The sequence below is a fragment of the Lactuca sativa genome, chromosome 4 (assembly GCF_002870075.4).
Source record: "Lactuca sativa cultivar Salinas chromosome 4, Lsat_Salinas_v11, whole genome shotgun sequence".
NCBI classification, from domain to species: domain Eukaryota; kingdom Viridiplantae; phylum Streptophyta; class Magnoliopsida; order Asterales; family Asteraceae; genus Lactuca; species Lactuca sativa.
The window spans coordinates 341,260,879-341,332,967 of NC_056626.2; positions in this window are offsets into that span (position 1 = coordinate 341,260,879).

Here is a 72,089-nt window from a genome sequence, read left to right on the forward strand (position 1 = left end):
CTAGCATAACATCATCCTAACTCGTCGAGTGTAGCCCACTGACTCGTCGAGTTCCTTCAGAACTCAAGAAATCATGAAAACCCTAGTTGACTCGTCGAGTTTCCAGACAACTCGTCGAGTCCATGTGGTGTCCAAATGTCAAGAAAAACCCTAACTAACTCGTCGACTCCATGAAGAAGCCAAAAACGGCCAATCTTCATCCTACTTGTCAATTTGACCATGCAACTCGTCAATTTCCTTTAGTCCATTTCTCATTCAGATGCTTTTACGTGAAACCAAAGCTCCAAACTGTAGATCTAGACTCCTAGGGTATTGTCATCACGTAAAGTTGCTAACTTTACATGCATGCAAGGCTCCAAAAAGCTAAAACACTTATAACTAGCATTAGAAGGAGGTTTTGGGCATGAAAAAGGGCCAAAGATTCATAAAGCTTGAGGCTTTATGTCCATAAGGGCCTAGAGGAGTCCAGATTTGAAACTATGCCCTTGTGACAAGCTCAAATCCGAAAGTGACTCCATTTTGCACCAAAATGCCCATTTTCTCTCATAAGTAGAGATCTAACAAATGGAAGGCCAAGGTAAAGGCTTTTTACCTTTAAATGCAAGCCAAGACAGTGTAGAGACTGGATCTACATACTTCTTCACATTCCAAGCTTCTAAAACTCCAAACTTCTTCAATAAGTGCACCAGAAACACATTTTAGCCTCTCAAACACTCAAGAATAGGGTTAAGACTGATTACGGTTTCTTCTTGTCGTCAAAAGGTGGTAAGGGGCTGAAGGAAAGGACTTCATGTCCTTTAAATAGGGTGCAAACCCTAAAAATTAGGGTTTCCATGCACAGCCTCTACTCGTCGAGTCGGGGTCCTCTGACTCGTCGAGTAGGAGTCATAAACCATACGGGCTAACTAGGTTCGACACGACGAGTTGAGGCCTCTAACTCGTCGATTTCCCTCAATAAAATGAATATAAAGCTTTCGAAAATTATACCTCGGACTCGAATGTTACACTCCGTATATCAGCTCTCTACTAAATGCCTACATTCACCAAGGGATCATTCCCTTAAAATCTCGAAATACCCAAACTGCCCCCAGAATTCAAATTGGTCAACCATGGTCAACAGTCAAGGTCAACAGTCCATGTTGATCCAATTCGTCGAGTGTATCGATCAACTCTTCGAGTGTGACAACCCGATATTTCGAATCATTGTAATGACCTAAAAGGTCAAGAATTGTAATCTCTTTTGATATAATGAAACAATCGTCAAAAATAAAATGTTCAAAAGTCTCTACTAGATTTCACAAATGATATATATCGTGTCAAGGGTTTCAGAAATATAAAGAACACTAAAATATGAGTTATAACGAAGAAGTTATGACCAACCTAAGATTCACAGCAAAAACAGTCAATGTGGTTAAACGTAAAACACGAAGTTTCAATACAATAATTTTTATCCTTAGGTATCTAAATGAAAATTGTAGATATCATTAAACCCTAAACGTACGTGAAAAGAACGTCCAAGTCTGACTTCGTATGAGGAAGTTATGATTTTTTCAAGTTCCGGATATAGCAGTAGACAGTTAAAAACTTGAAATAGAGATCGGGAGACTTTTGGCCGAAACAACCTAAATAAGAATCGAAGATCTCAACAATAGTAGTGCGACGGTAAAAATTCTGACGAAAACGGACGTCAGATGAAGAAGTTATGAATTTATGACGGAGTTTTCGTGTCCCCGATTGTTAAAAATAATTAATTAAAAATAAGGTCAAAGTTAGCCGACGAAATCTAAATGAGAGTTGTAGAGCATATTCGCACCTACGCGTGCATATATAAAACGTTGAAAATGGAGCTCGTACACGGAAGTTACAGATTTTACAAGTTCGAGACACAAAATCTGAGGCTGTCAGGTTGGCCACGGCGTGGCACAGATGGCCACGACGTGGTACTGTGACAGATGGGTGCCAAGGTTGTCAGCAGACGTCCCGTCCATGGAAGAGGATAGGATCAACACCACGACGTGGTGAAGAAAACCACGACATGGCGCCCAAAAATAGGGCTACAAATAGAAGCCGATGGTTTCAGGTTTAGGTGCTCATTTCTCCTCTTTCTCGTGTCGAAGCTCTGCGTTTAAACCCTCGAAGCCATCCTGAAGCCCCGGTCTTCACATCCAAGTTCCGAAGGAAGGTTTTACACTCCCGAGATTCACGATATTCTCGAGAATCCCGAGAAATCAACTTTCTCAAGTCGAAGTTCTGCTCGATTTTCGCCTGACCTTCTTCAATCTATCAAGTGAGTTCATACCCCTATAACTACGTTTTCAAATGTTTTGTAAATGCTTTTATACACTTTTAGGGGGAATACAAGTACACACACGGTTATCCTCGTGTGAAAAACATCAATCTTTTGCTATACTTTTGTTATATAATAAATCATATGTGATTTATAACTATCATACGAAAACGTTCTTATACAACATATCACGATAACACTTTGTATTTTTGGAATGAAACATGTTGTTAAATAAATATCAAACACTTTATTTATATTTTGAGTATAAATGTTGAATAATGTTATTACAAATGTTATACTTTACATATAAAGTTGACACTACACTAGGGTTTATCATACAAACGAATCACACATTTGGAAAAACTATAATAGGTATAGTTTACTAGATATTCATGAGATTTTACATACTATAAGTACTATATCAAGGAAATACTTTCATATACAAGAACAAATGGACTTTTCATACGTAAATCTATTTGATACTAAGTTTTGTGAGACATTCAACTTCACGTACTTTCAAGTATGCAGTTAAAGTCATGTACTATATACTATAATCTCTTGTAGGGAGAGCGTGATACTTGTGTATAGATCTATACGGCATTGACAATCCTGCACCTAAACTGTTAGATACAGTTAGACCGGCAGGTTTGGGGTGAAAAAATTCATAACATTCCAACACCTGAAGAAAGTTGTTACAGGCAGTCTAGGTCAATAGCATGGTTATAAAACTCACATGGATTATTAAAAACACATTGATTTACAAGGTTATCAAATGCCTTAGTGATTTTATAGATACATAAATCTAATATTCTAGGCATGAAAAACACTATTGAATTACAGTTTTGGAACTTTTAAACTACCACACACTTATGGAAAAATATTGGATTTCTAGAACCAAACATTTAAAACAGTCGGGTCTTGGTAGAAGACAACTTTTATACTAGCAGGAAATATGGGATTTTCTAGGAGTTTTCAAACATCTACAAACAATTTCATTCAAATTTATACAAACATTGACATTAAATACTTATGAACTCACCAGTTTAAATGCTAATCTACTCTTTCAAATCTACTTGTATTTCTCATGGATTTAGCAATACCGGTAAACTTCAACTTTTGGAGAAGTGACGCTAAGGCGTCGGTTTAAAACTCATTTTGTCATCATATTGTAATTTGTTTTTTTGAAACAAGTATCATTCAACAATGTATCTTTTAAATTATATATATATATATATATATATATATATATATATATATATATATATATATATATATATATATATATATGATGGTTGTTTTAATTTCTTTACTATGTATTCAACTATTACGATACTACATGAAGTTATCCGCCCTCGAACGATTTCGCCATTCTGGTTTGGGGGTGTGACATCGAGTTCCTTCAGTCTTCAGAAAAACCGAGAAAAACCTAGCCAACTCGTCGAGTCATCTCTTTAACTCGCCACCTTTGCTTAGTATTCAAAAAGGTCTAGGGTCCACGATCCAACTCGCCGAGTTGGGTAAACAACTCGTCGAGTTTTCCTTAGACTTAACTCATTCAGTCACTTCCATGCGACTCTAACGTCTCCAAACCATAGAACTGGTCCCATTGGGCTGAGATACCACGCAAAGTTGCTAACTTTACGTCGATGCATGGTATCAAGAGGCTAAAAATAGTAAAACTAAGCTTCATAAGGCACCTAGGGCATGGAGGATGGCCAATACTTGATAGAGATGGCAACTTTAAGTCTCAATATGCCATGAAATGTCTAGAACTGAATTCATAACTTCATAACATGTTCAAATCCATGAATGATTCAAAAATAAGCTACTAAAGGCCATAAACTTCTCAAAGAAGAAATCTAGCAAATAAATAGTCAATCTATCGACTTTATAGCTCCAAATGGTTTCAACAACACTGAAAATCCCAGATCTAAAGCTTCTCCCTTCAACTTTACACCACCAACTTCACACTCCTTCAAGAAAAGCACCAAAAAAACTCTTTAGGCCCACACACACTCAAAATGGGGAAAGAGGCACGATTAGGGTTTTCTATGGACTGGGGGGACGATGAGGGAGGCCACAATGAAACATTAAGGCCTTTAAATAGGGTGAAAAACCCTGAAAATTAGGGTTTCATTTTTGCCAGCCTACTCGTCGATTTGAGGCCTCCCAACTCGTCGAGTAGGTTTCTTAACCCGCGTCCCAAATCATCTCTACTCGATGAGTCTGGGGCTCTCAACCCGTCGAGTATCTCTATAAAAGTGCATAAATTATGATTTTAAATACATACTTGGAACCAGGCATTACAATTCTCCCCCACTTGTCTCATACTTCGTCCTCGAAGTCTGCTATAGCTGGAAATAGCTCTGTGTAGTGCTCCCTCATCTCATCCTCCGGCACCCACATCCATTCCGAGCCCTTGCGGTGCTGCCACTTCACCTTCACCAACTCCATCCTCTTGTTCCTCAGATCCTTCATCTTCCTATCGAGAATGGCTACTGGTCTCCTGATATAGTTTAGGCTTTCATCCACCTGAATATCCTCTAAAGGCACAAATGCGGAGTCATCCACTATGCAATTCTGCGGTTGGGAGACATGAAAAGTGTTGTGAACCTGTCGAAGTTCTTCTAGAAGATCCAACCTATACGCCACTTGGCCCACCCGGGCTATAAACCTGAAAGGTCTGATATACCTGGGGCGCAGCTTGCACCAATTTCTGAAGCAGATGACACCTTTCTAAGGTGACACCTTAAGAAGGACCATATCCCCAACCAGAAACTCCAAGTCTGATCGAAGTCTGTCGGCGTAGCTTTTCGGCCAACTCTGGTTGTCTGGAGTCTACTCTGGACCTAGTGGATCTTCTCCATCGTCTTGAGAACCACCTCGATACTCCCCATGACCCTCTAAACAACCTCACCCCAACATATTGGGGTCATGCACTTCCTCCCGTAAAGCATCTCGAAGGGAGGCTGGTCGATATTGGTGTGGTAGCTATTATTATAGGAAAACTCTACCAATGGAAGGTAGGTATCCCAACTACCACCGAAGTCTAGAACATAAACTTGCAACATATCCTCCAATGTCTGGATTGTCCGCTCGCTCTAACCATCTGTCTGCAGGTTAAAAGTCGGGTTGAAGTGCAAACGAGTACCCAAATTGTCATGAAATTTCTTCTAGTATCTGGAAGTGAACCGCACATCTTTGTCAGAAATCACGGAAACTGGCACCCCATGCAGAGCTACCACCTCTCTGATGTAGATGTCTGTCAGCTTCTTGGTCGAAATACTCTCCTGAATCGATATGAAATGGGCGCTCTTGGTCAACCGATCCACAATGACCCATATCATGTCAACTCCACGCGCCGTCCGAGTGAACTTTGTAATGAAGCCCATGGTAATATCCTCCTATTTCCACACACGCATATCTAATGGTTGCATCTTGTCGTGAGGTCTCTGGTTTTCGGCCTTGGCCTTCCTACAGGTCAAGCACCTTTCGACGTACCAGGCTACATCCCGCTTCATGCAGGGCCATCAGTAATCAGGACAGAGATCTCTATACATCTTCGTCGCCCGGGGATGGATGGAAAATTTGGATTTGTACGCCTCATCCATCAGGATTCGGCGCACACCCCTCGTGTACGCAACCTACACTTTATGATGGAGTGTCAATAGTTTGCAGCTATCATAGTCGAAGGAGGAAACCTGACCCACAATACGCTCACTCTTCCGGTGTTCCTCTTTAATAGCCTCATGTTGAGCCTCCTGAATCCGCTCCAAAAGCGGAGTCACTATTTTCATCCTCAGGCAGATGTCTCTGATCAGAGCCGCGAATGCCTTGCAGCTAACTGCATCAACCACAACATTGGCCTTCCCCGGGTGGTAGAGTATCTCTCAATCGTAATCCTTCACCACATCCAACCACCGTCCTTGTCTCATGTTCAGATCTGCTTAGTCCATCAAGTACCTCAAGCTCTTGTGATCCGTGTAAACGGTACAACGGACCCCATAGAGGCGGTGTCGCCAAATATTGAGGGCAAAAACAACTACCCCCAACTCCAGGTCGTAAATTTGCCTCGTGAGGCTTCAACTGCCTCGATGCGTAAGCGATGACATGTCATCTCTGCATCAACACTAAACCCAAACCCGAGATAGATGTGTCACAATACACTACGAAATCCTCAATGCCCTTTGGCAGGGCTAAGATCGGTACCTCGCACAAGTCTCAAACGCTACCTGCTGCTTAGGCCCCCAGCAGAATGTCACCGAGTTCTTGGTCAGTCGGGTCAGTGGAACAGCAGTCTTGCAGAGATCTTGGATGAATCTTCGATACTAACCGCCAGAACAAGAAAAACCTGAATCTCGGATGCAGACCTCGGAACCTCCAATCTCATCACGACCTCTATCTTTTCCGGATCGACTAGTATACCGTTCTGGTTGATAGGGTGCCCTAAGAACTGCACCTCGCACAACCAAAACCCAGACTTGGAGAACTTTGCGAAAAGTCTCTCCCTCCTCAATTTCTCTAGCACCTCTCTCAGGTGCTCCTCGTGTTGATCCTGCATCTTGGAGTAAACCAAGATGTCATCAATAAACACTATCACAGACCAATCCAACATCGGTCTGCATATGCGGTTCATGAGATCCATGAACGCGGCAAGAGCATTGGTGAGCCCAAACGCCATCACCACGAACTTGTAATGACCATATCAAGTCTGAAACATTGTCTTCTACACATCCTCGTCTCTGACTCTTATATGATGGTAACATGATCGCAAATCAATCTTGGAAAACCAAGATGCTCCCTGAAGCTGGTCGAAGAGATCATCAATCCTCAGGAGTGGGTAACGGTTCTCCACCTTTACCTTATTCAACTCCCAGTAATCTATACACATCCGATGTGTCTCGTCGTTCTTTTTCACAAACAGGATCGGGCCTCCCCATGGAGAACTACTCGGTTTGATAAATCCTTTATCCAATAGCTCCAACAGTTGTGTAGACAACTCCTGCATCTTGGGAGGAGCCAACCGATATGATGCCTTGGCTATCAGAGCCGTACCAAGAATTAGGTCAATCCTGAACTCTACCTGCCTCTCCGGAGATACCCCAGGCAAATCCTCTGGGAACACATCCAGGTACTCTATACGATTGGTACATCATCCACGGTCTCCATACCCTTATCCCGAGTATCCATAACATAGGCGACATATGTAACACCCGTAGATCAGGGCTAGTCAATTTAAAGACGATATGCGTCAAAAACGACTTTTTGATAGAATATTATTTTGAAGGAATATTCTTAACTAAGTTGTAGTATATGTTAAAAGGAATACGTACATATAAAGAACGTTGAAATCCGAGTTATAACGAAGAAGTTATGACTTGTCGAAGTTTCGCGACAAAACTGGCACGACACGGCCACGTTCCCCCACCCGAATTTCGCCATGTGGAAGCCTTGTCCGGAGTACGTCCAGCGTAGGGCCTCGATACACCCAGCGTAGTCTAAGGTCTCGCTGCTATTAAAGGGCATGCGAGGCTGCCGATTTCTTTGCGAAAATCCTTTCTTTCTCTCCCCAATTTTACTAATTTTGCATGCCAGTTATGTCCTGAAGCCCCGGTATTAATCCCGAGCCCCGAGGCGAGTCCCAAAGCCTCGAAGATCCCGAGAAGTAAAATTCCCGAGCCGAAGCTCTGCCCGCGAGAAGCCCGGTTTTTAGAGAAAACATCTCGGTTTCGTCGGAAAAGATTATTTCAAGAGACGAGGCATTGCCCGATCATCTTCTGATCAAGTGAGTGTGTTGTCACTTTCTTCATACACATAAATATGAAGTATTTTATAAAATACATGCTATGTATATATAGATATATATATATATATATATATATATATATATATATATATATATATATTGTTGTTTATATGTGTGAGTGTGTAGTTACTTTCTTCTACAGCATAGATATGAAGTATTTGCTATGAAGTACGTGTTATGTGTTTATACATTGTTTTCTTATTTGAGATGAGTGTGGAATGGACATTTATATAGTTTTTAAATGAGTTAAACTGTATATGTATTTTATATCTACAAATATGTTGTGTAGAACATAGGTAGATGAGATAGTTGGTATGTGATAAAATGAGGAGGTATGAAAGATGATTAAGAATGATATTGGCAGATGAACCAATTAGAGAATGTCATAAAACTAGCAGATACGCTGAAGAATAATATCAGTAGATGCACCAAGTAGTGAATGCCGTAAACCTGGCAGATGCACTTATAGGATAATGTCGACAGATGTGCCAAGATTGTCATAATACTAACACATGCGCTTATAGGATAATCCTGGCAGATGCGCTTATAGGATACTGTCGGCAGATGCGCCAAATAGAGATTATCATAATACTAGCAGATGCGCTTATAGGATAATCCTGGCAGATGTGCTTATAGGATAATGTCAGCAGATGCGCCTAAAAGAGAATGTCATAAACCTGGCATTCGCGCCACATAGTGTATGACGTAATCCTGGCAGAGGCGCTTAAAGGATGATGTTGGTAGATGCGCCTTATGTAGCAATAGATTTTGTGTCAATTCTTTAGGTCAATCCTTAGGAATGAATGGATGACGGGTAGTTGAATTCTTAGAGTAAAATCCTAAGAAATAAAGAAGATAATTGGGAGGGGGAATTGGGGTGATTGTTTGATGGTTGTATATAATAATTATATTATTGTGGGTTGAAAACCCTATATGCTCACCAGGCTCCCAAGCCAGACCTACTCAGTTTTCTTTGTATCACAGGTATAAATGCGAAGACATATTTTACTGAGAGATTAAAGGATATGTAAATCATTAGTATAAATAAATGTAAGTTTTGTTTATGCTTTTGGTCTGTATCGGAACATGACATCCCGAGATTTTGTTATTTAATGAAAAATGCATTTCTTTAAAGAAAGCCTTTGATAAATTTTTATCACAGTTTGTTTTGGGACGAATTCCGCAACTGTTCTCTTTAAAATATACCTCTGATTTTGAAAACAAACTGGTCTTTTCTTGCCGTGTAAATGGGGATGTCACAGTTAGTATCAAAGTGTTAGTTTAAGCGAACAAGGAATTTGTAGGAAAATTCTAGACTTAAACTTAGAATGCTAAGTAATGATCGTGAGGATTGTGTCTAAAATATGTTAGGTAGTACACCTAAATCGACACAAGCACTAGTTTATTTTAGGAATGATGCCTAAAATGTTTTTATGTGCTAAATGTTTTGTGTGATAGCTATATCGATGCTATTATTTGTTCGGATCCATGGTCTGTTACCGACCGGATCTGGAAACCTTATGTGTGTAGGATTCTAAGCGTATGATTATGATATTAGAACTAGCATGTAAACGTTTCGGATTGATAAGGATGATTTAAATATCTACAGTGAATGAGGATCTAAATTCACCTTATTCGGTGTATAGATCAAAAAATGGAAAGAACCAGAAGTGGAGCTGGAAACGCAAATGAAAACAGGAATCAACCACCTGTGATTGAGCGAGTGGCTGTTATAGCAGCAGCACCTGAGCCAATAACAATGGCCGATGTACAAATGATGATTCAAACAATGTTGGATCGTCAGTTGGAAGAAACGAGACGTCTGCTTAGGCAGAATCATGAAGAACTGTCAATTCAAATGGAAGAGCCCGAAGTGAATGGAGGGCATTCGGAGGGAGGTAACTTCAGTGGGACTATTGTTCAAGCCAACCCACCGTTAGTTAGACAAAACCATCAGGAATGAGGAATTTATGGACATGGATGCAAGTACAAAGACTTTTTGACTTGCAAACCATCAACCTTCACTGGGAAGGAGGATCCGATTGGAGTCATGGATTGGATTTCCCAAATGGAATTAGCCTTTATGACATGTGGTTGCAAGGGCAAGTTACAAACCAGATTTGTAGTGCGTCAGTTTAAAGGTGGCGTTGTTCGCTGGTGGAACACTCTGGCGAAAACCCTAAGCCCTAACGAGCCACTGTAACTGTCTTGGGCAGAGTTCTTGGTGCAATTCAAGCGCAAGTTCTGCTCGGCCCAAAACCTGCTATAGTTGGAGAACAAATTTCTGATATTGAGGAAAGACAGCATGTCAGTGGATTAATACACTAATGCCTTCACAGACAAGATGGATTCTGCTTTACGCATCGTCCCAGACGAGCTGACAAAAGTCGACCGGTACGCAAAGGGACTCCCATGGGAGTATGCGGTGCCATTGCGACAGGCACCTACACTAGAGGCAGCTATTTGGGCTGCCAAGTCTGTCGAGAATATAATCAAGGGGAGGACCTCCAGCAAGGTAGAAATAGGCGAGAAAATAAAGTTGGAAGGAACTTCATGTTCTAATGAGAAAAGAAAATTCTCGAATTCTGGAGGAGGAGGAAGACATGAAGCAAGGTGGTGCGATAAATGCAAGAAGGAGCACTCGGGAAAATGTGGCGCGGAGGTGACATGTTTCAAATGTGGAAAGCATGGGCACTACGCGGATGAATGTATATTCAACAAAAAGGTGTGTTACGAATGTAACAAAGAGGGGCACTTCAAGCAAGACTGCCCAAGGAAAAATCAAGCAGCAAGGCTAGAGGCACCGCCAAAGCCAAAGGCAAGAGCATTTCAAATGATCCTTGATGAAGTAGATGGCAATGCAAGGAATCAGGAATAAGGATTTTATATCTAAAGATCAAGTTATAAAGTAGCGATGTGAATAGTAACACGTGGTGTAGCCTATTAGAGGCATAGTATAGGGTGAACTTGAACTTTTGTGTAATAATTTCAAGAATTAATATAAACCCTAGTTTTGTTATATGATGTGTTGAATGGTTGTGTAATTTTCTTACATGGTGACTTGGTCGACTGCGGGACAATACTTGGGACAAGTATGAGTAGGTGTGAAAGGTTGTAGATGCATATACTACTAGAAGCATAGGACTTGCACTTAGATCAGGGAAAGTCACAAGGTTACCAAGAAGCTAGTGATTGATTCTGTTTTATTCTGGTATGTCATTACCATTGTTTCAGTAATGACTAGTAAGATGTTTGTCGTTCCGACCCTAATGGTCATATCCAATTGGAGGCCGACTACGGTGAGTATGTTACGGGGTTCAGAGAACCAAGTTCGATGTAACATCTGACGTAAGTCAGAAGATTAAAGTCAATACGATCATTGGTATCGTGCTCGTAGTTAATAAAGTTTGTAGTTAGAGATGGTACATGCTGAAATGTGATTATATCACATTAGAATATGAAGGAAGGTATATTCCATTCTGGAATTTAACTTTAAAAAGACCGAGTCTAAGCGTCGCATCGTGTGATGAGAGGTTAGTAGAGCACGACCCATCGGTCTGTTACAATAGATAAAGGAAAGTATTTATCCTAAGAAGAAGAAGGATTCCACAATAAGGGCTTATTTGGTAACATGGAAGTTATGATTGAAAGTACAACATAGTACGAAAAGCAGATGCAAGATTCGGTATCGTCTGCAGTCAAGAAAGTCATAGAGTTAAATACACTTTCGAGGAAACATAGAAGTTACGGTTATTACCTAGTATGAAGAAATAATGTGTGGAATCATTATGCAAGTCCTATTTCATTGATGATTTCGGGACGTAATCAGCCTAAGGGGGAGATAATTGTAACGCATGTAGATCAGGGCTAGTCAATTTAGAGACAATAAGCGTCAAAAATGACTTTTTGATAGAATATTATTTTGAAGGAATATTCTTAAATAAGTTGTAGTATATGTTACAAGGATTCCATACATATAAAGAACGCTGAAATCCGAGTTATAACGAAGAAGTTATGACCTGTCAATGTTTCGCGACAGAACCGGCACGACACAACGCGACGTAAATAGTGAATTTATGTTTGAGCGATATTTGGCCTTAGTGATCTAAACGAAAGTCGTAGAGTTCGTTAAACCGTGAGAGTGCATATAAAGAATGCCCAAATCTGACTTCGTATGAGGAAGTTATGATTTTTCTAAGTTTCAGCTTAGCACTATGCAGCCCAAAACTCGAATTCGAGATCGAGTGATTGTTGGTCGAAACAATCTAAACGAGAATCGAAGATCTCGTTAATAGTAGTGCAACGGTAAAAAGACAGACGGGAACGGACGTTAGATGAAGAGGTTATAAATTTATAACAGAATTTTTCCTATCCCGGCCTACTAAAAATAAATAAAAATAAATAAATTCGAAATCAGCCGATGGAGTCTTTACGAAAGTTGTAGAGCTTAGTCTCACCTACGCGTGGATATAAAGAACGTTGAAAACGAAGCTCGTATGCGAAAGTTATGAATTTTGGAAAATCATGGCACGCATACCAAAGCTTATCCGAAGAGAGCCTGGGGATGCGAGGTACGCCCAGCATACGGGATGGGTACGCGCAGCGTACTACTGTTTTCCTCGGTCCAGAAGAGGCCATATTCCCCCACCCGAAGTTCGCCACGTGGAAGCCTTATCCGGAGTACGCCCAACGTAGGGCCTCGGAACGGCCGGCCTAGTCCGAGGTCTCGCTGCTATAAAAGGGCATGCGAGGCTGCCGATTTCTTTTGCCAAAATCCTTTCTTTCTCTCCCCAATTTTCCTCGTTTTGCGTGCAACTTATTTCCCGAAGCCCCGGTATTAATCCCGAGCCCCGAAGCGAGTCCCAAAGCCCCAAAGATCCCAAGAAGTAAAATTCTCGAGTCGAAGCTCTCCCCGCGAGAAGCCCGGTTTTTGGAGAAAACATATTGGTTTCGTCGGAAAAGATTATTTCAAGAGACGAGGCGTTGTCCGATCATCTTCTGATCAAGTGAGTGTGTTGTCACTTTCTTCATACACATAAATATGAAGTATTTTATAAAATACATGCTATGTGTATATATATTGTTGTTTATATGCGTGAGTGTGTAGTTACTTTCTTCTACTGCATCGATATGAAGTATTTGCTATGAAGTACGTGTTATGTGTTTATAAATTGTTTGCTAATTTGAGATGAGTGTGGAATGGACGTTTTATATAGATTTTAAATGAGTTAAACTGTATATGTATATTATATCTACAAATATGTTGTGTAGAACATGGGTAGCTGAGATAGTTGGTATGTGATAAAATGAGGAGGTATGAAAGATGATTAAGAATAATATTGGCAGATGAACCAATTAGAGAATGTCATAAAACTAGCAGATACCCTGAAGAATAATATCGGTAGATGCACCAAGTAGTGAATGTCGTAATCCTGGCAGACGCACTTATAGGATAATGTCGGCAGATGCGCCAAGATTGTCATAATACTAACAGATGCACTTATAGGATAATCCTGGCAGATGCGCTTATAGGATAATGTCATCAGATGTGCCAAATAGAGATTCTCATAATACTAGCAGATGCGCTTATAGGATAATCCTGGCAGATGCGCTTATAGGATAATGTCGGCAGATGTGCCTAAAAGAGATTGTCATAAACTTGGCAGTCGTGCCACGTAGTGTATGACGTAATCCTGGCAGAGGCGCTTAAAGGATGATGTTGGTAGATGAGCCTTATGTAGCAATAGATTTTGTGTCAATTCCTTAGGTCAATCCTTAGGAATGAATGGATGATGGTTAGTTGAATTCTTAGGGTAAAATCTTAAAAAATAAAGAAGATAATGGGGATAGGTAATTGGGTTGCTTGTTTGATGGTTGAATATAATAATTATATTATTGTGGGTTGAAAACCCTATATGCTCACGAGGCTCCCAAGTCTGACCTACTCGGTTTTCTTTGTATCATAGGTATAAATACGAAGACATATTTTACTAAGAGATTAAAGGATATGTAAATCATTAGTATAAATAAATGTAAGTTTTGTTTATGCTTTTGGTCTGTATCGGAACATGACATCCGGAGATTTTGTTATTTACTGAAAAATACATTTCTTTAAAGAAAGGCTTTGATAAATTCTTATCACATTTTGTTTTGGGACGAATTCCACAACTGTTCTCTTTAAAATATTACTCTAATTTTAAAAACAAATCATAAACAAATCAGTCTTTTCTGGCCGTGAAAATGGGGATGTCACAGTTAGTATCAGAGCATTAGTTTAAGCGAACAAGGAATTTGTAGGAAATTTCTAGACTTAAACTTAGAATGCTAAGTAATGATCTTGAGGAGTGTGTCTAAAACATGTTAGGTAGTACACCTAAATCGACACAAGCACTATTTTATTTTAGGAATGATGCCTAAAATGTTTTTATGTTCTAAATGTTTTGTGTGATAGCTATATCGATGCTATTATTTGTTCGGATCCATGGTCTGTTACCGACCGGATCTGGAAACCTTATGTGTGTAGGATTCTAAACGTATGATTATGATATTAGAACTAGCATGTAAACGTTTCGGATTGATAAGGATGATTTAAATATCTACAGTGAATGAGGATCTAAATTCACCTTATTCGGTGTATAGATCAAAAAATGGAAAGAACCAGAAGTGGAGCTGGAAACGCAAATGAAAACAGGAATCAACCACCTGTGATTGAGCGAGTGGTTGTTATAGCAGCAGCACTTGAGCCAATAACAATGGCCGATGTACAAATGATGATTCAAACAATGTTGGATCGTAGTTGGAAGAAACGAGACGTCTGCTTAGGCAGAATCATGAAGAACTGTCAATTCAAATGGAAGAGCCCGAAGTGAATGGAGGGCATTCGGAGGGAGGTAACTTCAGTGGGACAATTGTTTAAGCCAACCTGCCGTTAGTTAGACAAAACCATCGGGAAGGAGGAATTTATGGACTTGGATGCAAGTACAAAGACTTTTTGACTTGCAAACCATCGACTTTCACTGGGAAGGAGGATCCGATTGGAGTCATGGATTGGATTTCCGAAATGGAATTAGCCTTTATGACATGTGGTTGCAAGGTCAAGTTACAAACCAGATTTGTAGTGCATCAGTTCAGAGGTGGCCTTTGTTCGCTGGTGGAACACTCTGGGGAAGACCCTAAGCCCTAACAAGCCACTGTAATTGTCTTGGGCAGAGTTCATGGTGCAATTCAAGCGCAAGTTTTGCTCGGCCCAAAACCTGCTACAGTTGGAGAACAAATTTCTGATATTGAGGAAAGACAGCATGTCAGTGGATGAATACACTAATTCCTTCACAGACAAGATGGATTCTGCTTTACGCATCGTCCCAGGCGAGCTGACAAAAGTCGACCGGTACGCAAAGGAAATCCCATGGGAGTATGCGGTGCCAGTGCGACAGGCACATACTCTAGAGGCAGTTATTTCGGCTGCCAGGTCTGTCGAGAATATGATCAAGGGGAGGACCTCTAGCAAGGTAGAAATTGGCAAGAAAATAAAGTTGGACGGAACTTCAGGTTCTAATGAGAAAAGAAAATTCTCGAAGTCTGGAGGAGGAGGAAGAGCTGAAGCAAGGTGGTGCGATAAATGCAAGAAGAAGCACTCGGGAAAATGTGGCGCGGAGGTGACATGTTTCAAATGTGGAAAGCATGGGCACTACGCAGACGAATGTATATTCAACAAAAAGGTGTGTTACGAATGTAACGAAGATGGGCACTTCAAGCAAGACTGCCCAAGGAAAAATCAAGCAGCAAGGCTAGAGGCACCGCCAAAGCCAAAGGCAAAAGCATTTCAAATGATCCTTGATGAAGTAGATGGCAATGCAAGGAATCAGGAATAAGGATTTTATATCTAAAGATCAAGTTATAAAGTAGCGATGTGAATAGTAACATGTGGTGTAGCCTATTAGAGGTATAGTATAGGGTGAACTTGAACTTTTGTGTAATAATTTCAAGAATTAATATAAACCCTAGTTTTGTTATATGATGTGTTGAATGGTTGTGTAATTTTCTTACATGGTGACTTGGTCGATTGCGGGACAATACTTGGGACAAGTATGAGTAGGTGTGAAAGGTAGTAGATGCATATACTACTAGAAGCACAGGACTCGCACTTAGATCAGGGAAAGTCACAACGTTACCAAGAAGCTAGTGATTGATTCCGTTTTATTCTAGTATGTCATTACCATTGTTTCGGTAATGACTAGTAAGATGGTTGTTTATTCCGACCCTAATGGTCATATCCAATTGGTGTCCGACTACGGTGAGTATGTTATGGGGTTTAGAGAACCAAGTTCGATGTAACATCTGACGTAAGTCAGAAGATTGAAGTCAATGCAATCATTGGTATCGTGCTCGTAGTTAATAAAGTTTGTAGTTAGAGATGCTACATGCTGAAATGTGATTATATCACATTAGAATATTAAGGAAGGTATATTCCATTATGTAATTTAACTTTAAAAAGAACGAGTCTAAGCATCGTATCATGCGATGAGAGGTCAGTAGAGCACGACCCATCGGTCTGTTACAATAGATAAAGGAAAGTATTTATCCTAAGAAGAAGGAGTCACAATAAGCGCTTATTTGGTAACTAAGAAGAAGAAGGAGTCCACAATGAGGAGGTATGAAATATGATTAAGAATGATATTGGCAGCTGAACCAATTAGAGAATGCCATAAAACTTGCAGATACGCTTAAGAATAATATCGGTAGATGCACCAAGTAGTGAATGTTGTAATCCTGGTAGATGCACTTATAGGATAATGTCGGCAGATGGGCCAAATAGAGATTGTCATAATACTAGCAGATGCGCTTATAGGATAATCCTGGCAGATGCGCTTATAGGATAATTTCGTCAGATGCACCAAATAGAGATTCTCAAAATACTAGCAAATGCGCTGATAGGATAATCCTGGAAGATGCGCTTATAGGATAATGTCGGCAGATGCGCCTAAAAGAGAATGTCATAAACCTAGCAGTCGTGCCACGTAGTGTATGATGTAATCCTGGCAGAGGCGCTTAAAGGATGATGTTGGTAGATGCGCCTTATGTAGCAATTGATTTTGTGTCAATTCCTTAGGTCAATCCTTAGGAATGAATGGATGACGGGTAGTTGAATTCTTAGGGTAGAATCCTAAGAAATAAAGAAGGTAATGGGGATGGGTAATTGGGTTGCTTGTTTGATGGTTGAATATAATAATTATATTACTTTGGGTTGAAAACCCTATATGCTCACCAGGCTACCAAGCCTGACCCACTCAGTTTTCTTTGTATCACAGGTATAAATACGAAGACATATTTTACTGAGAGATTAAAGGAGATGTAAATCATTAGTATAAATAAATGTAAGTTCTATTTATGCTTTTGGTCTGTAGTGGAACATGACATCCCAATATTTTGTTATTTAATGAAAAATACATTTTTTTAAAGAAAGGCTTTGATAAATTCTTGTCACATTTTGTTTTGGGACGAATTCTGCAACTGTTCTCTTTAAAATGTAACTCTGATTTTAAAAATAAAGCATAAACAAACCAGTATTTTCTGGCCGTGAAAATTGGGATGTTACAACAGAACCTACACAACCCTGCTGAAGGTAGCACCTAGCTCTCACTGCTGAACACAAGGTCCGCCCTTGTTGCGGCCTCTCGCCCTGAATCACCAACTCTCCCCTACTTGGAGTCCTAACCCGGACTAACTCCTGGTCACAGTCGATCACCGCCCCATTAGGGATCAACTAATCCATGTCAATAATGACCTTGTTCCCACGCAAAGGAATGTGAACCAAATCCATGAGATAACGCTCGCCATACATCCTCATAACACAATCCCTATAAACCTCTGAAACCCGTACGGATCGATCGTCCGCAATCTCGACATCTGAAGGACAATCCAATATGCTCATAGACTCGGCAAACCTCTTGCTGAGTGCAAGGGAAACAAAAGATCGGGTATCTCCCGAGTCAAATAACACCAACGCTGGGAAATCATTCTCATGGAACGATCCTAAAACAGAATACAGGGAACATAAATATCAAAACTGAAATATAATGGAAGATAAGGAGAAGAAAAATACCAGTCGCCACATCTGGTGCGACACGTGCCTCCTCGGATTTCAGTTGGAAGGATCGGATCCTCACCACTGGAGCATCTATCTTGCCCTATCGTCCATCTGTGATACGTAGGGTCATTGGAGTTGGCGCTGCAATTGGCGCTCTTGATACCAATCTCGGGCAGTTGGCCTTTTTATGGCCCCTCTAATTGTAATGAAAGCAAATTAGGTCTGATGTCTGAATGGTGGGGGTAGGGGTAGTACAATCCTTGCTAAAGTGCCCTTTCTTTCAGCGCTTGTAGCATCCCGATCCCCCAGCTCTGCACACTCCCTCATATGGCCCGCCGCACTTCCCATAACGGCTCCAGCCCTGCTCTCCTTTCGACCTCGAGTCGAATCCCTTGGGTTTCTTCACCAAAACCCCAGTCGTCTGCCCAGCCTCCACCTTCCTCTTCCTAACATGCTCTATGTCAATCTCCCTCTCTCATGCCATGGCTATCATATCATCCAAAGTCGGGCACGCCCAATAGTTGACATATTTCAGAATGAAAGCTCACAGCATATCATGCTATCGGGTTTTCTTCATCTCCTCATCACCTGTTTACTAGGGCACCAACAAGGCCCTCTCCCTAAATTTGGTGGTAATATCTGCCACTGTCTCTGTAGTTTATCTCATATCCAAAAACTCTCTGGCCAGCTGTTGAACCTCCACAGCTGGCATGAACTCCACCCAACACCTGGATACAAAATCCGACCAGGTCATGGCCTTAATGGCTAGGACTCCCAAAGTATCACCGACTACCTCCCACCAGTCTCTGGCTCGCTCCCTCAAACAACCAACACCGAATATGATCTTCAACCCCTCAGGGTAGAATCTCGTCACTTGTGCCGACTCCATGTCTGCGATCCATCGCCTAGCCACAATGGGGTCTTTCACCCCGTAGAATTCTGGTGCCCTGCATCCCCTGAAATCCTTGAAGGAGAGTGTACGAGTCCCTGCCTGGCCTGGAGCCATGTCACTCCTAAATACCCTAAGGCAATCCTCCATCAGCTCAATGATACCCTCCTTTATCGACCCGAAAATCACAGGGGTCACCTCAAGGATGCCTCTCGTAATCTCGGATGCAATGAACTCACGCAATCCGTCATCAACTAGTTTAACCCATACCCGAACCTGACCTAGAACCTGAACCTCCTGCTCCGTGACGTGTCATCACCATTCTGAAACAAACCACAGGATCATCAGATTCATACATAATATCGAGAGACCTCATGCTCACTACAAGTTCCCTGGTTTAATCTCAATTCTCCTTGACTCGAGTATATATCCTCTGCTCTTAGTAATATTGGACCATACTACCTTCTACATATATCCATACTTTCCTTAACGATGGCTTTGACTTCACCAAGTCCCTTTCACTACTACTGCTCGCTACACTAATCTCATCCTATGCTTACCCTAGGGTAGTCTCCAACCTACTCTCTGTCATCAGTTGCATAATAACTCCCTGCTATCACTCCCTAACTAGCTCCCGAAAACCATTACATATCACTAAAACCAAATAATTCTTTGAATGAGAGGTCCTACCCTACAATGGTTGGACTCAGGCAAGAGCTGCGAAATAGTGCTAGACCAACCTTCTGAAATTATTTAGTCCTCATAATATGTAACTTAACTTATTCATTTACTAGTTAAATAAATATAACTAGAACTCCTAAAAGCACAAATCAAGTAGCATTCGAGCATTGAGTAACCAAAACCATGCATATCCTAAACAGGCCATCATATCACTGACTAATCAGTACTAACATGCAGTTCAATAAGCATATACAGTAGGCATACAGGGCATCCTTCTTATATCCTTGGCCCTAATCAACCATGCAATTCTCATAATCATATCATATATCATAGCAAACATATATAGGTATCTTGGGGAGAACTTACTTGATCTCGGCCGATTGCACACATCACACTCCTTGTTCTTTCTCAAGACCCTTAATTTTAATTTTAGAAAATTTATTTTCATTGTAGAAATCTCTCAAACCCTCGATTTGAGTCCAGACACCCCCGAAGGTGTGTCGGAATCCCTCAAACCAAGGCTCTGATACCAACTTGTAACATCCCAAAATTCAAGACCAAAAATTCCATTTTTAATTAAGTAATTATAAAACCAATAGTCTAATAAATCCATAGTGTCATCCCATGTCAATAATCAAAACGTGTCATAATAAAAGAACATCAGAGTATAACTACCAAAGATCTCATGTGCGAAAGTCATGGTTTGATGTGCTGCAATCATGTCGGCTCCTTTCCTTTCGAAGAAGAAGTACCTGAAACCAAAACTAGAAACCGTAAGCACAAAGCTTAGTGAGTTCCCCCATCATACCACATACCATACTATAAACATACTGTCAGGCATATTTGGGTGCCCGACCTACCCTGTTGAGCATACCTGGGTGCTTAACCTACCCATGTCAGGCATACTGGGATGCCCGACCTACCCCTTTCAGGCATATCTGGGTGGCCGACCTACACTGCTAGGCATATCTGGGTGCTCAACCTACCCTCCAGTTTATCTCAACCAGTTACGGGGTCTATGTCACCCTTACCACTACCATATAATAACATATCATAACCATACTGTCAGGCATATTTGGGTCCCCGACCTACCCTCTGGTTTCTCTCAACCGGTTACGGGGTCTATTTCACTCCCTACCACTGCCACATAATAATATACCATAACCATACTATCAGGCATATCTGGGTACCCGACTTACCCTCCAGTTTATCTCAACCGGTTATGGGATCTAATACAGCCCTCCTACCACTATCACATAATATCATAGCATACTAGCACAAAAAGCATAACAGATAGTGGCATTTTAGACAATTATAACAAAGACAATCATCTCTACTTCAATCAGCTACTAGTGGGTCGTCATTGGTGCCTTCGACCCATTTCTACAGGAAGGTAACTCACCTCAAACGCAGCACAGAACTTGCTAAGGCCTGACTCTGTACATCATCTCTCTACTCAATGCCTACATTCATCAAGTGATCAATCCATCAAAATCCCAAAATACCCAAACTGCCCCCAGAAGTCAAACTTGGTTAACCATGGTCAAAGTCAAGGTCAACAGTCCATGTTGACCTAACTCGTCGAGTGCATCCATCAACTCGTCGAGTTCCTTCAGTCGTCAGAAAACCGAGAAAACCCTAGACAACTCGCCGAGTTTGCTCAGTAATCAAAATGGTTAGGGGACCACGATCCAACTCGTCAACTTTTCCTTAGTCTTAACTCATTCATTCACTTCCAAGCAAGTCTAAGGTATCCAAACAATAAAATTGGTCCCCTTGGGCTGAGATACTACGTAAAGTTGATAACTTTACGTCCATGCATGGTATCAAGAGGATAAAAATACTAAAACTAAGCTTCATAAGGGACCTAGGTCATGGAGGAGGGCCAAGACTTGAAAAAGCTGGCAACTTTAAGTCTCAATAGGCCATGAAATGTAAAGAACTGAAGTCATAAATTCATAACATGTTCAAATCCATGAATGACTCAATAATAAGCTACTAAAGGCCAAAAACTTCTCAAATAAGAGATCTAGCAAATAAATAGTTAAGGTATCGACTTTATACCTCGAAATGGTTGCAATAACACTGAAAAGTATGGATCTAAAGCTTCTCCCTTGAACTTTACACCACCAACTTCACACTCCTTCAAGAAAAGCACCAAAGGACACTCTTTAGGCCCACACACACACTCAAAATGGGGAAAGAGCCAGGATTAGGGTTTAGTTTGGACTGAGGGGACGATGTGGGAGGCAATAATGAAAAATTAAGGCCTTTAAATAGGGTACAAAACCCTGAAAATTAGGGTTTCATTTCTGCCAGCCTACTCGTCGAGTTGAGGCCTCCCAACTCGTCGAGTAGGTTTCTTAACTCGCGTCCTAAATCATCTCTACTCGACGAGTCTGAGGCTCCCAACTCATCGAGTTTCTCTATAAAAGTGCATAAATTATGATTTTAAATACATACCAGGAACCAGGCGTTACAATTCTCCCCCACTTGTCTCAGACTTCATCCTCGAAATCTACTACTACTGTAAATAGCTCTGGGTAGTGCTCCTTCATCTCATCCTCCAGCTCCAACTTCCATTCTGAGCCCTTACAGTGTTGCCATTGCACCTTCACCAACTCCACCCTCTTGTTCCTCAGATCCTTATTCTTCCTGTCGAGAATGGCTATTGATCTATTGATGTAGTTCATGCTATTATCCACCTGAATATCTTCTAAAGGCACAACGGCGGAGTCATCCACTAATCACTTCCATAGCTAAGAGACATGAAAAGTGTTGTGGATCTGTCTAAGTTCTTCTGGAAGATCCAACCTATACGCCACCTGGCCCACTCAGGCTATAAAACTGAAAGGTATGATATACCTGGGGCCCAGCTTGCCCCGTTTTCTGAAGAGGATGGCACATTTCCAAGGTGACACCTTCAAAAAGACCATATCCCCAACCTGAACTCCAAGTCCGATTGGCATCTGTTAGCATTCCAGGCTACATCCCACTTCATGCAGGGCCACCAGAAATCAGGACAGAGATCTCTATACATCTTCGTCGCCCCGGGATGGATGGAAAATCTGGATTTGTGTGCCTCCTCCATCAGGATTTCGCACACACCGCCCGAGTACGAAATCCACATTCTACGATGGAGTGTAAATAGTTCACGGGTATCATAGTCGAAGGAGGAAATCTGACCTACGATACGCTCACTCTTCCGACGTTCCTCCTTCATATCCTCCTGTTGAGCCTCCTGAATCCGCTCCAAAAGCAGAGTCACTACTGTCATCCTCAGGCAAATGTCTCTGATCGGAGCCATGAATGCCTTGCGGCTAAGTGCATTGGCCACAACCTTAGCCTTCCTCAAGTGGTAGAGGATCTCTCAATTGTAATCTTTCACCACATCCAACCATCGTCGATGTCTCATGTTCATATTTTTTTCGACCATCAAGTACCTCAAACTCTTGTGATCTGTGTAAATGGTACAACTGACCCCATAGAGGTAGTGTCGCCAAATCATGAGGGCAAAAACAACTGCCCCCAACTCCGGGTTGTGCGTTAGGTAATTCGCCTCATGAGGCTTCTACTGCCTCGAGGGGTAAACGATGACATGCCCTCTCTGCATCAGCAATGCACCCAAACCCGAGATAGATGTGTCACAATACACTATGAAATCCTCAACGCCCTCTGGCAGGGATAGGATTGGCGCTTCACACAACCTCTGCCTCAAAGTCTCAAAAGTTGCCTGCTGCTCAAGCCCCCAGCAAAATATCACCGACTTCTTGGTCAGTCGGGTCAGTCGAAGTTTGGTCACTTTAAGTGCATAAAGTTTAGATCTTAAAACTTTGGTCACTTAGATGTAAACATTATCCATCTAAACATCATTTTAATTCAGATCTGAAGGTTATAGAATTGGACTTAAAGGATTAAGTTGATAAAGATGTACATTTGGGTCCTTTTGAGACTGAAAGACTAGATCTTGTTTGTTAGGATCATTCTAATGGGTAAAGTTGGAATCTTTATCCATTATGGAGCTATTATGAACCATAAAAATGTGATCTTGCCTTTCTATCCCTTCCATTCAAGAGTTGTAATGTCTTATTGGGTTAAGAACGTAGGATTTTGGACCTTAAGCACTTTATAGCCATGCAAAGTCATAAAGTTGGAAACATTATGACTTAGGAAATCATTTTGCACTTGGATCTGATTTTCACACGTAAGGGCTTAATATAATAAGCTCTTAATGGATTTTTGCAACTGGGCTACGTATGTTATGCGTACCTGGTAGTGCGTTGCACGTACGTGGACAATGCCCAGGTTTTGGTCAAAATTAGAGTATGTTGGGTGTACTCTCTTGGTACACAGGACGTACTCCGTTGGGAAGAAATATTAACTTTTGGACCTTGACCGTTGACTTTGACATTGACCAAGGCTGACCAAGTTTGACTTACGAGTATTTTGGCTATTTTGAGAAATAGTTGAGTATTGGTATGTATCTGTTGAATAGGGGACCTGTAGAGCTGGTAACTGGAGCAGTTTAACATCCAGCTCTTCGTCAAACTCTGAGGTGAGTTTTCCTCACTGTACTTACGAGTTGAAGGCACCAAGGCCGATCCATTAAATTGATATCAGGTTTACCACATGTTCCTATGTTGTATTGATCTTTAAGATTTGTATCTTGGTATGTAGCATGTTGCTATGCTGTAGTGATCTGTTAGATCAATATCCTGGTATATAGGATGTTGATATGCTATATTGATCTATTAGATATGTATCTTGGTATATAGCATGTTGCTATGCTATAGTGATCTGTTAGATCTATATCCTGGTATGTAGGATGTTGCTATGTTGTAGTGATCTGTTAGATATGTATCCTGGTATATAGGATGTTGCTATGTTGTGGTGACCTATTAGATATGTATGACTGCCTATATATGCTAGCTACTGATTGTTATTTATATGTCGGCATGTTATGGTTGGTTGGGTTGAGGCGGTCATGATTTATGCTGTAGGTCAAGATACTCGGGGCGGTCCGGATAGACTGTAGGTCCTACGAGGCGATCCAGTCAGGCCGAAGGCTCGGTGAGCGGTCCGAATAGGTTGTAGGCCTTGTGAGGCGGTCCGGTGATGTCAAAGGCTCCGAAGCGGTCCATATAGCTTGTAGGGCATGTCAGGCGGTCCAGTCAGGCTATAGGCTAAGTTATGTATGTTGTAGGTTGTTATATTTATGTGGTAGTACTTTACGGGAACTCACTAACCGTTGGCTTATAATTTCATTTTTGTTTCAGGTACTTCTGAGGACCGTAGCAAGGTGAAGGCTTGACCGTACACATCCTCAGTTTTTATGCAGATGGATCTTAGGAGACTCTGAATCAGAAAATATTTTCAAAACAATGATTTTGTAAACACTTTTTAAGTAATGGGTTGTTTTGAAAAGTCTAAAATTGTTATGATTGTTGAGATGTTTCAATTTGGTATCAAAGCCTTGGTTTGAGTGAATTGGAGGAATATCCACATGAATCCAGTCTCAAACTAAGGAACTGCAAAACTTTTAAAAATGATTTCCAAATTGTTTTAAAAAATAATCAAGAAAATATGTGATGTGTACGATTAGACGGAGCCAATAAGTATACCCTAAGTTACCCACACTATTATTTGTTATGATATGGTAGAATATTATGCTTGTTGTAGGATAGAGATTTTTAAGAATTGCATGATAGAATTACTTGTTGTATGATGCCTTATTCCTATAGAGTTTTCTTGATTATTGTTATAGGACTCTCTTGGGTGTGAATTAACTATTAACTGAATACATTAACTCACATGTTGCATGGGTTAAATATTTTTTGAGTGAAGGATTTGGTCCTATAGTGCAGCTCTAGTTTGAGTCCAACCGTTGTAGGGTTGAATCTTGAAATCAAAAATTATTTTAGTTATGTTGCATGTGGTTGTATTCATGCAGTAGTTAACTGGTACCAAAGGGAGTCGTTTGGCAGTTAATGATAGGGTGAGGTGTGGATCCTAGGAGAGCTTGGTAAGTGATTTAGTGTGGTTGCGATGCTGTTTAGCGGGTGTTGGAAGTACTATTATGAGTAGGTAAATAAGAGGACTAAGGATGATTCTTGATGAAAGTATCGATAGGTGTGGAAGGTAGTATTGGGCCTGTACTATTGGAAGCGCAAGACCCATAGTTGAATCAAGGAAGTCATGAGGAATCTAAGGATTTGGTTTAGGGTAGATAGCATGGTTGGATAAGCATGACTAATGGCAGTTTTTCTGTATCTATCAATCTTGTGGTTATAGTTGTTCAGGCTGAGGATGAGTTTGGTGATTGTTGTGCTTTAGTGGCCATGTCAGTTTTGGGTTTGAATGGTAAATACCTAAGTGAGTTAGTTGATTTTGAGGTCTCAAGAGCCTTGCTCAAGTAGTGTTATTTGGGCCGCAAGACTAAAAAAGGAAGTAGTTATCAGGAGCAGATCGAGAATTCGGCCGGAGGATGAGTGATTGGCAGATGGATTGGAATGTCAATATCTATGGCAATGGTTACATCCTTCCAATTTTCCGAGTTCGAAGAAGGATTGGGCAGGCTTGTGACTTTCAGAGTTGGAATGTAAACCCAACATGGGGCTAGTTGGATACAATGTTTGGAGGCTATATGACAGCATGAGAATGTGCATGAGGATTGTTGCTGTATGGATGCCTTGTGATGAGACAAAAGGTCTGCTTCTTGGGATATATGCAAGTCAGGTGGTAGCTAATGGTTTCAGGTGAATCGGGAGAGACAACTTTTGTTGTCTTGGATGTATTACGACTATGAGAATGTTGTCTTTTGGTATTTAGGAGCGATTTTTGCGATAAATTGATGGTTGGGATTGAAGGTGAGGAGTGTATGTTTTTGGATAGTAAGTTGGTGTTTTACTTATGCATTTGCATGGAATCCCTAATGTTATAGGTGGTTATGATTAGAAATTTCCAAGGTATTCATCTGAGATTCAGAATCTTTTAGTGTTGGCTTTGTCCTTATCTGGAAGATCATCATGAGTGTTCTATAGCTTCCAAGAGTCAGGGATGGTTGGTACTTGCTTGAGCCGGTTTGAGGTATGGTTTGGTTGCAACACCAATGGGTGGTAGTTCGAACCCTAATTAGGAAGAACTAGGTATTCTGCTTGGAGGATCATTGATCTATTTGAGTTTGTGGTGTCAGAAGAATGGTTCATAGGGATCTGAGATGCGGGTATGCAAGATTTCAGTTTAAGATTTGGTCAAGTCATTGGTGTAGAGCAAGTAGATATTGGATGTATGTGTTTAGGAAATGCACAAGTTGTCTCATAACAGGAAGTAGTTTTTCAAGGAGCTTGTTGTATCCATTGGTTCCTTTTTGGGATATCAATGAACAGAAGAGGAGGCGTTAGGATCACTCAAGTTGAGTATTGGTTGTTGAGGTACTTTTCAGCTCGTTTTATGTATTGGTATTTACAGTCAAGATTGGGCAGTTGTCAATCGGTAAATCAGTTTCAGAGATGGTTATGTTCATCTCCACATGGGTCTTGGTTCACTGGATTAGGTGTCGATGCATTCTTGATCATTGGTCATTTCATTCATCATCAAAGAGGATATTCTTTGGAAGTTTTGAGTTGTATCAATTGAAGTTCAACAGATTCATCAACCTATCGTCAAGTTCGAATCTAGTTTGGAAGATGTCCTTGGTTATTGGGAGTGCAGAAAGTGTTGCTAATTTTTCTAAACGGGACATTAAATCTGCGTGGAATCTAATTGTTTGCATGTCGTGCTAGAAGGGACAGTATTTGGATGGATCCGACTAGAGTCTTAGCAGCATTTGTAGATAACTTTAAAAGTTTTATCGAGATAGCTATATATTGTTGGATTTGTTCAGTCTCAAACAAGGTATGGGGTCTTTTATTGGATCGATCACCAGGATATCTCTTGTTAATGTTTGAGGTTCATCATTTCGTTAGAACTCTGGTGCTTCCCCCTTTTTGGGTAAGGTTATGGGATTCCTAATGAAGTGTTTTGTGGCAAGTTCATTTGATATTGTCGTGAGGAATGTATGTGGGCCCAATGATCATGATTATTTATCTTTTCTACATGTGGTACTTTCGGTGTTGGTGCATTGTTGAAAGTTGGGAGATTCACGAACCAGCTGGTTTGGATAAAGTGAGCACTTAAGGGTTGTTAGGAGTATCAGTCCTGCATCAGAAAGTCTCCTGCAGAGTGTTTGCTTCATAAATCTTGTTTGCTCGCGAGCTTTTATTAGGGGTTTGGTTACCAATGTTGGGATCAACTATGGAGTCTCGAATCATGAAGTTCATTATGAATGTATCGAGTGATTTCCCACGTGGGGGTACACCTGTGTTGATAAGGGTTAGATGCAATGTGAAAATTCTTGGATACATCTTTCCTCGTAGGAGCAGTGGTTGGTAATGGCGTGTTAGGGAGTCAAGGGTTTATTGAAGGTTTTTGGTAAATCTTATGGATATGGAATTGGTTGAAATTCACGATCGATGTGTTTTGAGTAATTCATTCCACGTGTTTGGTAGTGTTCTTAGTCAAATACAAGGGGTACTTTCATCGAATGGATGAATATCAGTCCTGGAATATGGGTTTTGAAGTTTAGATCTGATGGGTTCCCGGTCTCGGGAAGCATATTTTTAAAATTGATTCGGTGGATGTAGTTCTGAGAGTCCTCGACTCTGTTGTTCTCACCAGAAGTTCGGTCTTGTAGCTAGGAAGTTGTGGAATATGTTGGTGTTGTACGTGCTTCTTTGCAGCGGTTACATAGATGAGAGTCGCTTTTGGAGTCGCCTTGGTTTTGAATGGAGGTTTCAAAAACAATAAATAGTAAGGGGTTCTATTTTCTAATTGGTTCCCGTTGCGATTGTGCACTTATGTGCGGGATTAGCATGAAGACGGTTGGCCAAGGAGGTTTAAAGCCGATCAAATCTGCGGGTTTTTGGCTAGGGTTCCATCATGAAGCGGAAGCTAGAGCTGACTTCGAGGACGATATCTAATTTAAATGGGGGAGAATTGAAACATCCTGTTTCCTGCCATTTCTGAGCCATAGACCAAAAGTCGATTGTTTAATGTTTTGGGCCTTAAGGAGGCAAACTTTAGTCCTTGTGGAAGGAGGTAATGATAGTTAAGAGATTTTACCCTTGAATTGTGTTTTGGGTCAAAGGGTAGAAAGGGAAACGTCATAGGTCAGGTTATTGCCTGAAATATGGATTTTTGTTCAAGAAGTTTTTTGTCCAAGATACTTGAATAATATTGTAAAGCTCTTCAACACCTTTCTGTGGATATAAAGAACGTCGAAAACGGAGTTAGAATGAAGAAGTTATGATCGTTTGAAGTTAAGGTGGTTTTCGGTTGAGCTGCGTACGCTGGTCGTACTCAATATGCATGTTGAGCGTACTAGGTCATCCCTAGTACGTTGGGCATATATTGAGTATGATGGACGTACGTGATCAGTGTCCAACCCTATTTTCGTGGTTTGAGCCCTATTTAAGCTCCTTAACTTCCCCAAACCCATTCCATTCTCATCCTCCACCTCTCCAACACCCTCTATTGAAACCCTAACCCTAGATTGAGACTTATGGACAAAAAGAAGGTGTTTATAAGTACTTTGGAGGGTTCTTGGTGCACCTTGGAGAAGAAGGAACTCATTGAAGAAGTGTTGGTTGAATTAGAGCTTGTAAATCCCGACTTTGTTCACCTTGATATTTCTTCCAGGGGTATAAAATTTAAATATTGATGATGAAATTGTTATGAGCTTTTGGTTACTTTAAGTGTATAAAGTATAGATCTTGAAAGTTTGTGACCTTGTTATGGATAAAGTTGGAAACTTTATCCATCTAAGCATCATTTTAATTCAGATATGAAAGTTAGCGACTTGGACTTAATGGAATAAGTTGAAAAAGATGCACGTGTGGGTCCCTTTGAAACTTAAAGACTAGATTTTGTTTGTAGGGACCATTCTAATGGGTAAAGTTGGAAACTTTATCCATTATCGAGCTATTATGAACCATAAAAATGCGATCTAGGCCTTTCTATCCCTTCAATGCAAGAGTTGTAATCTTATTAGGTTAAGAACTTAGGGTTTTGGACATTAAGCCCTTTATAGCCATAAAAATTCATAAAGCTGGAATCTTTATGACTTAGGAAATCATTTCGGGTTTGGATTTGAGTTTTGTACATAAGGGCTTAATGGGATAAGCTCTTAATGGAGTTTTTTTACTAGACTACGTATGATGGGCGTACCTGGTGGTACGCTGCATATACGCGGTCAGCGTCTTGATTTTGGTCAATATTAAAGGACGTTGGGCGTTCTCTCTTGGTATCCAAAGCATACTCCACTTAGAAAAAATATTGACTTTCGGACTTGACCGTTGACTTTGACTTTGACCAGGGTTGACCAAGTTTCACTTATGGGTATTTTGGGTATTTTGAGGAATATTTGAGTCTTGGTATCTATCTGTTGAATAGGTGACCTATAGAGCTGGTAATTGGAGCATTTTATCATTCAACTCCTCGTCATACTATAAGGTAAGTTTTCCTCATTGTCCTTATGGGTCGAAGGCACCGAGGCCGACCCATTGGATTGATATACCGGTTTACTGCATATTCCTATGATGTAGTGATATGTTAGATATGTATCCTGGTATGTAGCATATTGCCATGTTTTATTGATCTATTAGATCTGAATCCTGGTATATAGGATGTTGATATGTTGTAGTGATTTGTTAGATCTGTATCCTGGTATATAGGATGTTGCTATGCTGTAGTGATCTGTTAGATATGTATCCTGGTATGTAGGATGTTGCTATGTTGTAGTGATATGTTAGATCTGTATCATAGTATATAGGATGTTTCTATGCTGTAGTGATCTGTTAGATCTGTATGACTGCCTGTATATGCTAGCTATTGATGTTATGTATATGTCGACATGTTATAGTTAGTTGGGTTGAGTCAGTCTTTCTTTTTGCGGAAGGCCTAGATACTCAAGGCGGTTCAGATAGACTATAGGCCCTGCGAGGCGGTCCAGTCAGGCTAAAGGCCCGGTGAGCGTTCTGGATAGGCTGCAAGCCCTACGAGGCCGTCTAGTTATGTTGAAGGCTCGAGAGCGGTCCAGATACTTTGTAGGCCCTACGAGGCGGTCCAGACATGTTGTAGGATTAGTTATGCATGTTGTGGGTTGTTATGTTTATGTGGTGGTACATTGGGGGAACTCGCTAAGTGTTGGCTTAAGGTTTCAGTTTTATTCTAGGTACTTTTGAGGACTGTGGCAAGGCAAAAACGTGACCGTACACATCCTCAGTTTTTATGTTGATGGATCTTGGGAGATTCTGAATCGGATAATATTTGAAAACAATGATTTTGTAAACACTTTTTAAGTAATGGGTTGTTTTGAAAAGTTTAAAATTGTTATCATTTTTGAGATGTTACAATATATATACATTACCTCTCATTAGCACAATACTAATCATTTTTTACTAAGCCACTAACCTGATGTTGAAGGGTACCAAGGAGTTCAACCGGGATCTTGAAGTATCAAAGAGACAACTGGATGTCAAGTTGTTTGAGAAGAAGAAAGACTAGAATAAGAAAGGAAAAAGATCTTGGCCTCAAGGTCAAGGATCTTACATTCAAGAATGAAGAGTTATCCAAGAAATGTGCTAAGTTATAGGCGAATATTGATGAGATCACTATAAGGCCAATATCTTTACTGTGCACTCAGTGTTGGAGGCAAGGTTGAAGATGATGGACGATCTAAATAACAATAATGAAGCTTCTTCGGATCAAGAGAAGTGGGAAAGGTGATTGAAGATATTGAATATAGACAAATATATTGGTAAGGAGACTAAAAAGGTTGATGAGAACATGCCTGAAGGATGAGGAAAAGAGAATCAAGAAACTAAAAACCCAAAAGGTGGGGAGGGTGTTTCCCATTAGGGTTATGTTTGATTTTAGCTTTTGATGATTTTGTTTGAAAAAAAAAACTATTTGTTGATGTTTGAAAACAATAAATTTTGTAGGGTTTTAAGAGATAAACCCTAGGGTTTTAGTATGCTCATGTCCGGCATTAAAATCTTTATAGCAAATGTATAGTTGCTTTTTATATCCTGAGTTAATATTTTTTAAATGACTTTGACAAGATGTTTAAAGCGGAAATGATTTTGAGATGGGATACATCTCTAAAATATCTTTTAATTTGGGAAATGATTTATTTTTTAGGAATAGTATACACGATCTTCATTTTAAGTAAATCTTAAAGTTTATTGGGAAGGTTTTATTTTATTTTTTTATTTTTTTTAAGAAATTTCAACTTTAATGTTTAATGCCTCTTTGGGAAAACTTTTATAATGAATGTAATAGATTTGAGAAACATAAATATTTTTTAATCTAAGTTTATAAAAGAATTTTAGGGTAGCTCCAAGATCATGGAAGAATTTAAGAAACGAGGTAAATTCAAAAAAATCTTTGTTTGTATCTTTTGAGAAATTTCAAGGTTGACATTTCAAGATGCTAAATAATATCCATGGAAAAATATGTGAATGATAATTGTAGAATATAAAGTGCCTTGATAATGGTCTCGAATCTTCAATATTTTCCTGAGTTCTTGAGAATTGTACTGAGATTTGATCTCAAACATCTTGCATCTTCAAACGTCTTACCACTTGTAGATATATTTGGTATTACAATATGTTTATGTTGAATACTTAGGAATCTTCCTATTTCCTTAGGATTTAAAGCTTTTGGAACATGATTATGTTTGTACTTATAAAATGTTGTGTAGTTGGGGTACTCTATTTTTTTCAAGATTTAAAAATTTTCTGAACATGATTATGTTCAGCATTTGGTGCCCTCGCCATATACTATCGAGCCCTGGCAGCTACATAGAACCCCGACCCCGCTCTGGTGCCCTCGCCATATACTATCAGTTCCCCCCCCCCCCACTTGGCGCTCGAGCTACCACTCGCTGGTCCTCGCAATCTATCATGGCACCAAAACGGCTAAGCCAATCTATACCCACAATCACGCATACTTCCCCATGGGAATCGGAATCAAATCTATCAGAAAGATCACTCCGAAGATCTACAACCGACATCCTCGGTAGACCGAAGAAGCAGAAAATCCATGTTCGTTGTCGATAGAAACTCGCAACGGACAGTCTAGCCCATTAACTGGCACGCCAAATCCCCAAATAAACATTTGAGAAACAAAAGACCGACTCGTCCCCGAGTCAAATAATACCAAAGCAGGCAAGGATTTCACTAAAAACGTACCTAAGCATAGGTACCACATATAAGCATAACACAGATATAATAAAAGAGGTAAAGGAGAGAAACATACCAGCAACCACATCCGGTGCTGCTCTGGCCTCCTCTGTTGTAAGCTGGAAAGCACACCCCTGAGCCTTCGGGGGCTCGGCCTTAACAGACCTCCCATCCGCGATCCTCAAGGTAGCTGGTGTTGCAACCTGCGTCGGCTTGGCGGTTAGCAATGGGCAATTGGCCTTCACATGGCCAACCTGATCGCAGCGGTAGCATAACCTCATACCCGAAACCAGGGCGCCCTGGCAACAATACTTTGCATAATGCCCCTCCTTGCCACACCTATGGCAACCACTACCCGCTCGAAACACTCCATAATGACTCCTACCGCACTTCCCACATGTGCGGCTCTACTGATCCCCAGTCCTAGAATCAGCGGTCTTAGACCGCTTCGACGCCGGCTGGGACTGTGTCGGGGCCGTATGCTGCTCCCTCAACTACAGCTCGATCTCCGAATCACGCTGCCTACCGGCCTCCTGCAACTCCAAAAGAGTATCACATCGCTGAGTAGACACAAACTGACGGGTGTCAATCTTGAGCATGCTCAGATAACGAGTCATCTGAGCCTGCTCGGAAGCAAACTCTGGGCAGAACATCGCCCTCTCTGTGAACATACGGGTGATCTCCATCACCGACTCTTCGTCCTGTCTCAAACTCAAAAACTCCTGAGCTAACCGCTCCCGCTCCACCCGTGGAACATAGCAGGCGCAGAACATCTCCCTGAACTACTCCCAAGTGACATCAGCTCTCTGATCATTAGTATACAATCCGGTCGTTAGTCTCCACCGATCCTTGGCCCATAGCCTCAGCAGGTTCAAAGCACATATGACCTTCTGGTTAGTAGGACAGGAACACGTGAAGAAACAGCCCTCCACGTCAGATAACCACCTCATAGCTCTAATCACATCCTGAGTATCATCAAATGTCGGGGGCTTCGTGTTATCGAAGTCCCATTACTGAAACCCCGTCCATCACCACCTCCTCCTGCCGTTGTTACAGCCGATGCAGCTGCGGCAACAGCCGTCTCTGAAAGGTTTGCATGACGCTCGTCAAACTACTCAACCATAACGGTCTTAATAGACCCAAACATCTCCGGAAGCTAAGCCCGGAACAAACTGGCAACCTCATCATGCAGGACCTTTCGAATCCTAGCGTCTAGCTCATCCGTCCCCATCTGTACCACAGGCTCAGGTGCTACCGGCACCTCCTAGCCTCCGTCCCTTGATCTTGATCCCGACCCGAATGCAGTCACAAAACATCTCGTCATCACCATGCTGAAAACACACCAACAGATATCAGATGATCGCATAACAATAGGGGACTAACTCCCGACTAAACCCTAGGGGTTGTGACTTCCTTGTTACGCGTATGGGTCCTGTGCTTTCAGTAGTACGGGCCCATACTACCTTCCACACCTACCCATATTTGTCTCAAGTATCACAACAACACCCTAAAAAAATACATATCATAGCTAGCGCCTAACCCTCATTCCTAAAGGAATGCTAAACTATCGCACGATTGGCCTAACGGCCTCTCACTACCCATCCATCCATGAAACTTCCATCAACCCTGAAGTGCTAATATATACTAGCCATACATAACGCTGAACCCTATAGACTTTCAAATATCCGATCCTACCCTAAGGTCGAATTAAACATTCTCGGACTATAAGATCCTAATTATATACAGTTTCGATGCATACACAAGTAACTACAGTAATGATGTCAATCTCATATAAGGAAAATCCTAGGCTAGCAGGCATCATGTAATCAGGCAATTCTATCATGAAATGACTCAAGATCCCTAGCCTAGTGCTAGCACGCTGTTCTAACATACCACATAATCAAATACTGTATGATATTTTTTTGGATTAGTGTCTAAGTCTATAACTATTTTGGTATGTACTTGACCCGATGGTGCATGGTCCTTTTGGGTTGCCTTCACTAAAGCAACTTGATAGGATGAATTATGGAGAGAAAGGATTAAATATGATTTATTAATATATTATGAGAATAATATATTAAAGGAGAAATCATATTGTTTAATTAATATTAGTCAATAATTAATTGGTAATTAGTTTTGTGACTAAAAGAGATTAATTAAACTTAAGGGACTGGAATTGTAATTATAAGATAATTGCAATTTGGGCCATGGATTGCCTTATATTAAGGATTGGACGAATTCTATGGAAAAAATCCATGAGGAAATCGTCCAAGGCCTTAAGGAAAGGGATCCATGGGTTGCTTAGGGCTTAAGCATCCAAATTAGGGTTTCCTTGTTAGATAACCCTAATAGCCTCCTATATATAGATCCCTTATGACCCAAAAACGTGGCTAAGCATCCTTCTAGGGTTTCACACGTTTTAAGGCAGCCTCCATCCTCTCTCCTCTTCATCCTCTTGCTCTTGGTGTTTGTGAACCATTAGAGGAGTGACATTTGTGACTCTAAGCTTTCTAAAGTCAATACAAGGAGGAATTGGGATTGTTATTGCTATATAACAATCAAGGTATGATCTAAACCCTAATTATATGTTATATTGGTTATCATATTCTAGATCTAGAGTTTATAGTCTTGGATAACTTGCATGTACAATAGAGAAACCTAGATCCAAGCATTAGGGTTTGTATGAGCACATAGGATGTTCCTATGACCAAAACCATCAGTGGTATCAGAGCCTAGATTGGTTTCTATTGTATTGATGCTTTGTATGTTAAAAAAATTCGATTTTTGTGTTTCTGGGGGTTGAACTCGCCGAGTTCATGCTAAATCGACGAGTCCATGCCTGTCTCGACGAGTCGGCTGGTCAGTATGAGGGAAAACCGGGATTTCTTGTTGTTTTTGCTTGAGGATACTTGCCTTATCATATTAGATCAATATAAATCCGATTTTTTGCTATATATGACTATATTCTTGATCTAATTGAAGATATTTATCAATTAATAAAATATTTGTTTCCTTATGTGATAATTGATTAATTATTTTGATTAAATTGGTAAATTGTTTTGCAAGAAATCATTAAATAAATCAAATATGGATAATTATGTGATTAATTGTTAGTTTAGATTATTTTTTATTTGATCCTTGTGTTATGAAAAGTTTCACATTTTCCCCTTTAGGTTTTATAGTTTAAATTTGACCTCAAAAGTTTTGTTGTTTTGAAATTTAAATAGTTGAAACCCTATTGTTTTGAAAAAGGTTTCAAAACTTGCCCTCAAGTTTTGGAATTTAAATTTTGATTAATTGTTTAATTTTGATGTATATTTAAATTTTAAACCCTGATGTTTTGAAATGTTTCAAAACTTGCCCTCAAGTTTTGGAATTTAAAAGTTGATTAAAGGTTTAATTTAGGAATGTTAAATTCTAAAACCCTTGTATTGTTTTTGAAAAGTTCAAATCACACCCTTATGGTTTTATTAATTAATTAAGGTGTATAATTAAAAGAGGTTTAATAAATCCATAAAGTTTTTGGTTTAAAATTTAATTGAATTAAAAGTATAATTGTTAAATTTGACCACCTAATATTTTAAAAGTGTAAAATACACCCTATACTATATATAACATTAAAAGTCTAACATTATATATGTATGAGTTAAAGTCAGTCTTACTGTTAGTAGGCCTCATTCACGAAGCTGGTCTATAAGGGGTGTTTAAGGAAATTACCTATAAAATGGCGATTGAATGGGTATCCACTCTTACCCACCGCACTCTTGACTAGTGGAGGGTCGTTAGCCAAACGGGTAGGATAGGAAGAAACCTTCCATTATAAGTATAATGAATTACTAAAGTAACTAAATATTTTTTTTTAATTCCCAATCTTAGTTACTTAGGCAAAAGTGAATTGATGCAATTCCATAAAATTACACTTTGTGCCCTTGCGAAGACGTTAGTGGAGCGTGTGTGGTTTACCGGCACACTAAATGGTTCTAAGAAAAGGTAGCAAAGGGTGACTCAATGTTTGTCATAGTTCGGTGGAGCGTGTGTGGTTTACCGGCACATCGAATAGGTGACTGTAACATGTGGGGGCACCATGTAGTTTGCATGGTTATTCACACCCGCTTTGTGATCCTCGACATCCCAGTCACAAACAAGAGGGGCATATCGAGATTTAAACATGCCATAGAAATGTTCAATGAATCTCATAGGATCTAGGAGTTTTCATAGATTTAAAACTTAAATTTCTTTTTCGTTTTTTCATGGTGGAAATTAGTGAATCGTCATTCACTTACCTTCAAATGCTATGCAATTTGGGTTACGACATCCCTCTCCTGAGTTGTACAATATTGTGTTGGGTCCTAGCCTTAGTATCTCATTTGGGTGATTTACTAAGGACTCAATCAATCAACTAACATGAATTTGTTTTCTCCCGTTTTGTAGATGTCAAAGTTCGACAACTATGGCTTTCCCAAATCCCGTGGAACAAGCATTCCACATGAAGATAGTATTCCACGATTCGATCGAGGAACAAGAAATCATGCTTCACTTCCTCCACCTCCTCAAATTGTTCTCCCTAACCCACAAGTTCGAAGACTTGAAAAGTTCAAGCTCACTCAAGCCCTTTTGGCAAGTAAACATAAAGAAGGAAAGTCGGTGTGTGCACACATCCTAGGGATGAAGTCTCACATTGATAAGTTAAGAATGTTGGGATCCGTTGTCTGTGAGGAAATGGCTGTTGATTGGGTTTTTCAGTCACTTCCTAACTCATATAGTGAGTTCGTAAGAGAGTACTATATGATGAACTGCGACGTGGCCCTTATAGATCTCACCTATATGCTTATTGTCGCTGAATCAGCGATGGTTTGGCACAATAGAAAAAGAAAAGTTGATTGGTGAATCTGCCTTAAAGACCTCTATGGATATAGACAATGGCAACGAAAGATATGCTATGGTCGAAAAGTTTGATCATAAGAGAAAGGCAATGTCTGAAGTAGTTCCATGTCATGTTCCAAAAGAGTTAATTTGCTTTTATTGCCAAGAGAAAAAGGCATTGGAGACGAAGCTGCCCCATTTACCTAAGAGATCTAAGAGATGGGAGAGTCGAAACGTATGGCTCTAATATAGGTAAAATCCATTAACTAACTCTTTTAAGCTTCTATTCTAGATTCTTAATACATAATGTGATAAGATTACAATTGATGTTTCTTAGGATCGAAGAAAAGAAAGGAAGCTTATGGGAAGAAGTGAGCAGAATCTAACCGTGAAGAAATGGATTTCGATCACATTTCTCAAAGATTAGATTCTTGAGATACTACTTAGAGTTAGAATAAGATTGCTAAGAAAGATGTATTAGCATAGTTTTTCAATAAATTGCATTGTAAGGACAAATTTTTTCCGCAATAAAATAAATTTTGATTTTATATTATTTATTTATCCTTGCAATGGCATGCATGAAAATTGATGTTTGAAGGTTTCTAATATTAGAAATAATGGATTTGATTCTTAATTATGTTGTTTGTGGAAATGTCAAGAATTTACCAAATAGGGAGAGTTTCTCATCGCCCAAGTTTCAATTGGACAGAAACTTGGAATCATGCAACTTCGTTGCACGATGAATGAGAAATTTCATATTTGGAAATTAGACTAATTCATTGACAAAGTGTCAAGTGAAGAACTAGGAGATCGAGTACACAAAGTTGTGTGTTGATCAAAGTCCACCATAAGAGTAACAAAGATATTCGTCATGATTTACTAAAGGTTTAGTAAATATGATTATACTTATAAGATTAAGTGTGATTCGGAATTGATTAAAAAGGTTTTAGCAAAACGAATAAGAAGAATCAAGTAGGCAGAAAGATAAAAGGTTCTCCATTCTAAGAAGAAGGGAGAGTAGCTTTTATGCTTTATGATAGGTCTTAATGATTAAGAACCATATCTCAATTGATCCTCTAAGTGAGTCTTAGTACAATTGCATGTCTAAGAAGAGGATTCAAAAATTGAAGAAATGGTTAAATCAAGAAGTCAATCATACTTCGTTCCAAAACAAGTCTTAGAGTTAAGATTGTGACATTGAGTGATAAGTGTTAAGAAGGTTTATAACATTCATCAAATGTAGAATATGGAAAAAAGGTTTTCTTATTCTTGCACATTTGAAATTGGTAAGTTGTGATGTCTTGGATAAGACAAAGACCAACTAGGACCAATTTATGAAATGTTTTGATAAAAACTACGCTAACTCTTGAATATTTGTTTGTCAAGAAATGGTTATTGACAAGAAAGTCTTATATGTCAAGGAGTAAGTGGGAGTCTTAATGGTCTTGAAAGGTTTCAATAACAAATCAAATAAACCTTATCGGTCATCACTAGCACACGAGTTGAGGTTTACAACCTATCTTTTTGACATTATTTTGTTTCTATGTCGTTCCAATTGAGTTAATTATGCATGTGAGTTCTATGAGTTCTCATTTTGAACGCATAAAAGGCAAGGCACCTTAATCAATGAAAGGTACATTGATAGGAAAGGGTGAGCTGCTTAACTACTTGGAAGATATGGTGGGAAGCTGTGCTACCATAAGGCAAGAAATCGAGATTAAGAAAGTTCGATCCATATGAGTTTGAATTTGTCGTAAACTTTGGTTTTAACAAATTCACATGGATAGGAACACATACACCGTTTAAATCTAAGTGTCATAAGATTTCCTCCTTCATGAAAATGATTGTGAGGAAATGCTTTCACTAAGAAAGATTTTAAGAAGATAGTGATTGTAAAATTGCATTCTCGAATTCGATCATGGTTACGATATCCCCTTCCATGATTTTAATTGTGAGGTTTGGCAATTAGTCTTAATTGTTTAGACACACATATGAGCTATCTAAGGGAAAGGTGTATAAGCTTAGATAAAGGATTATCAAAGCATTGGGTATTAGAAATATGAACTTAAAGAAATTCGATAGGCATTGTTTTTCTGGAAGTTAAGATGTTTATGAATACATGTAGAAGCTAGTGGGAGCATAAGTGTTATGTTTATAATAATCATCATGATAGTGGGAGCATAAATGTTATGAGTGTATAATTATTAAGGCACGTATTGCAAGTTGGCAATATTAATTATAGAAAACAAGAGTTATACCTTGCAAAGTCGTAAGGGTTGAAAAGTTGTTTTGCTATAATTAAGGGAGAGAATATTATGCTTCATTTCAAATCTAAAGGCTTAGGTTGTGGAATGTTAATAATTTTAGTCAAAGGTACATAGTGTGTTCTTAAAATTTCGATTATGATTACGGCATTCCTCTTCACAATTCGAATTTTGAGAACATAGCAAATAAAATATTATGGCAGAAGATTGATAAAGTATCGAATCTTCGTGTAAGACATTATGCATTGTGTCCCATACACTTCAGGTATAGGATCGATTGCAAATGCTATAATATTTGACCATTCTAAAATTTTCCAAATATCTAGCGCATTTAGAGGGAAAAGGACAAGAATCGGTTTTGACTAAGATAATTAAACAACTATCAAAGGACAATCCAAAGTTCGCCGAGGATTGGTCGCTTGTGAGTAGTTGGAAGTATAGTATTGGAAAATATGGAAATGTTTCCATATTGGATGGACCATATCGACATTATTATGAATAGATAAGATTCTATTAAGAATGAGTTGTCATATGGAAAATATGGAAACGTTTCCATATTGGGAATTGAATATTGAAAATCTATGACTAGATTAGAAACTTTTATGCAAACGGATGTTCAAAGTAATGTACTTTGAGTGAGAGACATCATATCTAAGGAATTGTATTGTAACAATTTCCGATAGAGGACTTTGGAATTTCATTGGCAATAGTCTTTGTGACTTTGGTGCAGTGACATTACGAAAGGATCATTGCATAAAATGTTAGAATCTAGCATATTCTATAAGTAGCAAGAATTTGATATTCTTTCACTTATGGAAAAAGGATTTGGAGTTGTGAAATGAGAATGATTGGAAATGTGCTCAATTTGGTCTATTTCACAAAGTAAGAACCATAGGAGCATGGGACAAGTGTAATAATTCAAGTAAGAAGTTGATTACCCGAAATGACAAATAATGAGTAATCGATATGGTGATAAATAAAAGGTGTTTTATTTATGCTCAAAGGTTTGAGGCCATATGGGATTAGTATTATTCTTGTGTTTCACTTTGCATGTTTTGACTTCCAGAATAATTGAGTTTATTAAGAATAATCGAATTATTCAAACGGACCACAGTTAGTCATACGTTGGAAGTAAGTATGAATGAAGACTGTCATGAATTGGTTTGTAGATTGTCTAGAGCGTATTAGACATAGCAAAGGTTTGATGCAATGTTCGTGAGTGCTTATGAATATGATTTGAGCATTGGATCAAACCCACGCTCACTTGGATCACTCCATGGATTGTATCACGAGTGATTGGTGAGACGATAACATCTTATATTCTTAAAACCGAGATGTGTGAGTTGTATCTTGCGAATCGGTTGCACATTGATAATATGTAAACACACTAGTAACTTGGTGTCATAAAACATATTGTTGTGTGTGATTTGGTGAGTAAGTGCAAGCGAGCATTGAGTCAAAGTTTATCCATTCCTTTTATCCAAAGAAGGATAAAAGCGATATCTTTGGGCCCCTCGATGATTTAGTGATGACAAACGTAAATTCTTGGCCGGGCTAGGGCTAATTTGATTTGTTCAATTAGTTAGTCGTCATGAATCGGAAATCGAGAAATAGTACAAAGAGAATGATTAGAAATCATGTCTTACGATATCTAGAATGGAGGAATATATGATCCCTTATCTAAGGACACGCGTATCTGATAGGATCAGAGTTGACAGCGGCTTTGGAAAGCTAAGATTGCAGATCAGGATCTGAAGTCATACGCATAATAGTTATTAGACTTATCCAAGTGGGAGACTGTTGGATTAGTGTCTAAGTCCATAACTATTTTGGTATGTACTTGACCCGATGGTGCATGGTCCTTTTGGGTTGCCTTCACTAAAGCAACTTGATAGGATGAATTATGGAGAGAAACGATTAAATATGATTTATTAATATATTATGAGAATAATATATTAAAGGAGAAATCATATTGTTTAATTAATATTAGTCAATAATTAATTGGTAATTAGTTTTGTGACTAAAAGAGATTAATTAAACTTAAGGGACTGGAATTGTAATTATAAGATAATTGCAATTTGGGCCATCGATTTCCTTATATTAAGGAGTGGACGAATTCTATGGGAAAACCCCATGAGGAAATCGTCCAAGGCCTTAAGGAAAGGGATCCATGGGTTGCTTAGGGCTTAAGCATCCAAATTAGGGTTTCCTTGTTAGATAACCCTAATAGCCTCCTATATATAGATCCCTTATGACCCAAAAACGTGGCTAAGCATCCTTCTAGGGTTTCACATGTTTTAGGGCAGCCTCCATCCTCTCTCCTCTTCATCCTCTTGCTCTTGGTGTTTGTGAACCATTAGAGGAGTGACATTTGTGACTCTAAGCTTTCTAAAGTCAATACAATGGGGAATTGGGATTGTTATTGCTATATAACAATCAAGGTATGATCTAAACCCTAATTATATGTTATATTGGTTATCATATTCTAGATCTAGAGTTTATAGTCTTGGATAACTTGCATGTATAATAGAGAAACCTAGATCCAAGCATTGGGGTTTGTATGAGCACATAGGATGTTCTTATGACCAAAACCATCAATTTTGGGGTCTACTTACGGGCTCCGGCTGATCGTACCCCCTGCCTCCTCCTGTACTTATTTTGAAAACCATTTTATAAATCATTTTGGAAAGCTTCCCTTGATTTGAGACTGGACTCACATGAATATTCCTCCAATTCACTCAAACCAAGGCTCTGATACCAACTTGTAACACCCATAAAATCAAGCCTATTTTAAACTTTAAAAATGCTTTCCAATTCAATAGTTATTACAAAACATGTTTCCAAAATATTTATATTAGAGTATCCCAGAAACAAAATCATCAAAACAAGGAGCGGTACAATCACGTCTTTGCCTTGCCACGATCACCTGATGTACCTGAAACAATAAATTGAAACTGTAAGCCCAAAAGCTTAGTGAGTTCCCCAAAATATCGATACCCATACAATCCATATAACCATATCAGCAACATCATAACATAACAATTGAACAGCATGTAAGGGGTCCACAGCTTAACAGACTGGATTACCTCCTGGCCCACAGTGTGACTATGGATTGCTTCCGGCCCATAACTCACATCTGGCTTGCCATCGAGCCCACAGTACGAGTCTCCCTTAGCCCGTAACTGGAATGCTCCCGGTTTTGTTGGATTACCGAACGAAACAGTCTTACCTCAACCCATCCCACATAACATATCAACATATAATGACATAACTACTGAACATGCGGATAACATATAACATATCATAACACAGGTAGTCCTACAGATCTAACACTGCTAGGATAACATATCCAATGGGCCGGCCTTGGTGCCTTAGACCCCTTAGTATAGTTAGGATAAATCACCTCGCAAATGCTGACTCGGTAGATAAACTCCAACTCTCGGATCACTGCCACAAACTCCACCACCTATTATCATAATATAACCATACTCGTAAGCCTCCAACCTTTCAAGGTACCCCATAAGTAAACTAGTCAACCCCTGATCAAAGTCAAAGTCAACGGTCAAGGTCAAGACTCTGTGTTGACCTTGACTCGCCGAGTATTCTCGACTACTCGTCGAGTTCCTTGAGTACTCGTCCACTCGCCGAGTCACCGGGGTGGCTCATCGAGTTCCTAAGGTTCGTGATCGAAGCTCTAAGGCCACTCATCGGGTTTTCCCCTTGCAACTCGACAAGTTCACATGCATCCCATCAATTAGGGAAACCTTAACCGACTCGTCGAGTTGTTCATCCAACTCGTCGAGTCTACGGCAATCTTCATTGGACTCACCGAGTTGTTCATCCAACCCGTCGAGTTTGATGCCCATCTTCATATGACTCGCCGAGTCGACTACGCGACTCGCAGAGTCCCTTCAGTCCCTTAACCATGCAGACACTTTTTAAGCCATGCCAAGGCCCCAAATTGCAGATCCAGCTTCCCTAGGCTTGCTCATCACGTAAAGTTGCAAACTTTACGTGCATGTATGGCTAAAAACGCTCTAAATGACAAATCTAAGCTTACAAAGGGGCTTTACACTCAATGGAGGCTTCATACGTGACCAAGCTCGAACTTTATGAACCTAAAACCCAAGAAGGGTCCAGATCTGAAGTTACAACTTCAGATCTAGCTCATACACTACAATATCATCATACCCAAGCCAAAATAACCCTAAATCTCACCCAAAAGAGGCCTAGAAAGAAATAAGGTAAAGGTGGCGACTTGATAACTTTAAATGATGCTAATAGAGGTAGATTTCTAATTCCCCACACTTTCCTTGCTTCTAGCCTTTTGCCCTCCAAGCTCTTCTTTCCAAGGATTCACTTTTCAAAGCTTAAAACACGCAAGAATGAATGACCACACGGATTAGGGTTTTATGGACTCTCAAGGGGCTGTAAAGATGCCAAAGGAGGCATATGATTCTTTAAATAGTGTGCAAAACCTCGGGATATAGGGTTTCATCTGCCAGATCCTACTCGTCGAGTCTCTTCTTGGACTCGGTGAGTATGTCACTAAAACACGTGGACCAACCCGCTGCTACTCGACGAGTAGGGCAACCAACTCGTCGAGTAGACCCAAAGACCAAAAAGATTCAACATAATTCAATACCTTAGAATCGGGGCAATACAACTCTCCCCCACTTGAATTAGACTTCATCCTCAAAGTCTTGTGCGATGAACAATGTTGGGTAATGCTCTCGCATCTCTGCCTCCGGCTCCCACGTCCAATCAGATCCCTTCCGATGCTCCCACTGTACCTTAACTAAAGGTATCTCCTTATTCCGCAGAACTGTTGTCTTCCTTTCAAGTATGGCCACAGGCCTCTCCACGTAATTCAGGCGCTCATCTACCTGAATATCATCCAATGGCACCATTGCCTCCTGATCCACAATGCACTTCCGCAGCTGCCAGACGTGGAAAATGTTGTGGATCCGACTAAGCTCCTTCGGGAGCTCCAGCCAGTACGCCACCTTGCCGACCCTGGCAATGACCCTGAATGGTCCAATGTATCGGGGACCCAATTTCCCCCGCTTCCTGAAGCGAATCACACCTTTCCAAGGTGAGACCTTCAGGAGCACCATATCACTCACCTGAAATTCTAACTCAGATCGACGCATATCGGCGTAACTCTTCTGCCAACTCTTAGCGGTCTACAGTCGCTGCCTAATATGTTGGATCTTCTCGGTAGTCTACAGGACTACCTCCATCCGTTACATCACTCGGTGCCCAACCTCACCCCAACAAACCGGGGTGCGACATCTATACCCATACAATAACTCAAAAGGTGGGGCGCCAATGCTGAAGTGATAGCTATAGTTGTAAGCAAACTCTGAAAGAGGTAGGTGGGAATACCAACTCCCACCGAAATCAATAACACACGCCCTCAACATATCCTCGAGGGTCTGAATGGTCCACTCGCTCTGACCGTCTGTCTACGAATGAAACGTTGTGCTAAAGTGCAAGCGTGTGCCCAGTTCCTCGTGGAACTTCTGCTAAAAACGGGAGATAAATCTAACATCTCGGTTTCGAAACAATTGGAGATCGAAATCCCGTGGCGATCAACGATCTCGCAAACATATATGTCGGCCAACCTCTCGGCCAAAGAGCTCTCCCGTATCGCTAAGAAATGAGCGCTCTTGGTCAACCGGTCCACGATGATTCATATAGTGTCGAACCATTTCACTGTCCTCGGCAGCTTTGTGATAAAATCCATCGTGATTTGTTCCCATGTCCACATGGGGATCTCCAGAGGTTGCAACTTACCATGCGGCCTCTGATGCTCGGCCTTGACCATTCTACAGGTCAAGCACCGCTCGACATACCAAGCGATTTCTTGCTTCATACATGGCCACCAGTAACTCAAACTCAGATCTCGGTACATCTTGGTGGCCCCCAGGTGTATGGAAAAATGAGACTTATGAGCCTCCTCCATCATTGTCTGTCTGACTCCACCAGTCATCGGAACCCAAACTCGACCACAAATCGGGTCAATAACCCTTGGCTATCCTGAACAAACCGAGCATTTTCTCCCTTGATCCTTTCTACTTTCCAGTTCTCTGGTAGTATGCCCTCGACCTGGGCATCTCTGATCAAACTCACTAGTGGGGAATCCACCGCTATCCTCATATACTTTGTTGGGGTGGAAGACCCAGCTGACTTGCGGCTCCACGCATCCGTAGCCACATTCGCTTTACCAGGGTGGTAAAGGATCTCACAATCATAGTCATTAAATACATCTAACCACCTAAGATGTCTCATATTCAAGTTCGGCTGATCCATGATGTGTCTCAAACTCTTCTGATCCGTGTATATGGTACAGCGGACCCCATATAGGTAATGCCTCCAAATCTTGACAGCGAAAACCACTACTCCCAGCTCCAGATCATGTGTAGGATATCTCGTCTCATGCAGATTCAACTGTCGTGATGCATAAGCTATCACCCGTCCCTTCTGCATGAGGACTGCCCCTAAACCTGTGATGGAGGCATCACAAAACACCACGAAATCATCAATGCCCTCCGGGAGTGTCAAAACTGGAGCCTCACACAACCGCTGATGGAGGGACTCAAACGCCCTTTGCTGCTCGGAACCCCACCGGAAATCCGCCCCCTTCCTCATCAAACGAGTGAGGGGTACTGAAATCTTAGAGAAATCATGTATGAATCTCTGGTAGTAACCTGCCAATCCCAGAAAGCTCCTGATGTCTAAGGGAGATTTCGGAACCTCCCACTGCATAACTGCCTCGATTTTGGCCGGGTCAACCAAAATCCCATCTTGGTTAACGAGGTGCCCAAGGAACTGGACCTCTCGTAACTAAAACTCGCACTTCAAGAACTTGGCATATAGTCTTTCTCGTCTCAAAACTCCCAACAACTCTCTGGGATGCTCCTCATGCTACTCTCGAGTCTTAGAATACACCAAGATATCATCTATAAACACGATGACCGAGCGATCCAGCATCGGTCTGCAGACCCGATTCATCAGGTCCGTAAATATTGTCAACGCGTTGGTGAGCCCAAACGGCATCACCACGAACTCGTAATGGCCATAACGAGTCCGAAACGCGGTCTTCTCCACGTCCTCCTCTCTGACCCGGACCTGATGATATCCTGACCTCAAATCTATCTTGGAGAACCAAGATGCCCCATGCAACTGATCAAAGAGATCATCTATCCTCAATATGGGTAACGGCTCTTCACCGTCAACTTGTTCAAATCCCTATAATCAATGCACATACGGTGCGAGCCGTCCTTCTTCCTGACAAAGAGGATCAGTGCTCCCTATGGAGAACTGCTAGGTCGAATGAACTGCTCGCCCAGCAGTTCCTACAGCTGTGAAGACAGCACCTGCATCTCAGGTGGCGACAGACGGTATGGCGCCTTGGCAATAGGAGCCGCACCCGGCACCAGGTCGATCCGGAACTCGACCTGCCTCTCCGGAGGTATCCCAGGAAACTCCTCCAAAAACACGTCGGCATACTCCCTCACCACTGGAACCTATGAAACTGAAGTCTGGTCCCCAACCCGCGTATCTACCATGTATGCTAGGTATCCCGCACACCCGTGTTGGATATACTGTCGAGCCCTGGCAGCTGAACAGAACAGTGGCCCCGCTCTGGTGCCCTCGCCATATACTATTAGTTCCCCCCCCCCCCCCCACTTGGGGTTCGAACAACCACTCGCTGGCCCTCGCAATCTATCATGGCACCGAAACAGCTAAGCCAATCCATACCCACAAGCATGCATACTTCCCTCATGGGAATCGGAATCAAATCTATTGAAAAGATCACTATGAAGATCTCCAACCGACATCCTCGGTAGACCGAAGAAGCAGAAACTCCATGTTCATTGGCGATAGAAACTCGCAACGGACACTCTAGCTCGTCAACTGGAATGCCAAATCCCCTACTAAACATCTGAGAAACGAAAGACCGACTCACCCCCGAGTCAAATAATACCAAAGCAGGCAAGGAGTTCACTAAAAACGTACCTAAGAAAAGGTACCACATATAAGCATAACACAGATATAATAAAAGAGGTAAAGGAGATAAAGATACCAGCAACCACATCTGGTGTTGCTCTAGCCTCCTCTTCCACAAGCTGAAAATCACGCCCCTGAGCCTTCTGGGGCTCGACCTTAACAGGCCTCCCATCCGCGATCCTCAAGGTAGCTGGCGCTGGAACCTGCGTCGGCTTGGCGGCTAGCAATGGGCAGTTGGCCTTCACATGGCCAACCTGATCACAGTGGTAGCATAACCTCATATCCGAAACCAAGGCACCCTAGCGACAATCCTTCGCATTGTGCCCCTCCTTGCCACACATGTGGCATCCGCTACCCGCTCGACACACTCCTGAATGACTCCTACCGCACTTCCCACATGTGTGGCTCTACTAACCCCCAGTCCTAGAATCAGCGGTCTTAGACTGCTTCGGCGCCGGCTGGGACTGTGTCGGGGCCGTACTCTGCTCCCTCAACTACAGCTCTCTCTTCGAATAACGCCTCCTAGCGGCCTCCTGCAACTCCAACAGAGTATCACATCGTTGAGTAGACACAAACTGACGGATGTCAATCTTGAGCATGCTCAGATAACGAGTCATCTGAGCCTGCTCGGAAGCAAACTCTGGGCAGAACATCGACCTCTCTGTGAACATACAGGTGATCTCCATCACCGAGTCTCCGTCCTATCTCAAACTCAAAAACTCCTGAGCTAACTGCTCCCGCTCCACCCATGGAACATAGCAGGCGCAGAACATCTCCCTGAACTACTCCCAAGTCACAGCAGCTCTCTGATCATTAGTGTACAATCCGTTCATCAGTCTCCACCAATCCTTGGCCCATAGCCTCAGCAGGTTCAGGGCACATCTGACCTTCTGGTCAGTAGGACATGAACACGTGAAGAAACAACCCTCCATGTCAGATAACCACCTCATAGCTCTAATCGCATCCTGAGTACCATCAAATTCCGGGAGCTTCGTGTTATGGAAGTCCCGATACTTGAAACCCCGTCCAGCTCCACCTCCTCCTGCTGATGTTACAGTTGATGCAGCTGTGGCGGCAGCTGTCTCTGCAAGGGCTGCGTAACGGTCATCAAAGTACTCAACCATACCGGTCTTAATAGACCCAAACATCTTCGGTAGCTGTGCCCGGAACAAAGTGGCAACCTCATCATGCAGGACCTTTCGAATCTTGGCGTCTAGATCATCCGTCCCCATCTGTACCATAGGCTCAGGTGCTACCGGCACCTCCTGGCCTCCATCCCCTGATCGTGATCCCGACCCGGATGCAGTTACAAAAAGTCTCGTCATCACCATGCTGAAAACACACCAACAGATATCAGAGGGTCGCATAACAATAGGGGACTAACTCCCAAATAAACCCTAAGGGTTGTGACTTCCTTGCTACGCATACGGGTCTTGTGCTTTCACTAGTATGAGCCCATACTACCTTCCACACCTACCCATATTTGTCTCAAGTATCACCACAACACCCTAACAACATATATATCAAAGCTAGCGTCCAACCCTCATTCCTAAAGGAATGCTAAACTATCGCACGACTGGCCTCACGGCCTCTCACTACCCATCCATCCATGAAACTTCCATCAACCCTGTAGTGCTAGTGTATGCTAGCTGTACATAACGTTGGACCCTATAGACTTTCAAATATATGATCCTACCCTAAGGTCGAATTAAACATTCTCAGGCTATAAGATCTTGATTATATACAGTCGTGATCCATACATAAGTAACTACAGTAATGATGCCAATCTCATATAAGGAAAACCCTAGGCTAGCAGGCATCATGTAATCAGGCAATTCTATCATGCAATTCCTAAAGATCCCTATCCTAGTGCTAGCATGTTGTTCTAACATACCACATAATCAAATACTGTATGATATTTTGGGGTCTACTTACTGGCTCCGGCTGATCGTACCCCCTGCCTCCTCCTATACTTATTTTGAAAACCATTTTAGAAATCATTTAGGAAACCTTCACTTGATTTGAGACTGGACTCACACGAATGTTCCTCCAATTCACTCAAACCAAGGCTCTGATACCAACTTGTAACACCCATAAAATCAAGCCTATTTTAAACTTTAAAAATGCTTTCCAATTCAATAGTTATTACAAAACATGTTTCCAAAATATTTATATTAGAGTATCCCAGAAACAAAATCATCAAAACGAGGAGCGGTACGATCACGCCTTTGCCTTGCCACGATCACCTGATGTACCTGAAACAATAAATTGAAACTGTAAGCCCGAAAGTTTAGTGAGTTCCACCAAAATATCGATACCCATACAATCCATATAACCATATCAGCAATATCATAACATAACAACTGAACAACATGTAATGGGTCCACAGCTTAATAGAATGGATTACCCCCTGGCCCACAGTGTGACTATGGATTGCTTTCGGCCCACAGCTCACATCTGGCTGGCGTGACATCGAGCCCACAGTACGAGTCTCCCTTAGCTTGTAACTGGAATGCTCCCGGGTTTGTTGGATTACCGAATGAAGCAGTCTCACCTCAACCCATCCCACATAACATATCAACATATAATGACATAAATACTGAGCATGCGGATAACATATAACATATCATAACACAGGTAGTCCTACCGACTACCCGACTGCATAACCACTAGCATGCAACACTAACTCATGCTCAAGATCTAACACTGCTAGGATAACATATCCAATGGGTCAGCCTTGGTGCCTTAGACCCCTTAGTATAGTGAGGATAACTCACCTCGCAAATACTGACTCGGTAGATAAACTCCAACTCTCGGATCACTATTACAAACTCCACCACCTATTATCATAATATAACCATACTCGTAAGCTCCCAACCTTTCAAGGTACCCCATAAGTCAACTAGTCAACCCCTGGTCAAAGTCAAAGTCAACAGTCAAGGTCAACAGTTCGTGTTGACCTTGACTCGCCGAGTATTCTCGACTACTCGTCGAGTTCCTTGACTACTCTTCCACTCACCGAGTCACCGCGGTGACTCATCGAGTTCCTAAGGTGCGTGATTGAAGCTCTAAGGCCACTCGTCGGGTTTTCCCCTTGCAACTCTACAAGTTCACACGCATCCATCAATTAAGGAAACCTTAACCGACTCGCCGAGTTGTTCATCCAACTCGTCGAGTCTACGCCAATCTTCATCGGACTCACCGAGTTGTTCATTCAACCCGTCGAGTTCGATGCCCATCTTCATATGACTCGCCAAGTCGACTATGCGACTCGCCGAGTCCCTTCAGTCCCTTAACCATGCAGACACTTTTTAAGCCATGCTAAGGCCCCAAATTGCAGATCCAACTTCCTTAGGCTTGCTTATCACGTAAAGTTGCAAACTTTACGTGCATGCATGGCTAAAAAGGCTCTAAATGACAAATCTAAGCTTACAAAGGGGCTTTACACTCAAGGGAGGCTTCATACGTGACCAAGCTCGAACTTTATGAACCTAAAACCCAAGAAGGGTAGATCTGAAGTTACAACTTCAGATCTAGCTCATACACTACAATATCATCATACCCAAGCCAAAATAACCCTAAATCTCACCCAAAAGAGGCCTAGAAAGAAATGAGGTAAAGGTGGTGACTTGATACCTTTAAATGATGCTAAGAGAGGTAGATTTATGATTCCTCACACTTTCCTTGCTTTTAGCCTCTTGCCCTCCAAGCTCTTCTTTCCAAGGATTCACTTTCCAAAGCTTAAAATACACAAGAATGAATCACCACATGGATTAGGGTTTTCTGGACTCTCAAGGGGTTGTAAAGAGGCCAAAGGAGGCATATGATTCTTTAAATAGGGTGCAAAACCCCGGGATTTAGGGTTTTGTCTGCCAACTCCTACTTGTCGAGTCCCTTCTTGGACTCGGTGAGTAGGTCACTAAAACACGTGGACCAACCCACTGCTACTCGACGAGTAGGGCAACCAACTCGTCGAGTAGACCCAAAGACCAAAAAGATTCAACATAATTCAATACCTGAGGATCGGGGCGTTACAAATATTTTTGTTAAGATCTTCAAATTATGAATTCTGGAAATACTAGATCTTCATTGAAAGGTGGGTATTAGCTTAGCTGACACCCCGACAATGCTTAAGTTAGTATCAAGATTCAAGGCATACAAGGTAAAATTAAATGAGATTTGAGGGAGATAATGTACTTGTATGTCTCTTAGTCAAGATGTTGACTTGCATGAAATAGGTTTTAATATGTATAACATTCAATGATCCTCACAAAATCTTGTCATCCATGTTGGATAGCCAACATTCCTCCTTAGATGACTTAGAATCTATTAGGTAAGGGTCTTCCTGTTTTGGTGCTTCTTTTCCTACACTATTTTTTATAGTATGTTAAAAACCTTTTTTAACTATAAGACACCTACCTAGAATCTTATTAATATGATATTTGTGTGTATGACCTTGAAATCCTCTGTTGATATGTTTCAACTCTTATCTTGGCAATATCTCGGATTTCATAAAATGTGTCAAGATCTTGGATAAAGATATTTTCATTTTCATTTTCTTCTGAATTTTGTATTCTCATTCTGGTAGTGAGGATCATTACTTTTTGGGGGTGCAACAAATTATGTTCTAAAAAACAAATAATAGGGAGTTTGTTTGGTTGACACTTTTTTTGTGGTTCTATTTTCTCAAAGAACTAGGGGTAGTTCTTCAGCCCATATTCCTCTCTTCATGTGAGGGTTGAACCAAAACCGTTGCATAAACAAGCCTCTTTTAGGTGCAATTGAATGGTAATGATTCCCATCCTTTCTTTGTATTGTGATATGTGCTCTTCAGATTTGTAGTTCCATCATAGGGTTTCATGGTGGGAGTTTGGAAGCATTTTGGAACTTTAGTGTCAGCTATTGAGAGAGCAAATCTCGAGATTTTATGGCTAGCAGGGGATACCTCAGGTATAGGTTGAACTACTACTGGTACACTCGAGATCATCATCCTTAGTCACTGATGATCTTTGTTTTAAAGGTATTATTTTCCAAGAAGTTTCCATCATCTTTTTTTAGGAGTAATGAAAGTTGTGTCATGATCCTGGATCACAGGAGCTTGATTGTTTAGGATTACACCCCAAGTTGAAACAACGCCAAATTTTGGAGCTATAGTCTCCTGACGATTCCTTGATGATCTTGTGCTATCAAAATTTGGGATCTTGGATTGCAAGATCGAGGGTGCTGCTTCATGGGGTTTGCGTATCTTTGTTGTTATTCTTTCCATATCCTTCAGAAATTTTTTGTCGTTGTACTATTATTGAATCACTTATTGCTTCAACATCTTCATCATGGCGAAAAGTTCATTGTTGGAAATCAAAACAAGAGGATCCTGGAATCCCCCAGATCTTAGACTTCCATGGCTAGTGATCGGAAAGGTACTCTTCTTAGAGGTATCATAAGTTTTCTTCTGATTAGGAGGCCTTCTTTGAGGTGTTGGGAGACTTTTAGAATAAATGGGAGGAATAGAATAAGAAGATAAAGTTATATGTGTAGACATGATTTTTTGAATGTTATGAACACCATGGCCCCACGGTGGGTGCCAAATTGTTTTGGTCAAAAAACGATCAAGAGAATATCAACTAAATTATATGAGAGGTTGTGGTGTTGCAAACAGTATGAATGTGAAAATGAAAGTGACACTAGTGATCTTACAAGGAAACCCCTTGATCCTTGCTAGGATCTCTAGCAAAAAACCTTGGGAGGTGATAATGATCACGCGCTTTGTTTAATCTTATTAATCAAAATGTAAATTATAGAAATGTGTTTGAGAATGCGAGTACAAGTGATTCAATCACTCTAGGTGTCTGTTGTGCTATTTATATATGTGTATTTATAGCCTAGGTTGACTAACTAGATGACCAATATTCTTGGGATCCAGTTGAACAAGCTTTTGCAGGTTGCCTTGACTTGGTACCTACGAGTTTTAAGCTTGACTAGAGCGATTATTCAGTGTAGACGTTTCTTGTGTTTACTATATTTGAATAATAAATAAGAATATATTCCTTAATCCCATTAGGAAATAATATTTGTAATATTCAGGATCTTGACTCATTAAGATATATGTTTCAAGATCCTTATTCCACTTTAAGATCTGAGATCTTGGACATGTTTCAGGATCTTGACCCTTAACAACCAGTAGATACTAAAAACTATAAACGTCAAGCTGATACGTATCCCAACAAGAATGCCAAAGATAAAAATATAAAGACGAAAGACTCAACCGAAAAAGAAAAACAAAAAAAAAAAGATAGATCAACACTATAGGAAGCAACATCTAAAACTTGAACTTCGTCCATGACATAGAGTTTCCTTATCCTATAACCAATCCCATTTAATCTCTAAGATTGTGGGCTATATACATAACAAATAAAATCAGAAAAGAAGACCTAATAGCCAAATTATGTAATTGACTAACTAAATCTAGGTTTAAAGCAAGTTGGGGAATATATTAGATATCAGTGAGAGAAACATGAAGATTAACAACAGAAACCACACGCTTCACTTTCATTAATGTGGTACTGGAAGACATAACAATAATAGTGGAACCAAAAGACAAAGAAACAAATGATGAAAAACATGGTTACATGTGTTCAGATGCATCAGAATCCAAGATCCGTAAGGAAGAAGGGATACTTGAAGTACTTGATCAGGACATACCTGAACGGAACATAAAGGAAAACATGTCAGCTAGATTAGAAGCCACATGTTGTCTGAAATCAAAGTATATAAAGGAGTGATGGCAGCTTGGTTATCAGTCTTTATAGAAGGCGCAACAACAAAAATAACTTGTAGTAGACGTGGTGCCCATGACATGGGACGAGAAAGGCATGGTTGAAATTGTCTAGACAGTCGATTTTGTTGTAGTGGAATTTGTTATTGTTTTGATTAGTTAATTAATAGTGGGCATCGATACTTATAATGGTTCTTTTGTTTGCAAAATGCACATTCATCAAAGGCAACTGTAGGAGCAATTCATGTCTTATATTTCAACAGGGGTCGTGATGGAACACAAAAAAAGTGTACCGAAAACTTCAGATCATTTATCAATATGAGTTTTGATATGTGTTTCTTCTACAATCATCTCATTAACAACTGAGTCAATTGTGGAAAGAATGGTACAATGGAGAATTGTTTAAAATATGTATTCAAACTCAAATCTTAGTGCCATCAAAAACTACACCAAACGTTGCTCTTCTCTTCTTGGAATATAAGGTCTTAAGGCTGTCAATACATCATATTCTGTGAGGGCCAACTGATCCCAGAAACCAGAAATAAAAGAATAACAATCTTCAACACTTAAGGTGTTCTATTGAAGGGCTCGGATATCAGTCTTTAACCGATACTATTTAGCAAAGTCATATTGTACATTCTTTTAAACTATTCCCAAACTTCATGTGTTGTATCATATTTTGCCAATTTGGTGTCAATTGACTGAACTGTAGATTTATTAATCCAAGTCATAATTTTGGAATTATCAATTTCCCAATCATCAAGTAACATTGAATAATTAGCAGCTTTTTCATTTGTCTGTTTTCTTTTGACACCCGTAACAATACCCCACATCAGTTAACCCTTCAGAAAAATTTTCATTACATAACTCCAATAGGCATAATTTTTGTCATTCGGTTGGGTGTTAATGGACTACAATGAGTCATCTTTGGGAGCCATATCGACCGTTATCAACCCAAACGAATCCAATATCAAATACAAAAAAGAAGAGGACGAACAAACAACAAATAGCAATCAACGAATTCCAACAAAAATGAAAACGAACCAATATCAATCAATCGAACGAAGGAAACCATGAATTACCAAAGCAAAAGAACAAAACACATCGTTGACCGGTACACAAATTTTTTTTATCTGTGCAACCAATGACTGCTACATCATTCTCCACAATTAACAGATCAAAAAGGAAATGATCGAATAAAGCTCGTATACCATGTTGAATTAATAACAAAGACGTCAGAAAAGTGGCTAGGTTTATATTATGAAAATAAAAGATAAATACAATACAAAAGAAATGACGACTATATATATAATATATCGAAGGACTATCTAGGATTAATCTATCTAAATGACTAACTAAAAGTCCAACATAAAATAAATCCAATGCTTAATTATGCTAACACATGATTTGCCCAACTTCGAAGACGTTATTTGTCATGGTAGTATGTTGTGCTTTTGTGGTCCTCTTTAGTAACCTAGAAAGTTAGAGATGGCGTTTCAGTGGTTGGTTTATAACCATTATATATGATTATGAGTTTTGATGATATTATTAATTTGAATGATTTTGGTTACAAAGAAACTAAAAAGCCAATTCCTGGACATTGGTTCTTTGAAATCATTACAAGAATAACATTTGATGATAACGAATATAATTTTAAAAGTAAAGCCTCATAGGTTATCCCTATTATACCTATTTGTAAAGACTCGTATAACACATATAAGGATTTAACTTGATCGACTTGACAAAGTGAAGTAACTTCATAGATTCTTGCGAACAGTTCATTTTGTCAACTATCAATTATCAAATTGGCATTTCATTGAAAAAATAAAAATATTTTTTTATAAGTTGACATAACAGTTTAATGTTGATTTTAAAAAAAAAATGCGGCAAGTTGCAAGTGGAATATTGGGTTGATAGTATCAACTATCAACTACCAACTGGGTTATGAACAAATCCTACTAGGGATGAGATCCTTGTCACACCACTTCCTGTTGCCAAAACAGTAATCAAACCTTTTAACTTTGACTTTTATTCATAACTATTATTTCTTTATATAACGTATAAATAAACACTACATTAATGTATAGATAAATGTAGTGTAGTGTTCTAGGCTAAAAGGTCCGGCTTCGTCGTTAAATTTTGGTCGACAAGTATATTACCGGCATATTTGAAATTTGATATTTTATCGAAGATATTCGAGATAAAGTTCTGGATAGGAATAAATATAATTCCATCAGTTGGCTATAATTGTGCCTGAATATGAAATTATCTCTATATTCTTGCACTGATTATGAGCATATTCAAACTCTTTTTTTTTAATAATTAGTTTAAAATTCCGGGATATGAATTTTAGACGAATATTTATTAATTGGGTTTAACCTTGTTCAGTTCCGTATAGTGATGTGCTTATTGCGAGAAGTAATGATAGGTTTGAACTTGTTTTGTTGAGAGTTTTTATTCACTTGATGAAAAGGTAATACCAATGTAGGGTATTTATACAAGTTGCCAAAGTATTCTAGAAGGAAAGGATAAACTATCAATGAGATAAACATAATAAAAGATAAAGTAATAAGCAAGAAATTAAATTAAATTCAAATTCCTTCACTCCCTCTCAAATTGGACCATGAAGATTCCAAACGCCCAACTTATCAAGTAAAAACTGAAACCGCTTTGTCGAGTGGGTTAGTGAAAATGTTGGAAACTTGATCTTTGTTGCCAATATAAACAAGCTTGTCCTAGGATTCGATGTGTTCACACACAAACAAAAAAAATACATTTCTACAAGCTTTTTGTGTTCATGGGTGATCGGGTTGTCGGTAATGAGACGAGGTGCCTGATTAGTGCAATAAAATGAAGTGGGTCCCATGTGAGATACTTCAAGATTATTGAGCAACTAACGTAGTCGTAAAAATTCAATGACAATTGTAGCTTTGGTTTGATATTCGACTTCTGGAGATGATGAGTAGACGACCATTTTCTTTGTCTTCCTGAAAGCATGGGCACCTCGTAAGTTTATAAAATAATTTGTCTTAGAATTAATGTAAAAGAGACATTTCAATATGCTTATTTTTTTCAAAATAATGTAATGTTTTAATATGTATTTAATTTGTTATATATATATATATATATATATATATATATATATATATATATATATATATATATATATATATATATATATATAATATGCTTCTTTATGTAAAGGAAGTACTTCACATAGATATTCATTGCATCGGTGTTCAAACGATCTTATCCCTTACTTATTTGAAACATTTGGAATGTCAGAAATGATAAAGTCTTCAAGAAAATGTGTGTACCCCCAACAAAAGTTGTCGATAACATTATCTCCTTATCCTACGTGTGGAGTAAATACAGAAGCAATTCGGATTGTGGAACTTGGGTCGAAATTCGGATTGTGGAACTTGGGTCGATTGAAGTTTTTCGCCTTTTATTAATCTATCCTAATTATCTCATTTTCATTGTTTTTCATTTCTTCTATTGTACTGTTCTTTTGTCTCGCCTAGCTTCTTGTTAGCGTGTGCTTTAATGATATTTGTCATTTTTTTTAAAAAAATATCTTATTCCTTACTAAACAATAATATACAATAACTTTAGTCCTAACATAACCACAAAATTGGTTGCTCTACTTCCTCTCTAGTGTTAGTTCATGGACCACCACAACAAGAATGAACAAACGTTTAGCAAGCTTTGATAAAGTTGATAGTTTAGCAGTTGTCTGGATTGACTTGTATGGATATGCATAGTTGCAACATATCTTAATTGTTATCTCTTACTATTCAAAGATTCCAATTCTTCAACGTCATATGGTTGGAATTAGTTGATAATCATTGTCTAATTGGATCCGTTATTCGGGTTAATTTTTTTAAAATGGTATTTTTTGCAGTAAAATTAGTTTTTCTAATAGGTACTTGAATCCTTCAAAGTCTAATAGTGTATACGAGCCACATCTACTTCTAGACATTATTATCATCATATTATGATAACTTGATAGTTTCTTCTTCGTGTTCTTGATGAAAAATAGTTAAAATTTTATAATTTATATAATATTGATCTTGAAAAACGGTTTGTATATAATTTTGTTTTAGAAATTGTAACTTTTTAATAGATTAGGTGCATCCTCCCTAATAAATGAAAATAATTTTGACACATGTCACTTTCTCATTAACTTGGACACATATCATTTTTTGGTATTTTTGAATAAATGTTTTTTCCATGTGTCATTTTCTCATTGTTTATCTTTTTTTAATTAACACATCATATTTAAACCTCAATTATTAATTGCCTTATTTGAAAATAATAATTAAATTACAATATTACAACTCATATTATTGAATATGTTTCATTTTAAATTCAAATTTTAAATTTTAAATTTAAATAAATTTTTGTTTAAACCATCATATTTAATTTTTTTGTTTTATCCAACCCGTAATTTAATAAAGAAAAACATTAAAGCGTTGATTAAGAGGAATTCGTTGTTTTTCCCAAATAGTTTGTGTTTTAATGTTCATGGTTGTTCTTAATAACTCTTGGGGAGGAGGGAGTCGTTCCCATTGAACCCACCGAACCCACTGAACCCACTGTCACATCAGCTTTTTTCTTTGATTTTTTTTCATCTTTCCAAACCCACAACACACGGAAATCCTATCTTTCTCAACCCACTCAACCACTTAATTAAAAAAAATTACAAAATAATCAAGGTAAAATCTTAATTAGCAATATAGTTTTCGCCGGTACCACTCCCTCTTTGGCGGGTTGTTTAATTGGTTTCACGAACCCATTTCATCCTCTCTTTCTACTTTCTCTCTCTCTCTCATTTTCTCTTGTACCATATGTTTTAATACATGTACCTTAGTTATTTAGTATTTTTTTAATTGAGTGGGTTGAAAAAGATAGGATTTCCGTGTGTTGTGGGTTCAGAAAGATGAAGAAAAATCATAGAGTAAAACATGATGTAGCAGTGGGTTCAGTGGGTTCAATGGGAACGACTCTCTCCTCCCTTATGCTTAAAGACTATCATATCATTAAATTTCTAACCAAAAAAATGGATATATATATATATATATATATATATATATATATATATATATATATATATATATAGTAAAGTCCTAATATTTTCAACAATTTGACAAGAAAGTCTTAAACTTTATTTTTTTTTATAGTAAAGTCCTAATTTACGATTTGACAAGAAAGTCTTAAACTATATATTTTTGACAAAAAAATCTCAATTACCGGCAAAAATGGGTAAAAATGTCAAAAACCGTCAATGGTTAGGACTTTACTGTCAAAAAAATAAATTTTAGTACTTTCTTGTCAAATCGATGAAAATATTACAGTTTTACTGTATATATCCCATTATTAAATTATAATGGTTTGGTTTCACGATTTTGGAAGATGTTTTTAATTAGAAAATACTACAAATTTAGTCCTTTTGGTTTGCAAAAAACTTTGGATAGGGTCCAAAAAGTTTTTGACTTGCATGGACGGTCCAAAATCAAAACTTTTCCTTGAATTTGGTCCAAATAAATATGAAAAGACTATTTTGCCCTTATTATTTCTTTTTTACATTTTCTTTGTTTATTTTGATTGTTTTAATATAAAAGAAAAAAAAGAAACGCGCATGACCAGTTGACTACACAATACCCATCCCACATATCGCTCTCTCTTACTCATCAAAAAGACTTCCATGATCAATTCGTTTCCATATCTATCACCTTCCTTTCCCGTCAAGATGCCCTACAACAGTCGTCTACCCTTCTCGCTGGTAAGTTTCTTACCTCACACTGTCTCCATTCCCCTTTATTCTTCTCAAGCCAATGGGTTTAAGTTTTAGAGCTTGAAGCCTGCCATCTAGACTGAATCCTCGATAAATTCGACAGCTTGAAATGTGTTAACTTTTGACAGCCTACTAATCTCTTTCCCTCAGCCATCGAAATCTTTTAAGGTTCCATTTTAGATTTGATTTTGTGTTTTCTGAAAATTTCTAGGTTAGCTTAGAATTTTGATTTTCAATTTCTACAATTCATGTTTATTATTATGTGGGTAGGTGTAGATTTTCTAGTAAAGAGATTTTCTAGGATCCATTCATTATCTCAAAGATTTTGTGAGTTTCAATTTCATCAAATTTTGTTCAATTTCAGCAATTCGTGTTTATTAGTGAGGAATTGGGAGTTTTATGTGAGATTAAATTGATGAATGCAAAACTGATGGATTGAAGATTTTAAGGTAAGTTTTTGTTGGTTTTTTGACAACTCGATTCATTTGAAGGAAACGTAAAACCGATGTCCCTGGAACATTTGGAGATTGATTTTGAATATGTAACGGTGGGTGTTTTTGATCCAGTTGTAGGTTAGAGGTGGCAGTCCCCAGTGGGTCTTTTTTATTATTATTTTGTTTAGGTTTTCCGACAAAGAAAAGAGGATGGAGGAATAATTGGTTACAATGTAGCTTACACTCAATATTGAAGTGGATTTGTGTTTTGTTGCAAGTTTTAAAGAAGAAGAAGAAGAAGAAGAAGAAGAAGAAGAAGAAGAAGAAGAAGAAGAAGAAGAAGAAGAAGAAGAAGAGAGAGAGAGAGAGAGAGAGAGAGAGAGAGAGAGACGATATGGTGGGGTGTATATTTTTTTAAGAAAGTGAGAGAGAGAGAGAGAGAGAGAGAGAGAGAGAGAGAGAGAGACGATATGGTGGGGTGTATATTTTTTAATTTCTTTTTATTTTGTAGTTATAAAAACATTATAAATAGTGAAAATAATGTAAAAAAGAAATTAGAAGGGCAAAACCGTCATTTCAGGTCTTCCAATGACCAAAACCACAAGAATCTTCTAATTTTAGGACCAAAATCACGCAAAAGTTTTGATTTTGGACATTACATGCAAGCCAAAAACTTTTTGAACCCTATCCAAATTTTTTAACAAACCACAAGGACCAAATTTACAGTTTTGTATTTTAATTATTTCTGAAGTTTATTTTTTCTGTAAGTATTTTATATTATTTATAAATTGTAAATTACGGCTCCAAGACAGAAACAAAATACCTTAGTAGTTGTTGGACCAAACAGCTTGGAGGAGCTGGCTAGACTTCCTCAGTCGAACGCCTTCTCAGCCCAACAACCACTCGTCGTGATGGTCCACTGTACTCGTGAAATGTATCATTTTATGAAATTGCTTTGTGCTTTATTAATTTGGTTATTTATTGATGGCTTAAGAATTAATTTATTAGGATCCGGCTTGGGCAACGTAATTTTATTTTTTCAATGTTAATAACATGTGTAGTTGTTTCTTTTGTGAAACAAATTAACACATTAAAATTAGGTTTCCGGTAGAAAATATTTTTAATTAAAACTTCAACTAGCATTGTTTTAGAATTTAAAATTGTTTTAAAATAGAGTGTTGACAACTCAATTGTGTGTATGCAATTTATTGTCACACTAACTTTCTAATAACAATAATATAAAATTTTCAACACCATTAATATCAATTATGCCATCCAAGAATTGGAAAAACTTGTCGCTCCATCTTGAACGCTTGTGAAACCTAAGCCATAGGCCATTAAAGGTGAATTTCTCTGTCCTAGTCAAACCTAAGCTATAAGTTCATATGTTCAAATTGGATGATATAACCGTCTCCCCATGCAAACCTAAGCATGAGGCAAAGTAGTAACCAAGGAGTTGAAGAGAAAGATGAGAGAAGACTAAATTTCGGCCCTAACCCTTGTCGAGAAGGCATTGGACAAAAATCAAACCCTAAATGGGTTTATATGGGTGATAGGAAAATATTAGATAAGGCAGGTATCTCCAAGATAACTCTAATCCATTAACCTCCTCCCTAAGGCATCCAAGACACCTTTAATGTCCAAGGAAACCCTAGATAACATTCTAGAATTCGTCCCCTCTCCCCCCCCCCCCTATGGGAGGTTCTAGAATTGGTTAATCTTTAACTATTAAACATTGTCACTTTTAGTCCTCCTACTTTTACTTAATCCAATTAATCCCAAAATTATTTCCAATTAATTTCTGATCAATTTTTAATTGTATAATATGATTTTGAATTAATATATTATTTTCATAACATATTAATAAATCAATTATTTCAATTTATTATTCAAATAATAAATTAACTGTTGGATTAGTGTCTAAGTCCATAATTATCTTGGTATGTACTTGACCTGATTATGAGCATGGTCCTTTTGGGTTGCCTTCACCATAGCAATGTGTAGGATGAATTACGGAGAGATAGGTTTAATTATGATTTATTAATATATTATGAGAATAATATATTAAAGGAGAAATCATATTGTTTAATTAATATTAGTCAAGAATTAATACAGAATTAATTTTGTGGCTAAAAGAGATTAATTAAACATAGGGGACTGGAATTGTAATTATAAGATAATTGCAATTGGGCTATGGATCACCTTGGAATAATATGTTGGACGAATTCTATGGGGAAGTCCATTAGAAATCGTCCAAGGCATGTTCCAGAAGGGGTCCATGGGCTGCTTAGGGCTTAAGCAGTCAAATTAGGGTTTCCTTGTTAGATAACCCTAATTACCTACCTATTTAAAGAACCCTTGAGACCCAAAAACGTGGCTAAGTGTTCCTTTAGAGTTTCCAGTCGTTTTTGGTGCCCCCTCTCTTCTCCCTCTTCATCCAAGTTGCTTGGTGGTGTTTGTGACTCCATTAGAGGTGCAACACTTAAGGCACTAAGCTTTCTAAAGCCAATGATTGATTGTTATTGCTATATAACAATCAAAGGTAAGATCTAAACCCTAATTTCAGTTATAGTTTATTAGATCTAGAGTTTATGGCTTTGGATTATCAATTGCATGTTCATTAGACAAACTAGATCCAAAGCTATTAGAGTTTGCATGTACACCATAGGATTGACGTGTTGCTCAAAACCCAACAGTGGTATCAGAGCCCGGGGCTGTTTGTTTGATGTATTTGATGCTATATTTGATTATTCAAGCTTAAAATCGAAAATTTTGAGTTTCTGGGGGTTGGACTCGCCGAGTCCATGGTTGAACTCACCGAGTTTACTATGAACTCGACGAGTCTAGTGCTGACTCGACGAGTCTGAGACGCAGAATGTTGTTTTTGCGGGATTTTGACCTGTTTTGGCTGTGGATAATTACCTAAAACATTTTTTGTCAATAAAATTCGAATTTTATCCATATTAACTGATTATCCTTGCCAAAATAGAAGATAACTGTCAAAATTTAGATAATCATTTGTTTTATTAGATAAAGATTGATTATTTGTAATTTAGATTTGAATTATCTTGTAAATTATCTTGATTACGTCAAATTTAGATAATTATTAAATTAATTGTTTAATTTTAAATTATTTGCAATTTGATCTTGTATGCTTTGAAATGTTTCAAAACTTTTCCTCAAGTTTTGGAATTTAAAATTTTAATTAATAGTTTAATTTTGTAATATTTAAATTATAAAACCCTAGTATTTTGAATAGCTCAAATTACACCCACATGGTTTTGTTACGTTAATTAAAAGTTTAATTAAAAGAAAAAGTTAATAAAACCATCTAGTATTTTAAAAGTATAAATACACCCTATACTATATATATGTAACAATAAAAGTCTAATATATATATATATATATATATATATATATATATATATATATATATATATATATATATATATATATATATATATATATATATAAGTAAAGAGTCAATCTTACCGTTAGTAGGCCTCATTCACGAAGCTGGTCTATAAGGGTTGTTTAAGGAAATTGCCTATAAAATGGCGACTGAATGGGTATCCACTCTTACCCACCGCGCTCTTGACTAGTGGAGGTTTGTTAGCCGAACGGGTAGGATAGGACATAAACCTTCCATTATAAGTATAATGAAGTACAAAGTAACTAAATTGTAACATCCAAAGTCTTGAAAGTCCAGAAAGTAAAGGAAACCCTAGATTTAAGGGGGACTCGGCGAGTCCAAGGAGGAACTCGGCGAGTCGGAGCGGGATTCGGGTCGAGGAGTAAGTGACCAACTCGGCGAGTCGGCCAAGTGGACTCGGCGAGTCTGGTCTGTGCGAGGAAAACCCTAAATCCGGGGCTTGGAGCCTATTTAAACGTCTCAATCTTCTTCCTAGGGCTCCTTTACTGTCTCTCACACCCAGAACGCCGCACCCTAAGCCTCCATTGTGTTCATTCAAACTTTTAGCCATTTTTGAGTGGTTTTAAGGAAGAAGAAGAAGTGGGAATCTCTGAAGCATCAAGGAGTGGCCTTGGATCCGAAGTTCGGGGAGCATTTCAGAGCATTTGAAGGTATTAAGTCGTTTCTCTCCTCCAGATTTTCCTTGGTTATGAGTTTTGGAGCTTGTAGGCCATGTTTAAGATCAATCTTGAGCTTGAGGTCCAGATCTGAGGTTGCTACCTCAGATCCATGCTTGTTGTGGTTTTGAATCCCATAAAGTATCAGCCATTGAGTGGATTATGGAGCCTCTTGGTCTTAAACCCTAGTTTTTGGTGCTTTTTGCCTAGATCTCCCTCTCTACACGTAAAGTTTGTAACTTTACGTGGGGGATAGGCTTGGGAAGGGTAGATCTACAGTTTGGAGTCCATGCATGACTCGAAAGTCCTCTATATGTATGTAGATCTGAATAGACTCGGCGAGTCCTTCGAGTGGACTCGATGAGTAGCTTGAAGATGAGGAGGAACTCGACGAGTGGGATGAACAGCCCGTCGAGTCGGATGAAGATAGGAATGAACTCGGCGAGTTGGATGAACAACTCGGCGAGTTGGTTGAAGATTGCCGTGTGCTCGACGAGTCTGTTCGTAGACTCGACGAGTCAGGTCGCGTGGTCCCAAACCCTTCGAGTTAAGTCTCGAGTCAGCGGGTCGAGCCAGGACTCAGTGAGTTGATCAGGTCAGGATTCGGGAATCAGTAGAACTCGGCGAGTCAGTAGGTGGACTCGGCGAGTAGGGTTGACCTGGAAGGTTGACTTTGACCAGGACTTTGACTTGACCAGAGTTGACTTGGTTGTCTGTCAGGGGTCAGTTTGAATCAGTGTTGTATTGATATTGGTAGCTCGGGGAGCTAGTGGAGCAGCAGTTCAGAGTCAGTGGTCAGGTAGCGGCCAAAAGGGATTAGTAGCAGCAGTTCAGCAGTTTCATGTAAGTTTCCCTTTGTATGAATGGGTCTACGGACACAATGTCGGCCCATGTAGTTATGAGTAGAAGACCCGGAGGTTAGCCCTAGGCGCAGTATGCTAGTATGATATTCGGACGAGGTCCAATGATAGAGGGCGGGTGCCCAAGGAATGGTTTATGCGATAGTTTATACTTGTTGTCTGTGTGATACTTGTATGTGCCTGGTAGGGAGGTGAGGGTGGGCGAGGTCCCGTATCTCACCAATAGCAGAGTGTGGATGGTGTTCCACATCTCAGTAGCAGCAGCCCAGGGGCGAGGCCCAAGTTAGGAAAGGAGTGAGGGAGGGCTGGGCCCGTATCTCACTATCAGTAGGAGAATGGACGAGGTTCCATGACTCATCAGTAGCAGGAAACGGGCGGGGCCCAGAGATAGGCGAGGCCTTAGAGCAAGAGTTGTTAGTATATGTTTAGCTTATGTGATGTTATGTGATATGTTTATGTGCTATAATATGTTAGTGGGCGAGGCCCTGTGACAGGCGAGGCCTAAGTGAAACAGATCTATATCCGAGCGGGGCTCGAAGCCAGGCGGGGCCGTTGTAGTGGGCGAGGCCCAAGGTAGAGGGCGGGGCCCAGGATAGCAGGCGTGGCCCAGTATTTGCAGTATGTGTTAGTTGCAGCTAGCTAGAGGGTGTGGCCCAGTATGTGCAGTGCGCAGTTATGTGCATGGTATGTGGTAGGGTGGGGAACTCACTAAGCTTCGTGCTTACGGTTTTTAGTTTTGTTTTCAGGTACTTCCGGTAGCGGAGGGAGGAGCTCGGGGTGATCGCATGGCACACACCATAGATTAGTCAGCCTGGGAATGTTCACTCTGATAATAAACATGTGCTTTGAAAACTTATACTCTGATTATGTTCTAGAATGATGTCTTTGCTTACAGTAATGTTTTATTAAAAAGAAATTTTTGGTCTTGAATTTTGGGACGTTGCATAAATGTTTTTTCAAATTCCCAAATCATAGTTACTTTAGGCAAAATGTGAAATTGTATGCTAATCCATGGAATGACACTTTGTACCCTTGCCGAGACGTTAGTGGAGCGTGTGTGGTTAACCGGCACACTAATTTGGGTTTGGCATTGGTAGTGAAGGGTGACTCGATGTTTATCATAGATCAATGGAGCGTGTGTGGCTAACCGGCACATTGATTAGGTGATAGTAGCATTTAGTGCACCACATGATTCGCATGGTTATTCACACCTTATTTATGATCCTCGGCATCCCAGTCCAAAATAGTAGGGCATAATCGAGATTAAATATGTCATTGAAAAGTTCAATGAATCTCAAAAGATCTAGGAGTTTTAATTCATTTAAAACTTAAATTTTCTTTTTCATTTTTCATGGTGGAAATTGGTAAATCGTCATTTACCTGCCTTCAAATATTCTGCAACTAGATTACGGCATCCCTCTTCTAGGTTGTAGAGTATTGTGTTGGATCCTAGCCTTGATGTTTCATTTGGGTGTTATATCAAGGATTCTAATCAACTTAACTTGAATTTCTCCTGTTTTGTAGATGTCTGAATCTAACTATGGTCTTCCCAAATCCCATGGAACAAGTTTTCCAAATGAAGATGATATTCCACGATATGATCGAGGAACCGGAGATCATACTTCACTTCCTCCACCTCCTCCAATTATTCTCCCTGGCCCAGAAGTTCGAAGGCTTGAAAAGTTCAAGCTCACTCAAGCTCTTTTGGCAAGTAAACACGAAGATGGGAAACTTGTGTGTGCACACGTCTTAGAGATGAAGTCACACATTGACAGGTTAAGGATGTTGGGTGTCGAGATTTCAGGTGAGTTGGTTGTTGACTGGGTTCTTCAGTCGCTTCCTGAATCATATAGTGAGCTCATTAGAGATTACTATATGATGGACCATGACGTGACCCTCATTGATCTCACTTATTTGCTTATAGCTGTTGAATCAGCAATGATTTAGCGTGCTAGTCAAGCAAATTTGTCTGGTGAATCAAACTCCCAAACTTCAATGGACACTGGCAACATTGGAAGTCCAGAAAGGACTAAGTATGAGATTGTCCCATGTGTTGTGCCAAAGGAGTCCATTTGCTTTTATTGCTAAGAGAAGGGGCATTAGAGACAAAGCTGCCCAAACTACCTGAGAGATCTAAGAGATGGGAGAGTCAAGACGTATGGCTCTACTTCAGGTAAAATCCAATAACTAACTCTATAAGTTCCTATTCTTTGATTTTCAATACTTGATGTGATAAGATTACATTTTCATGTTTTGTAGGATCAAAAAAAAAGAGGAAGCTTAAGGGAAGAAGTAAGTTGAATCTGATCGTGAAGAAATGGATTTCGATCGCATTGCTTGAAGATTGGATTTTTGAGCTACTACTTTAGAGTTAGAATAGATTTCTTAGAAATTGAAATAGCATAGTTTTCATTTGAATTGCATTGTAAGGACAAGTTTTTCCGCAATAAAATGAATTTTGATTTTGACTTATTTATTTATCCTTGCAATGACATATGTGAAAATGGATGTTTATGTATTTCTAATTTTAGCAATGTTGAATTGGATGTGATTCTTGATTATGTTATTTGTGAAATGTCAAGAATTTACCAAATAGGGAGAGTTTCTCATCGCCCAAGTTTCAATTGGACAGAAACTTGAAATCATGCAACATGCATTGTGTGTTGAATGAGAAACTTCATATTTGGAAATTAGACTAAATCTTTGGCAAAGTGTCAAGTGAAGGACTAAGAGATCGAGTACACTAGGTTGTACGTTGATCAAGTCCACCACAAGAGTGATAAAGATATTTGTGATTTACTAAAGTTTAGTAAATATGATTATACTTATAAGATTAAGTGTAATTTTGAGTTGGTTGAAAGAGTTTCAATGAATAGCAGAACGAATAATGAAGAATCAAGTAGGCAGAAAGATAAAAGTTTCTCCATTCTAAGAAGAAGGGAGAGTACCTTTTATTGTGTTTTATGATAAGTCTTAATGATTAAGAACCATATCTCAATTGATCCTCTAAGTGAGTCTTAGTGCATTTGTATGTCTAAGAAGAGGAATCGAGAATTATGGAAATGGTTAAATCAAGAAGTCAATCATACTTCATTCCAATATCAAGTCTTAGAGTTATACTCCAAGATTGTGAATTGAGTGACACGTCTTTAGTAGGTTTATAACACTCAACAAATGTGGAATTGGAAAAAGTCTTCTTATTCCTGCACATTTGAGATTGGTAAGTTGTGATGTCTTGGATAAGACAAAGACCAACTAGAACCAATTATGTGAAGTGATAGTCTTGATAAAAACTACACTAACTCTTGAATATTTGTTTTGTCAAGGAATGTTTCTTGACAAGAGAATCTTATATGTCAAGGAGTCAGTGGGAGTCTTAATGGTCTTGAAAGGTTTCAAGAACAAATCAAGAGTTAAACCTAGTTGATCATCACTAGCACACGACTTGAGGTTTAAAGCCTATTATGGATGACATACTCTTTTTCTGTGCCATTCCAATTGAGTTAATTATGCATGTGAGTTCTATGAGTTCTCATTTGAATGCATAAAGACAAAGCACCTTGATCAATGGGAAGTACATTGACATGAAAGGGTGAGTTGCTTGGAAGACATGGTGGGCATTCATGTTACCATGAGGCAAGAAATCGAGATTGAGCACATTCGGTCCATATGAGTTTGGATTTGTCGCTAACTTTGGTTTTGGCAAATTCACATGGATAGGAACACATACACTTTAAGATCTAAGTGTCATGAGGTTTCCCTCCTTCATGAAATGATTGTAAGGAAATGTTTTCCCTAAGAGAGATTTTAAGAAGATTGCAATTGTGAAAATTGTATTCTCAAATTCGATTATGATTACGGCATCCCTCTTTATAGTTCGAATTGTAAAATTTGGCAATTAGTCTGAACATTTGGGACTTAGTAACATAAGCTCTGAAGTTGTTTAGACACACATGTGAGCATCCCTCTCCATATGGTTTCTTGATAGTCCTTTGTGAGAGGCGTTGGGGTCAACGTCAATTATAATGGTGGCTAATGGTGAGAAAGCAATGGATAAGAAAGGTCGAATAGTTATAATGGTGGCCGATGATGAAAAAGAAATGGATAAGAAGGGTCAACAGAGGGGAAGGATCCATGAAGAAAATAAGATAGAAAAGGAAGAAAAGCTAAATTTTTAGCTCCGATACAATAAAAGATATTATTTTCTCATGAAAATATTTGCATTGATTCATAAAATATATACAAAGTATAATAGGGCTAAATGGGCTATATGATATGGACATGCTAGTTGGCCTAACATAATATAACTACATAAAATCTCTATACACTAACAAACATATCGCACAACAGTACAAATAGAAAAATAAAAAAATAGTAAAATGCATGTAAAAATCAACATTACAAAGTAGAAATAGCAATACGAAAGTTCTGTGACCAACCTATCCAGTTTGGTTGAACTTTTTGTTTCTAAAAGAAAGAATAAAAAATAATCTTATAAAATTGATCCGCATATTTTAGTTTAGCTGCTCAGACAATGAAAATATTATTAACTGACCGGATTAAAAAAGATTGTGTCCAAAACAAAATTAAAACGTCAAATTGTGAGTAATTTTGAACTATATGATCCAAATCAATAACATATAACTCAGTGATGTTTTAAGTTTAGTTAAGAATAAAACATAAGTAAAATATAGTTGTCTATAAGTAAAAAAAAAAGCAAAAAAAACAAAAAAAAACATCAATCCTTGTATGATGGTGCTCAGTTTATATGAATCATTTCAAAAGAAAATTGACTCGAGTTCTAATCTTATAGGCTTTAACTTTATGGTAGCGTATTCTTCAAAAATAAATCTAGTAAACTACATGGGCACCAATGTATTTTAGTGATGATCACTTAACAAATTAAGCATTTTAACATGAGTTGTTCCATGTTTTGATCCTACGGGGTTAAATTTTGAGGTGGTTAAAAGACCATATAATTTGTCATAAGGCTACAGGAAGTAATAGCATCCTTAGTATGTTTTCACATAGGATTTTTTTTAAACCATATAAGATAAGATGATGATAACATGAAGTTGTAAATTTATAGGGAGTGGTAACAACTAAATATTATTTTATTTTATTTTGTAAAAAAAAGAAGCAGTTAATTAGAGCCCATTTCTCTTCTCTTTATCTTCTCTTTCATCTCTGCTACCCAATAGCACGCCAATCTTAGCGAGCAGCCTAACATGTTTATTAGGAGTGGGTTTGACGTTCATAGTGAGCTGGTGGCGAGTTCCACTCCCTCCGGCCTAAGCTTTAATTGTTTGGCACAAAAATTTGTCTATGTTTTGATTTTATGTTAATCTTTTTGAACAATTTTGTTAGATACTTAGGGTGAGGGTGTTCATCACTCCCAACTCATTCAACTCAGTTGTCACTTCAGTTATTTTTACTCATCTCTCTTCCATCATTTCAAACCCGTAATATATGAAAACTTTATATTTCTCAACTCACCCAATTAAGAAAAAAAAATACAAAACAACATATGGTACAAGTCCTTGATCATGAAGAGAGAGAGAGAGAGAGAGAGAGAGAGAGAGAGAGAGAGAGAGAGAGAGAGAGCTGAAGAACCCGCATGAGTATCTTCTGGTGGTACCAACTAAGGCGCGCATTTGTAACCCTAGCAGTATCGCCGCCTACCCATGGGAGCCCGAGCACGACTCTGTGCACCCTTTAGAGTCTTGGATCAATGATTACAACAAGAGGATCCAATCTATGTAATCAACCCCATTAGGACTAACTCTAAGCTAAAAATATTACTATAACTCAATTACTATAACTCAATAAGTTTGAAGGGGCCCAAGAAACCATATGAAAAACTTTCTTACCGTTTGTTTATTGTTGATTTTTGATTATTTATTAAAGGAATAATTTAGATTATTTTAAAATTTTAACAACTACGTAAACAGGTCTAATGATGCA